General features: G+C 47.5%; 7 protein-coding genes across 12 annotated transcripts; 5 read left to right on the top strand and 2 right to left on the bottom strand.

Annotated features, from left to right (window-relative positions):
• Positions 1 to 1,870: 1,870 nt before the first annotated feature.
• Positions 1,871 to 4,308, bottom strand: zdhhc4 (zinc finger DHHC-type palmitoyltransferase 4). Its single transcript, XM_067244269.1, has 7 exons — positions 4,213 to 4,308; positions 3,644 to 3,774; positions 3,443 to 3,516; positions 3,128 to 3,306; positions 2,842 to 2,967; positions 2,422 to 2,666; positions 1,871 to 2,286 (listed from the first exon to the last, which is right to left on the bottom strand). The coding sequence occupies exons 2-7, from the start codon at positions 3,764 to 3,766 to the stop codon at positions 1,990 to 1,992; spliced, it is 1,044 nt and encodes a 347-aa protein (XP_067100370.1). The 5' UTR covers positions 3,767 to 3,774; positions 4,213 to 4,308; the 3' UTR covers positions 1,871 to 1,989.
• Positions 4,309 to 7,227: 2,919 nt separating this feature from the next.
• Positions 7,228 to 24,478, top strand: grid2ipb (glutamate receptor, ionotropic, delta 2 (Grid2) interacting protein, b). Its single transcript, XM_067245183.1, has 22 exons — positions 7,228 to 7,473; positions 7,771 to 8,121; positions 8,408 to 8,562; positions 13,771 to 14,058; positions 15,384 to 15,473; positions 16,395 to 16,460; positions 17,015 to 17,332; positions 17,582 to 17,733; positions 18,093 to 18,218; positions 18,976 to 19,061; positions 19,382 to 19,511; positions 19,860 to 20,161; positions 20,434 to 21,264; positions 21,720 to 21,807; positions 22,218 to 22,295; positions 22,550 to 22,746; positions 22,964 to 23,119; positions 23,219 to 23,305; positions 23,419 to 23,548; positions 23,706 to 23,824; positions 24,021 to 24,185; positions 24,353 to 24,478. Exons 1-22 carry the CDS (start codon positions 7,228 to 7,230, stop codon positions 24,422 to 24,424), a joined length of 4,233 nt encoding a protein of 1,410 aa, XP_067101284.1. The 3' UTR covers positions 24,425 to 24,478.
• A 3,181-nt stretch (positions 24,479 to 27,659) lies between these two features.
• arhgap17a (Rho GTPase activating protein 17a) lies at positions 27,660 to 49,168 on the bottom strand. Of its 5 annotated transcripts, XM_067244537.1 has the most exons (22): positions 48,658 to 49,168; positions 42,686 to 42,725; positions 39,136 to 39,240; positions 38,819 to 38,851; positions 38,242 to 38,318; positions 37,500 to 37,611; positions 36,895 to 36,971; positions 36,604 to 36,721; positions 36,191 to 36,259; positions 35,889 to 35,970; positions 35,243 to 35,370; positions 34,275 to 34,386; positions 34,078 to 34,159; positions 33,834 to 33,914; positions 33,603 to 33,716; positions 33,398 to 33,489; positions 33,138 to 33,294; positions 32,463 to 32,720; positions 31,520 to 31,671; positions 30,855 to 31,373; positions 30,590 to 30,612; positions 29,221 to 29,344 (listed from the first exon to the last, which is right to left on the bottom strand). In XM_067244537.1, the coding sequence occupies exons 1-21, from the start codon at positions 48,708 to 48,710 to the stop codon at positions 30,608 to 30,610; spliced, it is 2,466 nt and encodes an 821-aa protein (XP_067100638.1). In that variant the 5' UTR covers positions 48,711 to 49,168; the 3' UTR covers positions 29,221 to 29,344; positions 30,590 to 30,607. The 5 variants fall into 5 exon arrangements, with proteins under 5 accessions (XP_067100636.1, XP_067100639.1, XP_067100637.1 ...); XM_067244535.1 differs by lacking the exon at positions 30,590 to 30,612 and having other exon boundaries at positions 27,660 to 29,344; XM_067244538.1 differs by lacking the exons at positions 30,590 to 30,612; positions 32,463 to 32,720 and having other exon boundaries at positions 27,660 to 29,344.
• Positions 49,169 to 49,875: 707 nt separating this feature from the next.
• Positions 49,876 to 56,618, top strand: lcmt1 (leucine carboxyl methyltransferase 1). 2 transcript variants are annotated; one of them, XM_067244648.1, is made up of 11 exons: positions 49,876 to 50,245; positions 50,362 to 50,453; positions 50,675 to 50,796; positions 50,996 to 51,072; positions 52,416 to 52,477; positions 52,963 to 53,065; positions 53,864 to 53,984; positions 54,248 to 54,349; positions 54,964 to 55,055; positions 55,153 to 55,250; positions 55,691 to 56,618. In XM_067244648.1, exons 1-11 carry the CDS (start codon positions 50,160 to 50,162, stop codon positions 55,711 to 55,713), a joined length of 978 nt encoding a protein of 325 aa, XP_067100749.1. In that variant the 5' UTR covers positions 49,876 to 50,159; the 3' UTR covers positions 55,714 to 56,618. The 2 variants fall into 2 exon arrangements, with proteins under 2 accessions (XP_067100749.1, XP_067100750.1); XM_067244649.1 differs by lacking the exon at positions 54,248 to 54,349.
• A 596-nt stretch (positions 56,619 to 57,214) lies between these two features.
• Positions 57,215 to 59,454, top strand: aqp8a.1 (aquaporin 8a, tandem duplicate 1). Its single transcript, XM_067245058.1, has 5 exons — positions 57,215 to 57,489; positions 57,836 to 57,962; positions 58,214 to 58,428; positions 58,742 to 58,876; positions 59,337 to 59,454. The coding sequence occupies exons 1-5, from the start codon at positions 57,215 to 57,217 to the stop codon at positions 59,377 to 59,379; spliced, it is 795 nt and encodes a 264-aa protein (XP_067101159.1). The 3' UTR covers positions 59,380 to 59,454.
• Positions 59,455 to 62,091: 2,637 nt separating this feature from the next.
• On the top strand, positions 62,092 to 62,940 carry LOC136950166 (hemoglobin subunit beta-1-like). The gene is made up of 3 exons (XM_067244312.1): positions 62,092 to 62,239; positions 62,422 to 62,644; positions 62,729 to 62,940. Exons 1-3 carry the CDS (start codon positions 62,148 to 62,150, stop codon positions 62,855 to 62,857), a joined length of 444 nt encoding a protein of 147 aa, XP_067100413.1. The 5' UTR covers positions 62,092 to 62,147; the 3' UTR covers positions 62,858 to 62,940.
• Positions 62,941 to 66,742: 3,802 nt separating this feature from the next.
• LOC136950088 (hemoglobin subunit alpha-2-like) lies at positions 66,743 to 67,701 on the top strand. Its single transcript, XM_067244187.1, has 3 exons — positions 66,743 to 66,880; positions 67,062 to 67,269; positions 67,476 to 67,701. The coding sequence occupies exons 1-3, from the start codon at positions 66,786 to 66,788 to the stop codon at positions 67,602 to 67,604; spliced, it is 432 nt and encodes a 143-aa protein (XP_067100288.1). The 5' UTR covers positions 66,743 to 66,785; the 3' UTR covers positions 67,605 to 67,701.
• The last annotated feature ends 14 nt before the right edge of the window (positions 67,702 to 67,715 follow it).

Below are 67,715 nucleotides of genomic sequence, written 5' to 3'. Positions count from 1 at the left end.
AGAGACATACTTCCGCACCGGCTTAAGGGACATTTTCACTCTTTTCCGGGTTCATATCTAGGTTGATCCTATGTTCATTCGTAGGTTAGTATTTCTGAAATACTGCTTATTTTTAGGACCGGTAGGTCATTTTAGGAACTTATTTTCCCTAGTTTGAAATTCAACGAGGCTTTTCCGTATTCTTTCACAAAAAACAGGGAATACTAAAACGCCACACATTCAATAAATAAACACAAGTTTATATTCACCCACCCCATGCCTCAATACTTATTGATATCTTATAAAATACAAAACAATACTTAAATCTAGCAATCGTCCTATGAGTCTCAGGTGTTTCTTAATTGTTTTTCTTGTGAGTGGGACCGAACCGAGAGAGTATCTCCCATAGGTTCTTGACGACCCCCCTGCTGTAGAAGAACCTTGTACAGTGTTCCGGTCGGGGGCCATAGAGGTGGTTAACATGGCCCTTCACTTCACCCTACAGCACCTGGACTCCCCAGCATCCCACACCAGGATCCTGTTTGTGGACTTCAGCTCTGCCTTCAACACCATCATCCCCACCCTGCTTCAGGACAAGCTCTCCAAGCTGAACGTGCCTGACTCCACCTGCAGGTGGATCACAGACTTCCTGTCTGACAGGAAGCAGTGCGTCAAGCTGGGAACACAAATCTCTGACTCCCAGTCCATCAGCACCGGATCTCCTCAGGGCTGCGTCCTTTCCCCTCTGCTCTTCTCCCTGTACACCAACAGCTGCACCTCCAGTCTTCCGTCCATCAAACTCTTAAAGTTTGCGGACGACACCACCCTCATTGGGCTCATCTCTGGTGGGGAGTCTGACTATAGGTGGGAAGCTAACAACCTGGTGACCTGGTGTCATCAGAACAACTTAGAGCTCAATGCTCTTAAGACAGTGGAGATGGTTGTGGACTTCAGAAATAATACTGCCCCACAGGACAATTGTGGCCGACTCATCCCACCCTGGACACACTCAGTTTCAGCCACTACCCTCCGGCAGAAGGCTGCGGTCCATCAGGACCAAAACCTCACGCCACAAAAACAGTTTCTTCCCATCCGCTGCTGGCCTCTTCAACAAGCCCAAGGGCTCACACAGACTTTAACACTTGCCATATTTGCACTATGTTCCATATTTGTATTTCTGTATTTATATATTGTATATTATAGCTATTTTATACTTTATATTTTATTTTACATACCTTTCCTCTTAGTATTTGTTAGTATTAGTTAGTTAGACTTTGAACCTTTAGTATAGCTAGACTTGTTTAAACTTACACCACTTATTTAAGATCTATTCCTATATGTTGAATGTATGCACCTTCCTGCCAAAATAAATTACTGTGCAAACTTTCACGGCGATTAAAACACTTTCTGATTCTGATTTATGTTGACCTACCGGGATCTCTCCGGATACACAGGGTGCAGCCAAGCTGGTCAGAGTGGTACCCATGTCCCTGCAGTAGCCCAACACCTCATAAATGAACTCAGTATATGCAGCCCCTTCCAGCAACAGGTGATGGTAGATAAACATGTTGTTCCTTTGGGAGGTTAAACAAAAATCAATCTATGCCCTCAAATGAATTGACCACTGTTAGGGTAAAGTCCTGATTCAGGATGACACAATCTATTCTCCTCCCTGACAAACAGTGAGCTGGGGACAGACCCACCACTGATGAAACAGCCTGTGTAAAGTCCTTTGAACTTGTAATATGTAGGTTAGTATTACTGAAATACTGCTTATTCCTTGGACCAGTAGGTCATTTTAGGAACTTATTTTCCATAGTTTGAAATTCAACAAAGGAGGCTTTTTTGTTTTCTTTCACCAAAAACAGGGAATACACAAAAACTCCACATATTCAATAAATAAAATAGTTTTTATTCACCCACCCCATGCCTCAATACTTATTGATATCTTATAAAATACAAAACAATACTAACATATAACAATCGTCCTAAGAAAGTCTCAGGTGTTTCTTAATTGTTTTTCTTGTGAGTGGGACGGAACGGAGAGAGTATCTCCCATAGGTTCTTGACGACCCCCCTGCTGTAGAAGAACCTTGTGGAGTGTTCTGGTGGGGGGCCACAGAGGTGGTTAGGCACAGTGGGGTGGCAGTGCTGGCAGGCAGAACCTCGGAGCTTGTACCACTCATTGGAGGTCTGGTTGACCAAAGCCAAGTATGAGTGAAACAGGAAGTAGCTGGCCAGCAGGAAGCAGACAAAGACCAGGAAACCAAGCATGAAGACAATCCTTGGGAAGGTCAGGAACAGATGCTGGAGAGGGAGAGATGCATAATGAACCTGTATTTAAACATTGGGGTCCTCCATCTCGTTGGTGTCTTACGTCATCGCACTTGAAGGAAACGTTCAAAGTTCTCAGAAAATCCTCTTCCACCCATTCTTCCTCACCTGTATGATGAAGGCAGTCCCTGCCTGCTGATGCTGCCCTTGCTGGTCCAGGTAGTGAGCCCTAAGCAGCCCTGACCTAAGCACCGCCTGCAACAACATGTCCCCCGTCAACACCGCCATGGAGCCCGCCATGCCGCACACGCTCAGTAGGTACATCAGGAAGTAACGGGTGTTCTGGGCCCCAACACAGTTGTTGACCCAGACACAGTGGTGGTCGAAACGCTGCACACACCTGTTACACACTCCTGGAAACACACAAACACAGGCCAGGGAAGAACAGATAATAACAGTTATCTAAGCTGTCAGGATCCAATAAGTGATGATTGGCCACTCATTTTAAGCTTTAAACTCAGCACAGATTAATTCATGTTTGTCAGTAGTCAGCCCAGTGAATCAGTGAATCAGGTCTGCTCTACTTACGACAGTGTTTGGATCTGGCTGGCTTGACCAGCTGGCAGGTGGGGCAAGAAACTCCAGGGAGGAACATCATCCCGTCATACGGGTACACCTGCAGCTGGACGGCATGCTTCCTCCTGGTCACCGTGCCTACCACGGGTTCAGGAAGATGTGCGGTTTGATACCATTTTTCATTGCATCCAATGTATCTGCTAAATGTCAGTGTGATTAACCTGAATGAAATTCATTTGATTGGTGAAGTGTCAATTTTCATGTGGAAGTAGGAGTTCATACATTTATGTTGACATACCGGGATCTCTCCGGATACACAGGTAGAAGAAGATGGATTTGACAACCAGGAAGACATAGGGTGCAGCCAGGCTGGTCAGAGTGGTACCCATGTCCCTGCAGTAGCCAAACACCTCATAACTGAACTCAGTATATGCAGCCCCTTCCAGCAACAGGTGAAGGTAGATAAACATGTTGTTCCTTTGGGAGATTAAACAAAAATCAATCTATGTCCTAAAATGAATTGACCAGTGTTAGGGTAAAGTCCTGATTCAGGATGACACAATCTATTCTCCTCCTTGACAAACAAGTGAGCTGGGGACTTAGCCAGACCCACCGCTGATGAAACAGCCTGTGTAAAGTCCTTTGAAACAACCTCCGGAGCCATTTTGGTGTCCAAGGTGATAACACCTGAAAAACAAAAAGGAGAAGCATAATCTGCAATCAGTCTATCGGTCTTGGTATCCTTCAGCGTTATTACAGCGTCACACTGTGGCAGTTCTGAGAAGTGCAGAAGTCAGAGTAGCAATCATCTTACCCGAGTCACTGAGTTGAGTAGTAAGCCAAAGGGAGTTTGTTGCTGACCAGAATACTTGCAAACCAGGGCAATGCACGCCAACACCACCACAACGTAGATAGCAAACAGGGTTAAAAAATCCATCGGTCAACCTTAAAAGTCAGTGGAGAAAAGAACGGCGTGTCACCAGTTAACTCACGTTAACTAATTGTCAACAAACAACGACAGAACTGTCAGTGCTAGCTGGCACTAACAATGATACAATCGAATCAAATTACTGTACTGTAATTCAACTCCCACCATACAATACATTGGCAGAGATAGCAATCTAGTAAAATCTGCAATCTAGTAAGTTTACCTGGCAGCAACAGGTGTGTCCACTATGACTAGTAACAATCATAAAAGCTAATATGCTAGCTAGGTAATGATTTCACTGTACACACGACTCTGTATTTAAGTATTGGCAGAGATTTAGCTGGCAAAGTTCTGCTGTTTCTCACCCCAATAGCTACGCTTGCCTCTGACCTTTCAGGCAGGTTTTAATTTTCATATCATTATTTAGTGTGTATATTGAAAATGGAGCTCCCTACCCAGAACTGTACACAGTCCCCTTCCGGTTTCCTCATTCTCGCCCATTCTGTTCTGGAAGCATTGCTTTGCTTTACTTCCTTAGCATGTTGCTATCTAACCATAGCAGGCAGTCGATAGGGTATTCCAATGCTAATGCTACTAGCGGGAAGTGGAAATACTGCATGCAAGGAATTACGAAAGGGATAAACAGTACAACAAGCATGTAGTTCGACTGGAGGGAAAAATCACTGACAACAGAGCCACAATAATCCTTTTGACATTGGTAATTTCGTGTATCACAGATTATGGAACATATGTTTTTGCGCATTATGAATAATAATCTTTCAGTAATATTCTTCTACTTAATATCACGGCAACACACCGAGCCTCCAAACAAAGTGGAGACGGAAAATTTGGTTTACTAAGAAGTGCCTCTGACTGAACATCGAAACAATGACAACAAAGTCTATTCTAAGCAATGTTTCATATGTTAATTTTTGTTTGACGTTATGACTGTCTGGTTATAGATTAGCCTGTGTGTTCCCCAGTGCTGTTACTCGGCCACTCAAAGTCTGTAAGATACATTCTACAGGTCTTCAATACACCCGATGGATCTTGTTGCTGGGCTTACCTGCTTGCATTTTCAAACAGTCCCAGCACTCATGTTACAGTGTCCACAAGGTAGAGCAGCACAGAAGGACTTGCTCTTCGGGATGAGAGGAGTACAGTAGCCTATTAACACCTGGACTGTAGAAGACTACTGTACATGATATAAGGTATGCTTATAGGTATGCTTACATGATGAGTATTCTCAGTCTACTAGTGGCTAAACACTCCCAAAAAGACTGATGTGCATGTTCAGTGGTTGGCTAAACTTGCTACCTAATTACTGTCATTCACAACACATTGCATTATCTGCTATCTAAAATAGCCTATTTCTGTCTGATGATAGTGATGGTTGCTATATGAATTAATTCTTGCAAGTTTGTTAAGTTTTATTTGAATCAGTTAATGCAATTACCATATGGGAAATGGGAACTGTAGGCCTTTCCCACTCAGTAAAAGAGTGGTTTAGCCATGGACTCAACAGCCTGGAAAATGTTTTATCTCATGCTCTCTGTTACTCAGTGACATGAGTAGCCATCTTGGGTGCGTTGTAAGATGAGAGTTTGATTGAGGGGAACAGGGTCTGTTTTGGAATACAAGTTGAATTATTCAGGAGGGCTCTGTGCTCTGGAGGGTTCCTTACTGAGACATGTGCTTGTTAATAACACATACACACACACACACACACTCGTACACAACAGCCATGAGCAGGTTATGAACATGTTTACAATGGTCCAATCTGAGCACAGTGACCCTCCTAGGAGATCCACAGGTCTAACTGAAGGGGCATGTGTCCCTGAGGGGGCCCTGTGTCCTCTGAAGATTCAGCCCATAATCCCACTAATCCGCAGCAAAGTCTTAAATGTCCCCTGCTCCTTTTCAATGGACCAGACATTGAGGTACACTCACTCACGCATAGTACACGCTTACAAACTCTTCAACACACATTCAACAGCACACCGGGCAGGCAGACGCTCCAGTTAATGTTCATCAGGCTGTCTTGGATCGCCTCGCAGTGATTCTGGGCCAGGAGTGGTCCCTCTGAGAGCCACCTAGCCGAGAGAGAGGGAGCAGGAACAGAGACGCAGGGGGGTATTTATAGAAGAATGAGGCCTCACAATACCCTTTTTGGAGAGAGAATTATTAAGGAGAGGAGTGGAGCGAGCTCGTCCCAGATTTCTGATTAACACTGCGTGTGCGGACGGGCGCAGGGCCGGATCGGGCTGATTCAGAGGAGAGGCTCCGTAGCTCGCTCCTCCCTGACTACTCGGCTTCTCACATCATGCACTGTCACCCTTTCCTCACAACGAGGTGGGCCTGGCTGTCTGAGCGGGGCTTGATGTGGACGGGGGCGTTCTGAATCCTCGGCCCCTCTCCCTTGACCGGGGAGGCTGTGAGCGATTCAGACGTCCGGAGAGGAGATTGACAGACGGGCAGTTTGCCTGTGCTATCTCATAGAGTCTGAGACAAGATGAAGAAGTTTCTACAGCACAAGAAGGGCAGATACTCCTTCCGCCAGAACAAATCGGGTCCACGTTATCCACCCAAGGATTTCTGTAAGTCTCACTGTTTCATCTGTTTGGTCAGAGCATGTTACTGTGTCAGAGCTATGGAGCCTGCCAGGAAGAGCAGCAGCTAGCTCATATGCAGTGATGTTCGACCATCTTTAGCTCAGGAGGCAAAATTAGAGTGTTCTTCTATATTTGTCTGTTGACCAATTAATGAGGTCATACAAGTTCTTGTGCTGCAGCACATTCCATGCACTGAACTGTATGTTATAATACCTCCACAATACTGTACATTACAATGAACCCACATTGTAGATATCGTCTATTGACACATTATACACATTATCATACATTTACTGAAAAAGTCGCCTGTTGCCTCAGCCCTGTTTGTTGTAGTGATGTTTTACAGGGTCTTGCAGGCTTGAGTAGCAAGGCAGACTCGGGTGCTATAGCCTCAGTGTCAGTCTTGTCCGGGCTGTAAAGGATTAAGTTTAGAGCGATGAGCGTGCTCCGTTCCTCCAAGGTCAAATCACTTCTTCTGCGATGACTCCCATTAGCTGCTGAGGAGTTGAATCAGGTCAGTGACCCCTGAGGGCTCCACCACAGTTCAGCAGGGGAGGAGAGAGAGAGGAGAGGACACCGTGTTCTGTCGCTCCCGGAGTTTCACTCCCAGGCAGGTCCACGAAGGTCCATGAAGTGGAACGAGCGCGGCTCCAGGATTTAAAGTCTTCTTATTTCATCTGTGCTTCAGTCGTCATCTTTAAACAGCCGTCGCTGAATACCAATGACATCTTAGCTCTGTAGCCCTGGTATCCATCGACAGCTCAACCCTTCTTCGATCTCAGCTCTTTCATTCTGACACCCTTACATTTCCTGTCGCCTCTCCCATGCCCTCCCCTCTATCTCTTCAAAGTCCTCGCCATGCCATCAACCAATCAGGGCTGGCCAGAGGAGTTTGGCTTCCAGCTAGGAGGAAGTGGTCCCAGCTACATCCTGTCTGTGGAGGAGGGCAGCAGTGCCTACCTGGCGGGGCTGCAGCCAGGGGACCAGGTGCTGGAGATCGAGGGCAACAACGTGTCCACGCTGGGCAGCCAGGCCGTCATCTCCATCGCCCACACCCAGAGGAACATCCCGCCCAGCATCGGAGTGGTGTCACGCATCCAGCAGGTCTGAACTCTCAGTTTCTCTCTGTGTTTTTATGGTCACAGAGGTACAGCCTATAGTGTATATTTTAGGATTCTATTGTAACATCACTGCTGTTGAGATTGACTTGAAATGACAGCCTTGAAATTCTCATAGATATGTATAGATGTGTGCAGACAAACGACTGTCTTAACTGGTTCTTAATCCCCCCCCCCCCCCTCTCTCTCTCTCTCTCTCTGTCTGTCTCTCTCTCTCTGTCTCTCTCTCTCCTCTGATTATGTCTCTGCCATTTACTCTATTGATTTTCTCTTCCGCCCCTAGATGGACATAACGCCAGGCCCTGACGGTCGTTTCGGCTTCACCATCGTGGGAGACTGCCCCCTTCTGGTGGAGGACTGCTCTCCCTGCTCCCCGGCCGGCCGAGGGGGCCTGCGGGCCGGGGACTACGTCATGGAGGTGAACGGCATCCCCGTGAGGCAGCACGAGATGGCGGCGGCCCTGATCAAGGCCTCGCAGGGCCGGACGCTGCGGCTGGGCGTGCTCTGTCTGGGCCCACGGCAGAAGAGGAGCAGCGGCAGTCTAGAGGAGAACCAGCTGGGGGGGAAGGGGGGCGCCGGGGGAGACGGCCTGAGGGTGGACCGCAAGCACAAGGCTCTGGAGTTCAACAGGAAGGTGAGGTGAAGGGGCGTGGAGTGGGGTGAGGGAGGGGAGGATTTATAGTCCTCACTGGGGATACTGCAATCCATGGTCGGTTGCATGTCGGTTGCTACTTGCAGCTGGGTAATCTGTGGTGGAACATGGTAGTTAATAGATAGACTACTTTAGCTACAATAGAGTTGTCCACATGAGCGTTTGTCAGCTGGCTCACTCTCAACAGCTGGCCCCCTTCACCGTGTGCGTGCTGTTAGTCTCTTCACCAGCCTGTTCCCATCCCAACGCTGTTTGTGCTGTGTTCCAGATTGACCAGATCTTGGGGGAGGAACCAGAGGTGAAGGAGAGGCTATTTGGTGTGCTGAAGCAGTACGCTGCAGAGAAGAAAGTCGATTGGCTGGCCTCGGTCCTCCCGGACATCCTGATCACTGACGATCAGCGCCAGCTCATCTCCAGCATCAGGTACCCAGCAGCCCTGGGCTTAGAAAGGTCCAATCCGTGAATTTCATTTCCTGAGATTTCATTCGCAAGCCCGTCCTCTTCATTCTCGGATTCATATTATCCTTACATTGCAATCAAAGGTGATTGCAGTCCATACTGGGCCTTTACCTCAGAGCAACTAAGCTGTTGAAGTATTTTTCATGTTTGTACGCTAAGTCATCGAACGGTTCCTACGGTTCATTCCAGGTTGGATGCAGCCGACCCCTCAATCCCCATCTCCACAGGCCCAGTGAAAAGTACGGGTAATCTGTTAGGATTTATTTGCAATGACATTGTTAACAGGCTTTTCCTTTGGTCTATTCTGCTGGGGGAGGGATTAAGGGGTCTTGCTTTGGGACCATTAATATGGATGAATCCCACAGTGCCTTTGAGTGGGTGGCCTCCATCTGCCACAAAAGATGGAGTCATGGTGGACTCACAGTCCCGTTAACTGTGGTCTCAGGGAAACTGCCGGGCTTCAGAGCCAAGGTGTAGAGTTATGTGAAGACAAAGCTTACACAAAGATGATGACACCACCCAACATCTATAGCTGCTGGAGGAGATGTGGTGGTCTCTGGTGTCTCTGCAGGAATGCTTCATTTGTGAGAAAGGCTTTGAATTTGATCTGAGGTTGAATATACAAGATACGCCCATGTCCTGAAAGATTCCTTCATTATAAACTGGACAGTGTACTCCATGCAAAACTGGAATCTCACTACAAATGCCAAAAACCCCAGCACCTTTCCTTTTTAGGTTGCGCGGATTACAGATACTCTCATGTCCGAAGCCAGGGAGGGACAAGTCGACAGCTGTCATCTGATATGAAACTGCCTGCCGTATAATCTAAATCTCTAATCTGATTGACTGCCCCCCACACACACACAGATATAAACACACACATACACCAGTGGGGAACTGGGCTAATGAGGCAGCCACACCCTAAACCCTGATCATCTGACTGAGATGAGGAGCTAAATCCTTTTCACCCAGTGCTCCTGCAGTGACAAAGAGGTAAACAATGTTGCAATGCCTTATAGGAGTCTAAGTACAGAGCAAAATGATGGTCTGTGGTTGATTAGTGATTTTAGGGGCCCTTAATAAAGGCTGGTATCCGAAGTCATGAGAACTAAGTTGAGTTTTATCGGATTTGATTTATTGTCATGAATAATGGATGAATATTCAAATCCACTGTTATATCCTTAGATTGGTTTGTTTTTACTCTGGACTCCCACGTGATGAAATGTCGTCTTATTTGTCCAATAATAGCATCCAGTTTAAAATGCCATCTCTCTCATTCTCTCTCTCTCCCCTCCCTTTCTTTCTGCGTAACTCGATGGATTTTCTCCTCATTATTGCGCTATAAGCTGTAGCTAGTCCAAGTGTGCCATTTCCTTTCTTGACAATGCACCATGGCAACTCTAGACCATAATAAATACTGCATAGGACCTATACCTTTAAACACCATATCTAAACCTGTGACTGCCAGTGGGAACCTGAACTGATGACTTGCAGTTACTTCAGTTATGTGTGATGTCAAGCTGCTAGAGCTGCTATGAGCTGTTTAGGGTGAGTACAGTGTGTTTATGGTTTTGCTTATATTTTGTTCAGTGTTTTCGAACTGGTGACACAGTAGAATGTAAACACGATATGATGCTCTGAATGAGAGAAACTGCCCGTAGTCATACAGATAATGACTGTCAAATGCCATCCATGTGTGTGTGTGTCTATGTGTGTGTCAGTGTTGACTGAAGGTTCATTCTGCTCTCAAACCTATCCTTAATGCAGTGTGAAATACACTGTCGCTGACTTCCAGACTTGATTAAGCAACATCTGTGCCTTTCTCCGCTCCTGACATATGACAGTTATGACAGCCATTATCATGTGCAATACAGCTGGTCTGTAGTCTATGTGAGTTGTCCAGGTTTTTACGACATAATTTGTTTCTGGATTGCACATACACACACAGACACAATGATAAAGTACTTGAACAGAAATAGTCTTGTCAAAGTTGATGTACTAGGCATGAGAATGAAGGAATGCATGGATGAATGGAACTGACAGGAATGTGAAGAAAAAAAACTTTGAGCAGAAGGTTGTAAACCCACAGCATCTAAAAGAGACATGCTCTGGGAGCTGCTGGAGTGAATAGCTTCACCCCAGTGACAGCTAGGTACAAAGACCAGAGAACCTTGACTCTCCGTGGAAATTCTCTACCTGCTCTTTCAGTAGAGAGTCCAGATGTTAGGGGCTGCTTTTTTGAACGACTGCCGTCTTTGTGGATGTAGGAGATGTGTAGTCTGTGTGGAATGTTCGATCTTCGTCCCCATCGGCGGCTTTAGTTTTGTGAATGACTGCGGTTGCAGTTTGTGGTGTTTAGGTGATTGTGTTTTGAACGCTGCTGGTCTCCTCTGGCTGTGATGGTCCTAGGACTGATCGAGGACCTGGAGCTCAGCAGGAAGGTGACACAGAGCCCATAATCACTGCTTGAATATCTCAGCGTGATGTTACTGCGTATGCGCAGTCCCCCCTGACTGACCAGGTGCAGGACTGAGCGGCACTCCAGATACAGCATGAGATCAAGGAGGTAAAATGGTGTCTCTCTCTCTATGGATGTTAGGACTGAAATGAGGTCTTCTAGTTAGAATGTCCTCTTTTGACAGGTGCCACCCCCACACACACACACAATCTCTCCCCTTCATCACCCCCTCCTTCCTTCATCCTCCCTCCATCTGCCTTCTCCCCTCTTGGTTATTTTAGAGCATCATTCTTTGTAAATCAGGTCACGTCATGGAAACTCAATTAGTTCTCAGAGAGATAAGGCTGTTTTGAGTTTCCTCAACTTTTCAGATGAGATGGCTGTTTGGGCAGATGATGCTCCAGGCCCCTATATGAACACACAGTTGTCATGGTGACAGTGATGGTTGTGAGCCAGAGGTGGGTCGCTCAGCTGGTAGTCTGCAGGTATTAGCTTAGCACTATGACATGTACATTTAATGGAATTTCTTTTATCATCATTTTGAAAAGCAAGTCATTTAAGACCATAGTCTTAAGTCTTAAGTATATATATATATATGTCTTTAATAAATAAACCATAAATAGGTTAACATACAGAATAACCAGCACTACACATTGGGAAACACATGTTGAGAGACCTACATATGAAGCTACAGCACATCAGTGTGTCACTACAAATACAAGGCTCACTTAGAGTTGTTGCTATTGAGCTATTGAGACACACACAGTGCATACACACTGATACATAATATACCATATATAAATATTATGAAATAAACATATATTATGAAATAAACATTTCAAGAATGTTAGTGTGTTAGTTGTTTTGGAGACTATATAGTAGGGGTGGGAATCTTTTGGTACCTCACGATTCGATTCGATTCTTGGGGTCATGAATTGATTTACAATTTTTAATCAAAAATAATAATAATAACATTACAAAAATATTTTGTACATTTGTGAATCGATGTGAATCGTTAGAAGACTGAATCGCGATTCAAATGTGAATCGATTCCCCCCCACCCCTACTATATAGACACCCACAATACAAACCGAATGACACTGAACTACGATTCAGCCAGGTGTTGAACGGCCCTTCTCCCTCATCCATGAACAGACATATGTAGTCAAGAGAATGTTCTGGGTGATATAGATCTATATTTATCCTGCTGAGTACCTTGGCAGGCTTCTGAATAGTGTCTGCCTAACATGAATATCTGCCTAATTAGTTGAACATTCCCCTATGGTGGGCAGAACTCATATCTGCTCAGAAGTTCCCTGCTCTCTCTCTCTTTCTCTCTCTCTCTGTCCTATTTGCTTGATTTAGCCGTAGTTGTTTTACCTACTGTTTCTGAATAATTGGCTGTTTTGCTTTTTTCCAGTCAGGCACATTGTCATAGCCGTGCTTTCGTTAGAAGCTCTTGGAACTTTCTGCCCTCGTCATTGTGTAATTGCTCGCTCAGTGGTTTTTTCTCAGAACCTCCGCTTTGGTAGGCCTCATTCAGCCAGGCGGCGCTGGTCTGATTCATCGGGTCGTTGGAACGTAAAATAACGAGGTGCTTGGAGGGGGTCAGCAGCACAGACTGGTGTGGGTGGAAATCAGCAGCTATAGAGCCTCCCCTTGTTTACATACGGCTGTATTTAAGATTACATCTCTAAATTGTACCACAATTCCTTTCATTTGTGGCTGAGCCGAAAATTACATTTGGATGGATGGTTTTATTTTCCTACAAAGATGTCATTAGTATTTGTACCATGTTGATCAGCTGATTTGTTGTTGTTTGTTTAAAACACTCTGTGTATGTGTGTGTGTGTGTGTGTGGGCCGCACACTTGGCTGTGGTCCTGATCACTTACTGAAACGGTTTATTTTGGTTGTCAGCTGTTGCCTTTAGATCGGTGGCACGGCATGTTCATCACTTGTGTTATGAAACACATATTGTGACAAGAGGTACAGTCAAATATTTTTCTACTGTACTTTGTGTCTATGGCGCAGATCCATAGGAGGTTTATATATGGAAAAGGGGAAAGATGACAAGGGGTGAGAGACTGCAGGAGGGAAGAGAGAGACAGAGACAGAGAGAGAGACAGAGCGAGAGAGACAGAGAGAAAGAGAGAGAGAGAGAGAGGTTGGTGTAACAGTGATTCCACGCTCCCTCCCACACCTTTCCTTATGCTGTGTTCTGGCTCTCCAACACCAAGCTGCAGACTCAGAGTGAGAACCCACCGTGACGGCACATCTGATAGGACAGGCTCAGAGTCTCCACGCAGGCACCCGTCCTCCTCTCCGTCCGTGTCTCCCTCCCTCCATCCAACCCCTCCAGCTCCTGTCTTCTCCCTCATGGTCAGAGGTCCGACCGTGACCAGGGGAAGGAGAGATCAGCTTGTTGTGTTTCGTTTTACTTTTCCTTTTCAAGTTCCTGCTCCCGTCTGTTTTCTTTTCTCTCCCGATGATATTTTGACGCTGACGCATCTGTCGACTCCTGGAAGCGTGACGCTGCCACCGACCTTCACACCCCCTTTTCACAATGGATGTTTTTGTTTCCGACACAGACAACTGAGAAGGGTTTCCGAGGCATCATCTGGGCAGCCCTCGCCAGGGAGCCCCGTAGACCCCAGAGTCTCCTCCCGTCTCTGTGCTCTCTCATGCTGGTTCTCCTCTCACGATGTTCACCAGGATCTTCATCCCCAAGAAGCACCGGCAGCGCTTCGACGACGCCGTGTCTCAGAACCTGATCAACCGGATCTGCCGCAGCAAGAGCATCAGCGAGCCGGCCGGCGCCCGGAGCAGACTCCGGCGCAGCCGCAGCGAGGACCACCCCGACCGCCACCACCGGTCCAAACGGGCCAGCTCGGTCCCCCGGGACCCCGGGGAGGGAGGCGGGGGTGGAGGAGAGAGGGAGAGGGGGATCAGGAAGTCTGTGGCAGGGACGCCAGGACATCCTCCTGTTGGAGCCAATCACAGGTGAGTACGAGTGGCGAGTGTGCTCGGCCCGTGACCCCCCACCCCCCCTCCCCACCACCTTAATCTCAACCCCTCTCTGTCTGGGAATGCTCTGACTGTTTGGCTTTGGGATTAAATCTGGAAAGTGTGAAATATACATTAATCTTGTGTATTAGTCATGTACTTGTTCTACTTTCTCTATCTAGTATCTCAGTATCTGTAACACAATATTTGATCACTTTCCTACGTCTTTGTTGTAGCTTTTATATCCTCCAGAGTTAATTAGCTAAGTTACTGTTCAGCTCAGGGCTTGCAGCTTCCTAGCTGTCCCTCTGCAACACCAGAGTGGGATTAAGATGATGCTACTGGCTGACAAACACTCCTACTACAAGCTCAGCCTTTAAGCATCTGCACAGCACACACACACAATACCACACGCACCCACACACTGCATGTTGGAATTTGTCATACAGTAAACGCCATAATCACAGAAGCTGGTGGTGTATGAGATAGAGACCTTGGTCGTACTCTGTGATTGGCTAAGCGTGTTGATGGTGGTATTAAACAGGCAGATGACCTCAGCTGACACAGAAAGCTACTTTGTTCTGGTAATCAGCTGGTGACACATTGCTGATACAACGTGACCACCTGTCAGTCACTTCTAATATATCTGACGTTCCTCACCACAGCTGCAGTATGATAGTACACACACATACACTCCCACCCACTCACACACACAAACACATGCACACACACACAGCAGTGCTGAGCCTGCAAGACATTATCACTTTCCTACATCTTTGCACACTTTCCTACATCTTTGCACACACACACACACACACACACACTCTCACACACACACACACACACACACACACACAGCAGTGCTGAGCCTGCATTCACCCTCCGTATGCAGTGAACCCTTCTGTATTCAGCCCAACTTATGTAACAGTCAGACGGACAATCGGGAGGAGAAGATGTGATTTTGCCATCTCTGTCCTCCTTCTCTGTCTGTGGTACTCCTGTTTACATCTCTCTCATTGCCTTGAGCAGTTTCTATGGCAACGGAGACAGCCTTCCCTAGAGGTGGTGTTTGACTGGGAGATGGCTGCATGGTGGTGTTTGTGTGTGTGTGTGTGTGGTGGTGGTGTTGGTACGGACATGGGGGTGGGAGGGTGGGAAAGGGTCTTATATATTCGCGTTAAGGTTGAAAACACAACTTGGTGTGAATGTGATCTGAATACACTGTACATATTCCAAACAGTCTCTCCAATAATTATGCATGGAGCACCTGTACACTCTCTCTCACACTCTCTCTCTCTCTGTCTTTCCTGTCTCTCCTTCAGGACGGTGCGCGTATACAGAGGGAACCAGAGTTTCGGCTTCACCCTGAGAGGCCACGCCCCCGTCTGCATCGACTCTGTTATCCCAGGTGGGTGCTGCAGGGGCTGATGGGAGATCAGGATGTGTTCCGTTCACTGTATCCCAAGTACAGGAAATGGAGGTGTGTCTGAGTCACTGGAGGAAGGGAAGCTGGAGGCTGAACATTCAGGTCAGACAGAATGTAAAGACTAAGATGAGTGTAGGTCATACCTGGGAGGTAAACATTGTCGATGTAGACTCCCTGGTGTGAGGAACATTGTTATTCATAGCGGCAGAAATGGAGGAGTTGTTATGGGGGTTTGCCGGATGTTTCTCTGTCTGGGTGCTGGAAGCTGGAGGAGGAGGAGGTGTGAGCGTGTGTGCGCTTGAGTGTGTGTGTGTGTGTGTGTGTGTGTGTGTGTGGTGATGACGGAGCTGCGTGCACCCACCTCCAGGGGGCTGGTGCAGGCTGACTCAGTGGGCCTCATGGAGAGACAGATATGGATCACCAGTGGGTGTATGAGATCGTGATGCACAGGCAGGGAGGCGGGGACCTCACCGCCCCCAAAATACACTCTGGTCTCGTGTCTCTCAAATGTGATTGGCAAATGTATCTATCCATCTATCCATCTATCAATCCATCTGTCTATCCATCTGTCTACCTGTCTATCCATCTGTCTATCCATCAGTCTATCCATCTATATATCCATCTATTTATCAATCTGTCTATCCATCTGTCTATCCATCTATCTATCCATCTATTTATCAATCTGTCAGTCTGTCTGTCCATTCGTCTATCTGTCCAAATATAATAATAACAACAATAAGATAATATCATGTTTTTTCTAATATTGCCACACAATAATGGCCAGTAATAAACATTGTATGGCAAAGTTCAAGTCTATGACCCTGTATGACCAGTAATGATAATATTGATGTACTTAAATTTACTACATACTTTCCTCTCATAAATCCTTCCTTCCGTCCACAGACAGCCCTGCAGAGGACTGTGGACTCAAACCTGGAGATCGGATCCTCTTTCTCAACGGGCTGGACATGAGGTTAGTTAGTGTGTGTGTGTGTGTCCGTGTGTGTGGGCCGGTAATCTGATAACGATACAGCTGAAAACGAATGTATAAATTGGTGTTCATCCTCGGACTCTCACAGTCATCAATACATTTCCTGTAGCCTCAAGACTTACCCACCATCTCTTCACATAAGTCCACCTCTGCAGTCATTACGATTCCAGGTAGGAGTGAGGAGCAGAGCTACAGAGGCGGTCTGTATCTCCAGGAACAGGGCGAAGGTCAGGGATGGAAAATGGGAGGATGAGCTGTCAGAGGCAGCGAGGGCAAGGATTGGTTAGAAGCAGTTCTCCTCAGTATTCTGTCGTTCATTACAGACATCATATTCAAGCCAGAGAAGGGAAGGTTGGAGGATGGTGAAGGATAGGGAATGTAGTGACATCTGACTCAGGTTCTCCAGAGGACAGAACCAGATGTCGCCTACTTTGAGGCTTGTAGGACACACCTTCTGTAGCCTCGGGAGGTTTCACCCAGACGTTGGTTGGTGGTGAGCGCTTGACAGACGGAGGTGTCTGGTTTGTGTTCTCCAGGAGCTGCTCCCATGAGAAGGTGGTCTCCATGCTCCAGGGCAGCGGCGCCATACCCACCCTGGTGGTGGAGGACGGCCCCACCTTCCATTCCCCCTCCGACCAGACGGAGCCGGTCGACTGCACCCCTCTGGCTCCCCCGGCCGGGCCCCCGCCCCGGTCCCGCTCCCCAGCCCTCAGCTCCCTCCAGTGGGTGGCGGAGATCCTGCCCCCCAGCATCAAGGTCCACGGGCGCACCTTCAGCCAGCAGCTTGACCACCTGCTGACCGTCCAGGAGAGATACACCGTCTGCAAAGCCCTGGAGACCTTCTTCCAGCACAGGTTGGAGAGGAGGGGGGAGGAGAGGGAGCAAGGGCAGGGAGGAGGAGATGGGGGGAGAGGAGGGAAAAGGGGTTGTGGAGAGGAGGGGTGGGGTGGAAGGAGGAGAGGATGGACAGGAACAAATCACCTTAGACATGGATACTATGTCAATAAGGAGAAAAGGAGACAAAAACGGCCTTGGAGGCTTTTGATACTCTTCTACAACAAAACTATGATCTGATGCCCTTGTCTGTGTGTGTGTGTGTTCAGGAACGTGGACACACTCATCGTCGACGTGTTCCCAGTACTGGACACACCAGCCAAGCAGCTGATCTGGCAGTTTATCTACCAGCTACTGACCTATGAGGAGCAGGAACACTGCCAGGGCAAGATCTCCCGCTTCCTGGGCTTCAAGACGGCAGGTACAGACTCACTTCACTAGACCCTGGATGTAGTGATGGATGGAGTCGTCGTATATGTTGTCTGTGTGATGAGAAAGTAGATTACTGTGGGTTTATGTAATCAGTTGGTGTGTAACTACCTTGTGTGTAATAGTATGGATTGATGTTGTTGTTTGGAGTTATGTAAATACTGTAACTGAGTATTACATAATGCAACTTTTCCCTTGATGGTTCTGTAGGTAAATAAGTAATTACGTTTACATGTATAAGCAAATAACAAGTGAGCTTAATGAGTGTGTGTACGTTTGTGTGTGAATGTGTGTTCGTGCGCGTGTGTGTGTGTGTGTGTGTGCGCGTGTCCACAGCGGAGCCTGAGTCAGAGGGGCTGTTGGCCCCGGAGCACCATCGGAGGAGCAGCTCCATGCGCGTGACAAGCTCCTCCCACAGGAGCAGCCTCAGAGAGAGGAGCTCCGACGACTGCATCATCGGGACCCACCTGGGGATGGGTACGCTGCCTGGGAGGAGGGGTGGAGGAGAGGGAGGGGGCGGAGGAGGGGCTGGAAGAGGGGGTTTGGAGGGACACAAACAGGAGGATGGGAGGAAGGAAGGACGTGGCTGCTTGCACATACATGACTGGTAGAACACCACAGCTGTCATCCTCACTTGGATGGAATCCTAACTGAAGATTTGCACAACACGATTGGTTGAGGATTCCTATCTTAGTTATGGATTCATCCAAGGATGATGTGATCTTCAGCCTAGTAGACCGTACAGGTGTCTATAGCTATCTTTGATCTGTACAGGTGTCTATAGTTATCTGTGATCTGTACAGGTGTCTATAGTTATCCGTGATCTGTACAGGTGTCTGTAGTTATCTGTGATCTGTACAGATGTCCATAGCTATCTGTGATCTGTACAGGTGTCTATAGTTATCTGTGATCTGTACAGATGTCTATAGTTATCTGTGATCTGTACAGGTGTCTGTAGTTATCTGTGATCTGTACAGGTGTCTATAGTTATCTGTGATCTGTACAGATGTCTATAGTTATCTGTGATCTGTACAGGTGTCTGTAGTTATCTGTGATCTGTACAGGTGTCTGTAGCTGTGACACACTGCAGCTGTGCTTCTGCTGTCTACTGCTCCATCCTCATAGCGCTGTCTCCCTCTGCTTGTCCCACTCTGTCTGTCTGTCTGTCTGTGTCCACCTGTCTCTCTGTCTGTGTCCACCTGTCTGTCCGTGCCCCTGCCCATGTCTCTCTCAGGGATCCACGTGGAGCCCTCGGAGACCCCTGAGGAGAGGCAGTGTGGAGACGGGACCTCCTTCCCAGAGTCCCCCGACCTCAAAAACGTGGGTAGAAGCTCCACACAGCATTGCTCCATCCATCCACCCGGTCTGGACACACACCAGATTCTAGACCATGTTACCTGTGCTTTCAAACTCACCTTCATTTGAAAGTCTGCACAAAAAAAAGACTCTCATTAACGGACAGTTGACCTTAGCTTGGAAGCTAAACGCATTGAAAACCTTAGATTGTTTGGACTTAAATGCGGATGTGGCCCCACCAATGGTTGACAAAGTTTGTGCATTAATGAGTAACAAGCAGACCTTTGAATAAAGATGTGAAGTGCCCCAGTGTGCTAACTGCTTACACCACGCCCCACCTCCAGATGTCAGGTGTGTACGCGGAGCTGGAGGGCGTGTACTCGGGGAGGAGTGGGACGGCGCAGCAGACTGGCTCCTCCCCCGACCCCGAGGGGCGGGGCCAAACACACTCCCCCCTCATACACGCTAACACAGGTACTACACTGCTGCTGCGCTAGCACACACCTACAGTACACGCACGCACGCACGCACCCTGCAAGCAGTTGATGATGCTTTCGATTGACCCTGTTGCCACAATAACGCACAACCAACCCGTGACTTCAGACTCTCATGAGTTCCAGTAAACAGGAGGCCTCCTAATCACTGACATTTCTGATCAGACAGCAGGGATTTATGAACCAGATGGAAACAATGCGACCAGCTGTAGCTCAGCAGTTTGGACTCTGCAGGAGGTGCCTCTGACTCAAGCAGGTTGCCATCTTGCTTAAATGCTGTGTCATATCCCCTGCACCACCCCCCCCTCTCCCTCCCTCCCTCCCCCAGGGAACCGCAAGCCAGGTCCGTCTCTGTCGTGGAAGGAGCCCCTCCCCAGCCCGCTGTATGAGTTCTACCACCACGGCACCCTCCCCTCCCCTGGCAGCACCGACTCCAACCCATACGTCAGCCTGGAGAGCCCCCCGGATGACCCGTCCAGCCCGCTGTCCCGCCGCAGGAAGCTGTTCACCTTCTCCCGGCCCCCCCGCAGTCGGGACACCGACCGCTTCCTGGACGCGCTGAGCGAGCAGCTGGGACACCGAGTCACCCTGGTGGACGACTTCCTGCCTGGAGAGAACGACTACGAGGAGGTGGGAGAGACTGGAGACGCACACACACACTGTACACACACACTGGACACACACTGGACACACACATACACACACATACACACACACACTTGATCAAATGTATGTTATTATGATGATCACATCACAGGCATGGACAGGTGCGCCCACAGGCGTTGCCATGGTTTCCATAGAGAGCTATGTTGCTGGGTGCACAACGGTGATCCATTTGATTATAGGGTGTGTTGAGGTCTAATAAAAAAGATGTGTGTGTATTTTTTGTCCACCCTCTTCAGATGAGTTTCCTGGACGAGCAGGAGGCGAGCTTCCTGCCTCGCCAGCTCAGCAGCGCTAGCAGCGAGGACCACAGCTGCAGCAGCGAAGACACCACCTCCCTCACCTACTCCTCGGGCTCCGAACACATCCCACCGCCCCCCCAGAGCCCTCCGCCCCCGCCCCCCTTCCCAACCCCGCTGCCCCCGCCCCCCTTCCAGTTCTCCGACCCCCTCCCGCCGGTCCGCTTCTCCCCGGAGCACATCCCCCGCGCGCGGACGTCCTTCCAGCCCCATCACCCCATCATCCCCCCTCCGCCGCCCCCTCCCCGGGTCTTCTTGGCCCAGCGGCCCCCCCACCACAAGGTGCTGCCCACCAGGGAGGAGCTCCGGGCTGGTCGCCAGCTCCAGGGCACCAGGCTGTCTCAGCCTCCGCCTGCTGGCCTGGCCCCCCAGCCCTCCCGGCCCAGCCACCTCCCCCGGCAGCTCAGCCAGCCCCAACCCCTGCACCAGGCCTCCTCCATCTCCCCCCAGCTCTCCCCCCAGCCCCTCAGGCAGACCCAGCAGGTCCTACAGAGGCACCACCAGCTCCACCACCCCATCTACCAGACCCAGAACCAGTCTGTGACCCAGGGACCAGCTCCCCAGCAGCCACAGAGCCAGCCCCCCCTAACCCCCCTCTCAGATCTCCAGGCTGACAAGGTGCCACCGCCCCCTCCTCCACCCCTGCCTCCCCCATGCGAGCCTCCCCCTCTGCCCAAGTCCAGCCCCCGAGCGGGGGACACCAACCACATGAGTGTGAAGAGGCTGCGCTGGGAGCAGGTGGAGAACTCTGAGGGCACCATCTGGGGACAGGTCAGCACCACCACTAGGGCTGTAGATGGATGGATGGATAGATGGATGGATAGATGGATGGATGGAAGAATATAAAAGGATAGTTGGATAGTCATTAAGGAGAAGGTGTTGAACTGTCTAGACAATATGATAATTAAAATCCACATGCCAGAAAGGAGAATTGACATTTCTTGGTAAAGTATACTGCTGAAGCCCTTTGGAACAAGATACCATGAAAAATTAAAACCCTATTTCTGTCTGCATCTGCAAGACTAAATGTCAACATTGCCGATGCACAACTACAATACTTTTTCATAGTGGTTGACATTTAGACAATAGAATAGGGAGTGAAAGGAATGGTAGCAATACCAATTTCTCTCAATGCCAACAAATCCCTCCTGTCATCTCTTTCTGCCTCTCTGTCCTCTGCCTCTCTCTATGTCTCTCTTTTCTTGTTTCTCTCTCTCTACTTCTAGCTTGGTGAGGATCCTGACTATGACAAGCTGAGCGACATGGTGAAGTATCTGGATCTGGAGTTGCACTTTGGTACTCAGCGCAGTTCCAGTAAGTTCTTCCAAACTTCTGCCCACTGCTCAATCTCACCATGCTCACTGTACCCTGTCATGCCGTGGTGCTATGCTCATCGAGCCTGTTGTTGTGTTCACAGCCCAGCTTGTTGAGACTCATGTTGACCATAATCCTGTTTGGAGCTGCTTCATCCAGCTCCTCAGCACACTCATTCTCCATTCAGGCACCATCTCCTCCTCCTCATCCACCTCCTTCCTCCTCCATCTCCCCTTACTCATTCTCCATCTCCAAACTCCTCCTCTGTCACCCTCCACCTCTTTCCCATCTGTCACTTTCAGTTCTCTCCCTCTTAAACCCTCCACGGTAGTGTGTGTGTGTCCCTCCCCTCCTGGTGCCTGGAGAACCTGTGCTGACACAGTGATTAAACCTGTCAGTCTCCCCTCCAGAGCCAGCCTTCCTGCCGGAAAGCTTTAAGAAGAGGGATGTGGTGGAGATCCTGTCTCATAAGAAGGCCTACAACGCCTGTGAGTACCGGGGCTGGGGCCAGGGCCAGGGCCGGGGCCGGGGTTGGGGGTTGAGGCTGGTGTCTCCAAGTAAAATGGTACAGTAAGTGGATGTATTCCCACCGTTTATTTGAATTTTAAATGTGTAAAGGGTTTGCCACAGGCCACTGCCTATACAGAACATAGTTTTTTATTGTACCCGTGTGTACAATCACTTGAGTCCTATACTTTGCACAGCAATAAAGGGTGTCCTCTACACCCTCCTCTGCCCCAAGCCATCCTGATCGCCCATCTGAAGCTGTCTCCGGGGGAGCTGCGACAGATCCTGCTGACCCTGACCTCAGACCGCCTGGAGCCCGCTCACATCAAACAGCTGCTCCTCTACGCCCCCGATGATGACGAGGTCAAGCAGTACCAGCAGTTTGACCAGGACCTCACCAAACTCAGCGAGCCTGACAAATTCATCTTCCAGGTAATCAGATGGAGCAACACTCCACAAAACGTGAATCCCTATGCTACAAGACTCAATACTACAAGTTTGATTCCAAAACGTTTTTCCCATGAGATCTGGCAGGTGGAATAGTTTAAAATGCCAGTTCGAACACTTGAACTCTCCGATAGGCAGTTACAAAACGATCGTAACCCTAAAACGGCTTGTAACGACTGTGGCACTTGTGTTTGTGTGTCAGATGTTGATGGTACCTGAGTATAAGACTCGTCTGCGAAGCCTCCACTTTAAGAGCACCCTGCAGGAGAAGACTGAGGAGATGAGGGCGGGGTATGAGTGTATCTACAAGGCCTCCGTGGAGCTTCGGACCAGCAAGAAACTGGCCAAGATCCTAGAGGTAACATCGCTCGCTCATTGCTGGAATTATTGATTGGCTGACTGGTTGGTGGCCTGGTTGTGGTCTGTTGGTTGGTAAGATGGATGTCTCTGCCCACAGTTTGTTCTAGCGATGGGAAATTACCTGAATAACGGTCAACCCAAGACCAACAAGACCACTGGCTTCAAGATCAACTTTCTCACTGAGGTATCTGTACGAACCCTGACTGTGGAGTCTTGTGTTTGGTATTAGAGTCTGTATACAGAGTAAGACTGCGATTCTATCTAACTATTTCTTCTACTTTTCCTTCTGCTTTGTAGCTGAGCACCACTAAAACAGTGGATGGAAAATCCACTTTCCTGCACATTCTGGCCAAATCACTATGCCAACACTTCCCTGAGTTGCTGAACTTTGCCAGGGACCTCACAACTGTACCGCTGGCAGCCAAAGGTACAGTAACACACACACCCAGACTCACTCTCCCTCCTTCCCGACTTTAATTCCTTGAGGTCACTTTGAGATATGTGTCAGAAAACGTTCTAAAATCCCTTTGAGTATCTGGAAAGGCGTAGTTGTACATTGTTTTTTCGTTTGTTTTTTTCTCCAGTGAACCATCGAGTTCTGAAGGTAGAACTGAATGACATCCACGCCACCATCCAGGAGATCAGGACGGCCTGCGTGAAGATCCCTGCTACACCCGAGGACCACTTTGCCAGCATTATGAGCGTATCCTTCCACCCATAAATAGTCCCTCAGAGAAGGTTCTCCTCTTTGACCAGTAGAAAAGTTGATCATTGGTAGCTTGGGTGCTACTCATTGGGACTCAGGTTGTATAACACAAATACATCAGAATGGTAACAACAGAATGGTGGATTGGAAGTCAAATGTGACCCTAGTTTGACCCTTGACCCTGGCGTGGCAGGGCTTTCTAGAGAACAGCCACCCAGCAGTGCAGTCACTGGACTCGCTGCAGCTGAGGGCCATGGAGGAGTTCTCCAAGGTGGCATCCTACTTTGGAGAAGACAGCAAGACCACCTCCACGGAAGCCTTCTTCGCCATCTTCGCTGAGTTCACCTCCAAGTTTGAGGTGAGACATTGGATGGCCTTTCAAAAAACTGATATGTGTTGGTCAAGAACTGGAATCCTTGCGATTTCTAAAGGACGTTAGTAATCACAAATGTCCAGGGTGTGCATTTCTAAACTGTTACAGACTCAATTGTAATGCATGGCCCTCATACATATTTCTGTTTCCAGAGAGCTTTGACTGAGACACAGGCTACAGACAACCCTCGCAGTCCTCGACTCTCCTCCCCCCTAGCCTGGTAAACACATCCAGTGGAGTTCTCCTTTCTAGCCAATTGTCTTGCTAGCCAGGATGCCACCGGCCAATCGGCTTCTCTCCTTCACTCTGCTCTCCTCAACCAAAGTGCCAAGATCACACAGAGACACTGAGAACCACTGGGACAGAGACCACGTGACACTACCAGAAATATATTAAGAAAGACTCCAGAATACATAATTCTAAGATCATATGATTTTATATTTGATATGACTATATTTGAAATAAAGCGCTTTGATATAGGCTCCTGAAGTATATTAGACGTACAGTATATTAGGCATGAGATGATTCAGAAGCACCTGAATATATCTAGAATTGACATGTCTGACAAGTGGACAGGTGAGTCAGTGGGTTGAATATTTACAGACATGCACAGTGAAACGACACACTGTAGATTTACATCCCATCATGCTGATCATGTACATCAAATCGGCTGAACTTAGCTCACCGTCAATCCTCACCATGGCATGACATGTACTTTGAGTATTATGTAATAGAACCTTTGGCAGGTTTCTGGTGCAAATGCAGCCCTTCTAACACCAGTGTCTCAGCAAAACAACGAAGGGTGATATCAAGCTAATCAGTCTCTCCTGATCCTTATATATCTTAATCATATCCATGACATCTGTCATACACATTTCACATACATTGTGATATCACTGTTTCTTTAGTTTTTAGAATTATTTCATTTATCATTTTTTTCTGTCATTATGAAACTGATGTTCCTACCCTCAACCATCTCTTGTATGAGATCAGTATTTCTTCTTGCTGCACAGCTTTTCAGGTTACTAACGGAATACAGTGTTAACTATCTGTCCAAATCATTTGCATGTTGGTTCAGGTGTTGTATTTTACGTGGAAATAAATTGTGCATCTGAAATGATTTATTTACGTAGATGAAATTGTTTACTTTCTCAGAAATGTATATTGAACAAAAATAATTGCATCGTGGGGTCTACTTAAATTGATAGATAATTTATTGAAACATTACTTTTATATGTTTTCTATGTTTTAACTGAAAGCATCTTGTTACCGTCTTGTATTAAATCTTTATGTTGAATATTTGCTTTCGACACAATTGTAGCCTTTCGCTTGACTAAATAAACATTCACTTTCTCGCGACTACTGTCTCTTTTCTGATACACTCGTCGGGTGATGCTGTTGCCATAGTGAGCTTCGTAAAATGGCCGGAAATTCTCTGCCCTCGACTTTAGCTGCCAATGTTTGCGTGAACGTATATTATAACGCATACAAAAACTCATTGTTTGCCGATTACGATAAGCAGAAATCAAATGACAAAGTAAGTCAACATTATCTGTATGAAAAGCCTTATTTGAGCTAATTACTCACTTCGGGGTGCGAGTGCACTGACCCTATCAGTGTTCAACATATTCTAACCAAACTGTTTTGTTGTTTTCAAGAAAGAATTTGTTCACAGATTGGTGTATGTGGCAACTACATCTCCACAATTTAACTCAGAAGAAAAAAGGACCACTATTGGAGGTAATTCCTTCACACAAAAAAATATTGGAGCTCTGCAACACAACGCCAGTGGCATCAGCTAGGAGGTCAGATGGCTGAGCGGTTAGGGAGTCGGGCTATTAATCAGAAGGTTGTTGGTTCGATTCCCGGCCGTGCAAAATGACGTTGTGTCCTTGGGCAAGGCACTTCACCCTACTTGCCTCAGGGAGAATGTCCCTGTACTTACTGTAAGTCGCTCTGGATAAGAGCGTCTGCTAAATGTAAATGTAATCAGCTGCCAGCTTTTAATATTAGGCCTATATTCAAATATGTTACTAGGTTACAATTGAAGTACGCATGGCACACACTATGATATAACTGTAAAGTTGTTGCTGCACAAAAATATTTTAAAATCGATTATATAGTCTGAATGTGGTCTCAGTAAATAGTAGTGCTCATGGTATCTCACAATAAGGATAATAATAATGTGATAATGAACCATGCATTGAAATTGGTTTAATTGACTTTTAAATATGTACTTTTATATTCACAGAGTACTACGATGGTTTTTTATCAAAGTTTCAGAAAAACACACAGACTGAGGGAGTTACTGGTGTCCTCCTGTTGTATCCTAAATGTATCATCCACGTACTAGAGGTACAGCCTCCTTGATCAACTAGGTTAGTCTTAGAGGTTATAACCCTCATGTAGACAATGTTTAGGACTTCGCTACCCCTATCATATGTTTTAGGCCTTTCTTTTATTTGCAGTCTTCTGCAGATGTTCTGACACTGCTCCTGAAAGATCTAAGCAACATGGAGCAAAATCCCAGGTAATATCTCCTTCAAGTTCAGCATACTTCCCAACCAAGAAATCGCTGATGTTCCTCAGTCTTACTGATCTCGTGCCCGTCCTGCTGCCTCTCCCTCTGCCCAGCTCTCCTCTGCAGCAGGGGAGGATCCTGGTGACGTCTCACATGATCCCGAGCCGGCTGTTCCCGTCGTGGGGTTACCGTTTTGTGACTCCGCCCCTCAGCCTGCAGGACGCCTCCCTGCAGACCGAGCCTGTGGAGACACTGGTTCCTGACTGTCTGGCCGTCATCTACAAGCTCTGTCTCCGCCTGCTCAAACGAAAAGTACGCGAAGAACCCTCTCCTCTCTCTCCAGCCCCCTATACCTGCCTATCCTCCCTGCAACACATGCAGCTAAGATGCGATCGGGTCTTGGATTGAGATGGCTGAGGGGCAACGTTGACATTCCTGTACTACAAAACAAGTTAGTAAGTTTCCGAGGTGTGTGTGTGTGTGTGTTCAGCAGGACACCTTCCCAGGGCTGGATGCCCAGGAGCAGGCTTTGGTTCTTGAGGAGGACACCGTCCTTCACCTCTGTCACAGTCCCGTACTGCGCTCTCCCTCCACCTATCTGGAGGTCTACACCAAGCCCCAACACATCCTCATGGACTCTGGTACAACCCCTGCCCTTTAGGACCTTTGTGTGTGTTTAGAAAAGGGACAGAGAGAGGGGGGGGGGGGCAACAAGTACTGAGATTTAAGGGGTGCGAGAACAAATGTGTGGCAACACTATAAACACAGGTTCTGTTTCTCCTTGTAGAAATTGTGTGGCCAACCCATCGTAGGCTATGCTGGTAGCTGGCATGAAGAGAAGTTTCCTGACAATCCTTCTATCCTCTTATAGTACATCCCCCGATTATACCCTGTCTTACCAGGAGTAGTGAGTACGCAACATAATATAGACAACACAATTCCATTTTATTCTTATATTTTATTTTCTTTGGAAAGGGAGTATAACCAAGCATTCATATTACATTTTTATTTCATGAATCAGCTCAACAATCTGCATATAAAACGACCGAGCTCCAAATGCAGGACTGTCTTCATGTCTCTAGTTTCATGGCATTTGTTCGTTTCTTGGTGCCTGACTAGGGAGTCCTCTATGCTGAAGGATAAGGCAGCGAGGTATGAGAGAGAGAGAGGGCAGGAAATACCAGCAAGACTAAAGGCATGATTGTCGCTGAAAAACAGTACATATAATGAACTGATTTCCAGGACAACTAACGCATCCAAGACGTTGCTATTGGTACCATAGCGGGCGGTTCACCAACCTATCCCTGCATTATATTCAAGGCAAAAGCAAAACTTTACACAAACAAATAGAAAACAGAAAAAAGCTTTTCTGGCCTTGGACAATCTAACACCACCTCACCACTGAGATTTTACAATGCTTGTAAACCCAGCTCAGAGTGTTAGAAAGGAGAGTCTTCCACATGGAAACCTGTTCACCAAGAAGCTCTCCTGAAGATGCTTTCAAGGGCATTTTGAATCATTTTGAGGGATTCTAAAGCTATCAGCTTAAATGAAGAAACAAAAAAAAAGCGTGTATATGCGCTTCAGATCACCTTTCCCTACATTCACTCAAAGTCATTTTAATGCCCCAGCAACATCAGAGTAAACATGACAAATAGAAAGGCAAAATATTCATCGCCTACAAAGCTAGAACATACAGCATGTAGGGTAACACAAGGATCCTACCACTACTAGCATGTACTGTATGCTAGCAGTGCTAACACAGTAAGGCATGATCCAAAAGACTGCAGTTTACTCAAGCCACAGGGAATGGGTCTTTTGGAAGAGAAACATATACAAAAAGAACAGGTGAAAAGGAGGAGTTTCATACAAAACAGGTATGGAAGTGGTCTGATCTGACTGGAAACCTGCAGTCACCAGCTACACTTTCAGCAACAGACATGTTTGTCTTTTTTTTTTTTGGTTTCTACAATTTCCAACACATTTCCTGTGCTTGAGAGACAGAAAGAAAAGAAAAAAAAGTTCTTATTTCATAATCTAAGGCCTTGGTCAATAAACAATATCAAAATCACCTCATACCACTACTGGTCTTGTCAATCCATAGTTGCCAACCCACACCCTGTCCCTTCCAGGTGCAACATCCCATCCAAATACATAGTTCCATTTCTCTCTGCATCTTTACTGTAACTTTTAATTTCTGTGCGTCATCCAGTTAAACAAAGCTTCAGCGTTGGCTTTGTCAATGCAACAGAGTGGCAGCTATCAAGTACACGACTGGAGCAGGAGCTGAAACAGGGCTGCAGTGTGTGTGTGTGTGTGTGTGTGTGTGTGTGTGTGTGTGTAAGAGAGAGAGAGAGAGCAGCTGAGGTGTGGCAGTCAAGGGGCGGAGGGTGGTGCTGGGACACAGGCGGAGGAGGGAAGAGGCAGGACTGGGCGGGGGGGGGGACAGGAAGGTGCGCTTGATTCTGAAGCCGAGCGCGTCCCCCTCCTCACAGGACGGTGCTCTCAGTGTCCAGCTCAGAGTCTCTGTGAGAGGGCACGGGGGCGGCCGCCACTGGCTGCTGGTCCACAGCGAAGTCAGGGACGAAGGCTCTGGTGAACCCCTTCAGGGAGAGGGCGGGGTCTGATGGACGACAACACAGGTCAACCAGGTGGATGAGGACACTTTCTGACATGCACAGACCTTCTATGAGAACATGTTAGTGTGCCGTGGAGAATGTACTGCTGTTATAGAATGTACTACTCTTGTCGATTTCCTTTGAAAAAGGCCTTCATGTAGCCTAGACTATTCATAACAAATAGCGTTGGATGTTAGTAGCCTAGGCAAGCATGCGTATCATTTATCACGGCATGTGCTCATCCGCCATGCTACGTACTAAAACAATGTAACGGTCGCACAAACAAACAGGTCGACAATACATCCAGTGACTTCATTCCGTCAACATGGTGAAGCACGTGGCTTCCTCGTTGGCTTAGAGATCAATGGACAGGTCAGAAGGTTAACCGCTTGCGAAAACACAGACGGCGTTGTTGTGTCAGGCAGCGTGCGAGCGGACACTCATCACGGGCTTGCTACGCGGCCTGGGGATGACATCAAGCGGAGAAGGGGAGCTTGGACAAGCCAGTCCGCAGAGACAGACCATGCTGAGGCTGTGTCGTGGTGGAGCGGAAGGGGAAACGGACGTGCTTTGTGTTGAGGTGGGCAGGGACATGCTGGGAGGCGACTGCAGAGCCATGCTTCTGAACGCCATTCAGACCAGTGGACACCAACACCGGGACACTGTGTGGCTTACAGGCTCCATTTGAGCAAGAAACATTTGAATGTAATTCAAATATAAAGTTATAAAGAATGACATTTGAATGAGATTACTGAGGAAGATTGACAGCTCTACGACCCACTGGCTCCTGGTTCTAGCACTGTGTGGACTACAGATGTGGCCGTTATCAGCGACAAGCTTCGTATTCATTAGTACACAACTCAACACAATACTAACAGTAAAAATATATATATATATATCTTAGAGTTGAAGGCTTTGCAAAAGACATACAGGAAGTTGTACTGGATCGAGATTGTAGAACCTGATTGCTTTTCAGACTCTGAGATTTGTTTGACATTTGCAAACACTTAATATGATGCTTGTCATTTGCAAACCCTTATCAAAATGTTATTGACATTCAATGATTGGGTAATGGGAGGTCAATGACTGATAATCAATGGTAACCAAGGTAAACCGGAGCAGGAGGGGAGGGTTTAAATGATGATGATGAGGATGATGTTGTCATTGTCGTGACGGGGTTGAGCACAAACAAACCAAACGAAATGATCGTGCAGGAGCTGCTAGTTTTAAGGATTACTGTAACTACAAACCTCTGTCACAAGCGATCCTTAACCTGTGAAGGTATTGTGACACACCACTTATTAGAGAGAGAAAGAGAGAGCACCTCTATGGTGCTACTTGGTTAAATAGGCAAGACTCAACACATACAGGAAGAAAGCGATCCTAACAGTATTACATTGTGCGAAAACATGGAATGAGCAAGAAACCATGATCAAATCTGATCTTACGGCAGCAAATATGGATCCAGATGTGCCTCATGTACTGAAAATAAACGAGCCAGCTGGCTGTCCTCACCCATGATCTTGTATGCCGTGCTGCAGAGGCCGTTGGTGTCGCCGGCAGGGTTGGGGGGCTGCGGAGGAGGGGGGATGCTGGGCCTGTTCCTGGGCTTGGGCACCGGCCGCGGCCTGGGGAGGGATCCTGACTGGAAGGGCGTGGCTGAGGGGGCGCCAGGGCTGTCCTGGGGGGCAGAGGACGGCGGGGGGGTGTCTGGTGGGGTGGGGGTGTCTGGAGGGGAGGGCTCCGTCCCGAGGGGGTCCCCTTGGGGCTGGGGGAGAGCTCTTGGCTGGGGGGGGGGGCTGACCTGCGAGGGGGGCTGGGGAGGGGGGTGGTTGGGGGCCTGGATGTGGGGCTGGTTGTTGGAGTGGCGTCTGGGGATGGCGCAGGGCTGGGCCGTGGGGGAGGTGGGGGAGTGGCTGGAGACGGGCCGGGGGGAGGGGCTTAGGGACTGGGCGGAGCCTGGGGAGGGGTTACTGGGCTGGCCAGGAGGGGGGTTAGCTGGTTTAGGAGGGGCGGGGGCTGGTTTCTTTGTACCTAGAGGAAGGAGGTACAACGTTAGAAGCCAACGTAAACGACATCACGTACCCCCGGTGGTCCTACATCAGCCCGGTGCATGAACAAACCAGGCATGGTCCCAGGACCGTGGTGAGTGTGGAGGATTAAGCCTGGCTGGGGCTCACCTCTGCGCATCATGTGAGGACTGGGCCCCATGGGTCCGGCCCCGGGGGTCCCCACGCCCAGCCCTGAGGGGTTGGCGCCGCCTGTGTGCCCCCCTCCCGAGCCGTTCCTCTGGGGAGGGGGGGTGGAGGTGAAGTCGCGTAGCTTTGGGTTGCTGGACACATGGGGACAAGACCAACACGACACAAAACCTCAGACCCAGTTCACCGTGTTCCAAAGAACCCCCCCCCCCGGAAAACAACCCTAAACAAATAACAAATAAAACATACAGACTTCCTCTATGGCCATGCATTACAAAACAACCATTGTATTAAGTCTTCCCTGACTATTGCTGTGTGTGCGCAATTTCCCCCTTTCAACCCAGGCAGATAACAGATCAATTGAACTATCTGTCTGGATCGGAGGAGCCTGCCGATCAATAGAATCCTTTCACAGGACGATTCAAAGAGGCTCTTAAGCAGCGAGGTTACGTAAGGGCAGCGAGGAAGGGGAATGGCGCCCGACATCTCAGGGCAGCTCAGTCCGGTTCTGCTGACTGCGCCGTTTCAGAGCGCAGGGCAGAGTGGTTGAGGAGGATGAGGGGTCCTTAGAGAATGCTGGAAATGACAGCAGCCATTGTTGTGGTGTTCCTGTGGGCTGCCCTGAGACGTTCCCGGGCCATAATGAAGGTTCACGACTTTGCAGAAAAGGCGGTGAGAGATGCGGGGAAGACAAAACAAGTGGACGGGTTCGAGAAAAGGGACACGTCTTGGCCCCGCGGCTGACGAGACCGGCTAGATTTGTCTGCGGCTTCCTTTCCTTCTGCCTCGCAAAGGGAGACACAGAGCTCGCTTATAGAGCAGCGGATGAAGAGCGCCCGTCTACGAAGCGTCCACATGCAGCAGCTGTTAGCCCCCTCCATGCAGTGTGTGGTGGGGTGGTTCCTATCCAGCGCCCAGCCCTTACCTGATCTCCTCGGTGTGCTGAGCTAGCAGCTGCTGTGCCGCCACGAGGGCTGCCATGCCCAGGGCCAGGCTGGGCTGGCAGCCCTCCAGGGCCAAGCCCCCCAGAGGGGCCTGCAGCTGGGGCTCCCCCAGGGGGCCCGGGCTCCCGGGGGCCTCCACGGGGGGCAAGGGAGGCTGGAAGGTAGGCGAAGCGTGCTGCTTTCTACCTAAAGTGTTGCTGCCTCTACGCGGGTTATGGTCCGAGTGTTTGTTAGCGGAGCTACACAGAGAGAGGAGGGGGAGAGACGGAGGGAGAGAGAGAGAGAGAGGACAGGAGATGAGAGACACCAGAGACATGATTATAGACACCCAGAGAATCTCCACTACCACCAGAGAGGGAGATAGTTAGAAAAGAAAGAAAGAGAGAGAGAGACTAGAAGCAAACTAAAACCAGTGCTCAAGTCCTGAATCACAGATCCACAGTGAGATTAGAAGACCCCGCCAAAAATATCAGATGATGGTATCATCAATCGAGTTAGAAAATTGAAATAGCTGACAATTTCAATTTAGAAGCAATTATGGGGTTTGAGGTGAAGGGCAAGCATGGCAGGGGGTGTGGAGGGGGTGTGGGGAGGGGGGGTGCATTTGAGCTGGGTGTAAACCTAACCCTAACCCTGTCCGGGGTTAGAGGTCATACCTGTCCTTGCGTGGCGTGTCATTGTCTGGTCCCACCATGCTGACCGGCCTCTTCCTCTCAACTGTGCCACAGTCGTAGTCGGGCGCAGTCAGGTGGTTGCCGTGGGTGGAAGGTGGCGTTGGCATGGCAAACATGCCCGACACGTTAAACTCCACGTCTGGGAGTTTCATTGTGATTGGGGAGAGAGAGGGAGAGCATTATTGTGACTGGACAAGAAAACGACTGCCAGACAGCTATTTAGCCAATAAGAGCACACCCACCTTCAGGGAAGAACCAATCAGCATGTTGGATGATGGGTTCTATGATGGTCACCACGTGAACGGAGGTAGCAGCAGCCATCTCAGCGAGAGTGCTGTCATCCCAAACACAACGACACACAAGTCATGTAGGCGTCCATTTTTTGCTCTTCATCCGCTTCCACCACTCCCCTCCCATGCTGCCCCCCTCACCCCCCGGCCCCCTCACCCCTCGGTCTTGGCCCACAGCAGGTTGGGCCCCAGGACGATAGCGATGTTGCTGGGGGTCATCTTGTTGGCCTCGCTGTCCTGGGCCAACTTGGCCAGGAACTTCACCAGATACCTGCGCAGACACGCACGCAACGCAAACCAACCGATGAAACGACAAAGACAACCTAAAGCGGTGAAACTCGTGTGGTACTTGAGTGGAGGCCAGGTGAGTGCTGGTGCGTGGACAGACCTCAGGTTGGCCTTGTTGTTCTTTGGCAGCTGGTCGCACACCACCCACAGAGCCTGGAGCCTCTTGTCTGGGTCTGACACACTGGAGGGAGGGAGAAACAGAGGGAGTGTGAGAGAGACGGAGTGAGAAAGGGAAAAAAGCGAGGGGCGGGGAGACAGACAGAGCAAGAAAGAAATACAAATGATACAGAATGTAGAGTGACAGAGAAAAAGAAAGAAAGAGATAAGCCTTTTATCTGCCTTACTTGGAGGCCTGGGTCCACTCCTCATACAGCTGGTAGGTCATCAGTGGTTCAGGCAGCTCTCTCAGGTAGGACTTCAAGGCTCCTGGAAGCATAACATTCACATCAGTAGGACCAGAGGCCAGCCCAGGGGGCCCGGGGTCTCAGGAGGGGGGGGGGGGGGGGGGGGGGGGGGGGGGGGGGGGGGGAGTGGACCGTACCAGCGACAGCGTGGGGGTCCGAGTAGAACTCCTCCAGCTGAGAGGTGGAACAGTCCAGAGCTGCCTTCAGCTTCTTCAGCTTGGAGGCTCCGGCAGCGATCCTGAACAGGCCCTGAAGATGCGTGCACAAACACACACACACACACACAATGAGGTATTCAACCTGAAGTAAACAACCTGAACACGCTGGTCATAAACCCATGTAAAGATCGTTTCACACCCCCTCTCTCCCGTAGACACACCTGCACAACACAGACCCTCCACACGACATCACACGGACACACACACACAGAAAATCCCAAACATGCCAGCAACTTCTCTACTTTCATTCACAAACAAAGGCTTTCACCACTCTGACAACAGCTGTTCACTGGAGACTAAATAGGAAGACAAATACTGTGGTCAGAGCTGGAAAGAGAGGACACACACACACACACTACACACAGGGAGGAACGCACACACACACACTTTAGAGCTAGAGGGACAAACACAGGCACGCCTCACACACACATCTGATTTATAGATGGGACACAAGTAGTTTGTTATTGTGTTCTAAATTCAGCCTGAGGTGGGGTCAGGACACAAACACCATAAATCGACATCCCAGCACAGAAACAAAGAGTGGAGAGAGACAGAGAGAGGGGGCAGACAGAGGGAGACAAAGGCAGCAGGGTTTACGGTCTCTCTGCCCATCTCTCTGCCTGTCTCTCTGCCTACCTCCGAGTGGCACTCCGCTTGTTTGGGGCCGTTTGAATTTACGCCCACATCAAACTTGGTTTTAAGGTGTTTGATTTTTTGAAGCGTTTACTTTCAGTGGGGAACGTGGCGCGTTTCAACTCGCGAGGAACAAACACGAGAAGGGATCTGCCCGCTTCGCTTCCTCCCTGCTGTTCCTCCTGCACTCCCTCCCTCCCTCCCCTACCTCCCTCCTTCCACACTCCAACCCTCCCACCCTCCCTCCCCTCTACCTCCTCCTTCATGCCGGTCTCCAGCAGCATCATGACGCAGGCCTCCAGGGGCAGGGCGATCTCCCGGCTGCTCCTCTTCAGGTGCTCGTCCAGGCCCGTCCCGAACGCAGGCTTCTCTGTCCACGAGTCTGGGGAAGGGGGAGGAGGGCAGGAAGAGGAGACAGCTTACTGGAAGGTGGCGGTGATGAATGATGATGAGTGTGTGTGTGTGAGAGAGTGTGTGGACATGTGAATATGAGAGAGAGAGAGAACAGTGAACACCAGGTGGGTGAAATATAATTATTTGAAGTGTGTGTGTGTGTGTGTGTGTGTGTGTGTGTGTGTGTGTGAGGAGAGTGTGAGTCATAGGCTGCATGCTGGGAGGCCTGTCTGGTTTGGACCTCCTGTGTTGTACTGAGGGGAAAAAAACAACCCTGTAGAACAACCACAGAATGCGGTTGTGAAAACGAGAGAGAAAGAGAGAGAATCTGGAAGTGGGATCATGCTCTCCAACAAGGAGCCTTCTGGCTCTACTGCCACCCTCCACTGTCTCACAGTGCTGAACCTTTACGCTCCTGAAGAGAACACTGGCTGGAATCAAGAAGCTGGAGGTCTGGACTGTACCTGACCATGAGAGAGACAGTGTGTGTGTCGGGGGGGGCTGTACCTTGCTGTGCTTGGATAGTTGGCAGGACACTCTCCAGCACGGTTAGAGATTTCCTATGGTAATCAGCTTGGGCTTCTAAGAGCTGGAAACAAGAACAGAACCCACATTGTGAAAGAGAGCGGGAGAGAGAGAGAGAGTGAGAGAGAAAGGGGGTTTAGGCAGGGAGGGGGGGTAGAGAGAGAGAGAGAGAGAGAGAGAGAGAGAGAGAGAAGACAGCACTCAGATACACTGTGTTGGTCAACTCAGCTGGGGACTTTCCCACAGGTAATGCAAGCACGCAAACACACACACACAGTACTCACCATGACATAGTAGCGGGCATAATCCCCTTCCTTTGAGAAGAAGTTGTACATGTCTGCAGCCAGTTGATCCTGTGAGAAGAAAGACAGAATATCAACAGTGAGGGCCGAGTCAGCGAGGCTGGAGATCTGTCTGAACCTGACCTGGACAGTTAACCCAGGGGAAAAAACACACGGCCTGCCCTTCCTGGACACAAGACCTGACACACACACACACACACACACACACACACACACCAAGGCAGCGCGCACACGCACACACAGCTGACTGGGCATTCTAGTCATGCGAGTGTCAACACCAAGGAGGTCATCACAGGCGGAAATGAGAGGCAGGCAGGCAGACAGACAGACAGAGAGACAGAGACAAGCCAGGCATGCAGACAGCCCCTGAGAGACGTGTTGGAGTGCTGAGCTACCTTGCAGAGCTCCACTTTGTTCATAGCTTCATCCACCTCCTCCTTGAGCAGGTCAGCCTTGGCCGTCAGTGCTTGAGTGTTCGTTCCTGAGATTATCGACTTGGTCGCCTGCAACCATCTGACAGAGAGAGAGAGAGACAGAGAGAGAAACCGAGAGAGAGAGATATACACACAGAGAGACAGAGAAAACCATCATTAGCAGACTGAGCGACACAAGCTGCTGTACTTGACTGACATGTGACCAGTAGTGGGGAACAACAGTAAGGACTTGTGGGGGTTTGAGGTGCTGACCTTGCTCTGGCAGAGTCGTAGTCCAGCACCAGCTTGGCCAGCTGCTTCCTCTGCTTCAGGATGTTGGGGATGTCCACCTGAGGAGGTCACAGCCTGCTTGGTGATCACCTCCACGGATCCATTCACATCAATCGTGGATTTTTTATGGTGTGGGATGTGAGGGTTGGTGTTGTGTGCAGCACTACACTGCTTGTTGCAATGTGTATGTGTGTGTGTGTGTGTGTGTGTGTGAGAGAGAGAGCACGGCTGACCTCTGCAATGTGTGTGTATGAGAGCGCCGCTGACCTCTGCAGTGTGTGTGTGTGTGTGTGTGTGAGAGTGTCTGACCTCTGCAGTGTGTGTATGTGTGTGAGAGTGGCTGACTTCTGCAGTGTGTGTGTGTGTATGTGTGTGTGTGTGTGTGTGTGTGTGTGAGTGTCTGACCTCTGCAGTGTGTGTGTGTATGTGTGTGAGAGTGGCTGACTTCTGCAGTGTGTGTGTGTGTGTGTGTATGTGCGTGTGTGTGTGAGCGGCTGACCTCTGCAGTGTGTGTGTGTGTGTGTGTGTGAGCGGCTGACCTCTGCAGTGTGTGTGTGTGTGTGTGTGTGTGTGTGTGAGCGGCTGACCTCTGCTAGCTGGTTGAGGGGGTCTAACACGTCCTTCTCCAGTTGCAGCTCGTGTTGCATCAGCTCTGACGCAAGCCTGTTCTCCGCCTCACCACACACCTCCATCATCTTCCTGTCAACACACACACACACACAGAGGGTGTGAGGATCACACTATCCTGATTATCACATTACCAGTTCTCGCCTTCACAGTGACAGTGGCTCAACGAGGTGTTGCAGACGCCATCACCCCAGACTGGCACCCCAGCGGTGTCTCCCCCAGCCTGGAGGAACAAGACCACCATGACATCTGACAGCACAGTGGGCCTGTAATGTCCCCCCCAGCCTGGAGGAACAGGACCACCACCACGTCTGACAGCACAGTGGGCCTGTGTCTCACGCGTCGCCAAATCCCCTCCTGTGGCTAAAGCTCAACTCCCTGCTCTTTCACATTCACAGTCACAAGTCAATCACACAGTGTGTGTCTGTGTGTGTGTGTCTGTGTGTGAGTGTCTGTGTGTGAGTGTCTGTGTGTCTGTGTCTGTCAGTGTGAAGTATCAGAAACCAATCCCATTACCAGGTCCATGTAAGAGTATAAAGTACCAAACACATACACCTGACCATAAACACACAACACAGTTGTGGGAGCTTGCTGCCCTGACGATATGACTCCTCCCATGTTCATATTCCTGGCCCATATGTTCACGGTTTCATCTACCTACCCGGTGATTTGCCGGCGGTCACACGTCATTCATTCACTCACCCAATCAGAGACTCCTCTCCCAGCTGACTGCCTCCGTCCACCATGGCCTGAGAGAGTGCTGTCAGGGGTAGCTTTTTCTGCGATGGTGTGTGTTTGTGAGAGAGAGTGTGTGTGTGTGTGTGTGTGTGTGTGTGTACATTTGTGTTAGGACAGATAGTTGAGAGAGAAAGAAAAACAGATATCCATTAGACAACAGGTGAAGCTCAACAAACCCTACACCGAATTTTCCCCTAAAGCTTAACCCCTTAAAGTCCCTGGTTAGTTAAGCACAAATTAACAGAAAGCCAGGAATCATTTTCATGTTGAGGGGGGGTCCTCTGGGTTAGGGAGGCGGAGCGGGGAGCTCTCCTGAGGAAAGGGTTGAGGGAGGAGAGAGGTCATGGGATATGAAACCCTACTGCCATGTCCAACCATCCATGATGTCGGACATGAAGCCCAACCCAGGCCCCACCCTCTGCCATGCACACGTCCCCCGCACCACGCTAACCTAGAGCGATGGAGGGACAGACACAAAGAGGTGGAGGAAGAGATGGATGAAAAAGAGGCGGAAGTCTCTGGGTTGTTTTGTTTTGTTTACCTGACCATTTCCTGAATATAGGCGCGGTACGGACTGGAAGGGTCAGAATGGTGCATGTTGGGTAGCGAGAGGTAGAGAACACAGAAAAGATTGGTGTGAAAAACACGATCTCCATGGTGGCGAGGCACAGGTCAGCTTGGGATGTGAATCATATTTGTTCGGGGGAACATCATGTTGGTTTAATCAGGTTTATATGCAAAGTTAGGTTACTGGCATCAATGGTTATGTGATTGAGTTACCAACTAGACATGTTAAAATGGCCTTAATGATAAACAGTAGTCGTGTTGATTCTGGTGTGTGTGTGTGTGCGCGCTCACGTGTCTCTTCTCTGCTTCGGCTCCTATGTGACCCTGCAGACAAGTGACCATCCTCTTGTGTGTGTTGTGGGACACCACCCGCACCATCTCCATACGCCTCTCAATCTGTGGGAAAGAGCACGCAACATACATGACCCTCCAGACACACGCAACATGCATGACCCCTCCAGACACACGCAACATGCATGACCCCTCCAGACACACGCAACATACATGCCCCTCCAGACACACGCAACATACATGCCCCTCCAGACACACGCAACATACATGACCCTCCAGACACACAACATGCATGACCCTCCAGACACACGCAACATACATGACCCTCCAGACACACACAACATACGGAGTACCGACCGTGTAAAACACCACAACAACGAGTGAGCGGTCCTAAGAGAAGTAGTGTAAGGAGTCGAGGGAGAAAGCGTGATGGTACCATGTCTGACATGCTTGCACCAGCTGAGGAAGTGTGGGAGGGTGGGGCTTCCTGACCCGAGGCCGTCAGCTGACCTCCCAGACACGCTGCACATACGTCGGATGACGTAACAGCCCTGTGGGAGCTGGTGTCTGCGACCACGCTAGCGCTCCGCGAGGAGGTTAGGACAGAGCGCTGGGACCTGACCACAAGCCATGTCTCCAATTTCTCATTCTCTCTCTAGTACTCTCTCTCTCTGGTTCTCTCTCTGGTTCTCTCTCTCTCTCTCTGGTTCTCTCTCTCTCTCTCTAGTACTCTCTCTCTCTAGTACTCTCTCTGTCTAGTACTCGCTCTCTCTAGTACTCTCTCTCTCTAGTACTCTCTCTCTCTCTAGTACTCTCTCTCTCTAGTACTTTCTCTCTCCGGCCTCATTCCGGCCTCCTGTTTGCTCGTAGAAGTTTGGCCCCATGCAGTGTACTCTGGCTAGTAGGCGGGACTGGATGGGTCGAAGGTCAAGCGTGATGGATTGTGTCGTTCCCAGCGGGGAGGCGCAGGAATGCTTCTCTGTACAGCACCGATGAGTCATCGGCAGCGTTGCCATGGAGACGGTGCGCTGGGCTGTGACTGGGGGGGCGGTGTGTTTTACAACGCTGGTGACCTTGTGGGCTTCAGGGCCCTCGGTCAGACATGGCTGAGAACACGTCCTGAACAGGCACGGGGAACCACAGCTACGGTCGTTCAGATGAGACTCGGCACTGGTCACTTTTATTATGTCTCAGCTCCAAGCCTTAACAATGAGTCACACACACACTTGGGGAAGGAAGGAAGAAAGAAAGAAAAGGAAAGAAACTAAAGAAAAAAATCTGTTAAGAATAGTAGTGTGTGTGTGGGAACAGGGCTGAGGACAAACAGAAGACATGGAATCTTGTGTAACCGATGGGGAGCATGACCTGGCGTTGACAGAGATCAAGAGAGACAACGGTGTTCCAATAACACGACGGCGGAAAACACCGGAATGCGGGAATTCCAGGCAGGCAGAGGAGACACCCGCCCTGCACACCTCCGCCCTTGACCTCTCTCTTCACCCTCCCTTTCAGTCTTGCTTACGTCTTTCCCCCACGAAGAGGCCCCCCCAACATTCCCACCACAGCTGGGTCAAACGCACGCACACACACACACACACACACACACACAGGCTGAGGGAAGCCGTTCAGACATTACCTGGCACAAGAACAGGGGATTCCCCCTCCCTCTACTCTTAACATGGGGGATCCTGTGAACGTGTGTGTGTATGTGGTCCTTTCCGTTACCATCACAGTACACACACAGACATAAACACAGTCCTGTTTTTAGTCCTCCTTTCCATCACACACACGCACACACACAGACACAGGCTGTGTAGCTGGAAGGCACAGACAATAGCCCATGTGTGCTGCTGCTCCTGATCAGGGACAGTCTGGGCTGTTCTATGACTCTAGAAACAGAGATGGGGTGTGTGTTTGTGTATGTGCGAGTCAATTAAGGGATGTGAACATGCCCGGACAAGCAGAGAAAGGGACTGAGCAAGGGAGATATAGAGAGCAAGGGATGGAGGGAGACAGAGAGGGGAATGGGGGAGGCCACAAACAAAGCCATAAACAGCCCTCCGTAATCCATAACTCTGTTTTACTGTGGCTACACAAGCCTTTCCAATGCAACACATGAACTAGCCAATCTCCAGGGAGGTGGGGAGGTCCTTCCACGAGAGTGACAGATCAACACGGGCTATATCAAACAGCCAACTGGACAGAATGTTTTCAGTATCTGTGGAGTGTTGACTGTGGGGAATGTTATCCCCTCAAAAGATGGAATGGACAGACAGCTGTCTAGGGAATGCTGGGATAGCAAAGTCCACCAGCTGGGAGGGAGGGGGATAGGGAGACAGAGAGGTAGAGAGAGACGAGGAAAAGGAGAGAGAGGGAGAGACAGGGAGAGAGAGAGTGAGACAGGGAAAGAAACAGACAGGAAGAGAAAGCAGGCCAAGGACAAGAAGAGAGGGAGACAGAAACAAAGCCAGAGGAACAGGGAGCGAGAGAAAGAGGAAGACAGGAAGAGACAGACAGGGTCCAGGACAGAGCAGGCTGAGTCATAGTGGACAGTGCTGACGAAGGATGCTGGAGCAGAGAGACCCCCCTCGGTGATGCACAACACCAACTGTCAGACAAAATCAAAACGTCCTCGCTCTTGCTCTGCCCGGCGACAGCCCGGCCGTATTAATAGCCAGTCCTCCTGACACTTTTGTCATCCAGTCAGTCAACTCTTCCATTGAAAGGTTCCACACTGCCTCGAGGTGTGACACCTCAGTGCGAGCTGTCACTCGAGCTCAGCCCAGCCCAGCCCAGCCCAGCCCAGCCCTCCCCTCCCCCGCCCCCCAGGACCAACGCTGCCGCCAACACTGTTTGTTTGTTTTTGGTCTCCTTCTTCTTCTGTGTCTCTTTGATATTCATCCAACCTGACAAAGAATGAGAACTCCTAGTCCAGGAGCCTCTCCTCTGAGAACTGTGTGTGTTTACTGCACGCCGTGTTTACACACGCACACTGTGGGTGGAGGAGAGGTGCCAGAGGACAAAGGGGAAAGTCACACGGTGTGCGGGGAGGCAGGAACCTGCCCAGGGTTGCTCTCCCCCCCCCCCCCCCCCCCCCGGACACCTTCCATTCATACCGGGGCCAGGGAGAACCACATTCTGGTACGCCAGAAATAACGTGTTTGGAATGTCTTGTTTGGAGGGCAGGAGGTGGCTGGGCGTATTCCACCTGCTGGCTGGCTGGCTCCCCGTGGGAACACCCCAGGATGGGGTGGGGGGGGGGGCAGAGAGAGGTTTCTGGAGACCTGGCTGGGGACGTGCACATGCTCTGTGTTAGCACTGGGTTCTCACGGGCTCCACTTGTACATCCAGACTTCCAAAACAAACTGCATCTCGCCAGGGTTCCTATTAATAGGATGGTCAGAATGTACGACTGTCAGCTGAACTGTTGGATGCCAGCCCCAGCGTTAGCCAAGATGGCTGCCGTGCAGAGCGCTTCTCGGGCCGCGGCGGTATCGGGGACTGATAGGGAAGGAAGGGAAGGAAAGGAAGAGAGGGAGGGAGGATTTACCTGTAACAGGTCATCGCTGAGGACTTCTGTTTTCTCGGCTCTGGGGGGAGAGAGAGGGAACAACACAGGAGAGGTCAGAGGTCAGACCTGGTGACACAAGAGATCGACCACACAAAAGCATTACAAATAAACTGAAGTGTGGTTTGAATGGCTTCCCAGTTGGCTGGCCTGTTTGGTTGAGCTGCATTTTGGAAGCCAAACTGAGCGCTGGCTGACAGGATTACGCAACAAGCATCCAGTAATGGTTGGGTCTGTATGATTAGACGGCACACATGCTGAGGGTTCCCAGGCCAGGGCGGCCTGGCCACATTCCTCATCACACACAGGAACAGCAGCAGCCCTGGGGCTCATCACCACGGGGATCCCGGAGATGTCTCTCCTAGGTTACCGTCGCCATTACAAAAAACAATCATACACCAGATAGGAAGAAACAGTGGAAATCTATTTTGTATTCGCAGATATGGAGGAGGAGGTCCTCTTACTCCTTACAGATGGAAATCAGGGTTGGTGAGAGGTAAGCAAACTGAACGGAGATAGTGGTGGGTGATGTTAACCTGATCAAAGTAACCTACTGTAATCTTTACATTCTGATTAGATGAAATCAGTATCATAGTGGAAATCAGGGGAATGAAAGTAGCCTGAACAATCCATTCCAGTCTAGACTTCTTTGAGCAACAGCAACATACTAGACACTGACTGCTGATATCAAAAGCTCTGCTCCAACACAAAGGCATGCCAGACATTACTCAGACTAAGGGGTGGTCTCTGGTCAACAGCTGACGGCACCTGTGTGCTAGCCTAGCCTAGCCTATCCCAGGACAGGGCTCCTGTCCTACCCTGGCTCTGGCCCTGCCCCAACCTGACCTAGTCTCTCCAGTCCTATCCTAGCCAGGCTTAGCAGACAGCTCTCTTCATCCTAGGCTAGCGTGTCTCCCAGTATGTCAGCTACCCCAAAGAGAACTGCACTGTGTCTCAGCTAGCATGTGCTACCCAAGGCCTTGTCTGCTAGTCTATGCTAACACAGGCCTGGTTTGATGCTACCACCTGCCTTGTCGTCTGCAGCAGCGCTACATGCTAGCGCCTCAGCTAGTGTCCCAGCCAGCATTACCCAAATCGTCCGGGGGCTATTCATAGTCTTCTAATAGAAGGCTTTAAGGGTCAGACAGATTAGATTCACTTAAAGGGAGAAGGAAAACCCGGGCTCAGCTCAAACTGCTTATCAACACCTTGGGAGGAGCCGGGCAGTGTAGGAGAGGCCTAGCAACCGCTGCTCCTGGCAACGCTGCTACTCACCAATACGGAACCTAATATCATTTGTATTGTACCACTGCAACTCATATTATGGCCTAAAGGCCGGGTGGTATCTAGTTTAAAGACGTAAGCTTGTTTTGTAGAACTCAGTTCCTTATTGAGGAAGCGAGGGTGTGCCGACAGTGCGAGGTCTAGGTCAGTGTGTTGAACTGTTCTAAAGGAGAGCGCCAACATACCGGCATTGGCTGAGATGGATGGCAGGATACTTGAGGGGCAACACAGTCAGTCAGATTCTGAGGCCTGTTTTTTTTTTTTTTTTTTTATAAACTCCAGCATATCCTTGTTACCATTACGACTTCCTGTTGTCAGCTGACCCCTGGTGCTTTGTTTTTTAGGATGATGTGGCACAGCGGTTGCTGACCTCCCCCCCCTCCACATGTACATTCTCACACGCACACACACACGAGGTGGAGCAGGGTAACTCCTAAGTAATTCCTCATAGGAAAACTTGACTTAAAACCAACCCTGGTTGGATTGGATAACAGCCTGTATCCTATATGGAATCAATGAAGTCAGAGCGACTCCTTTGAAACCAGTCCAGCACCAATTGGAGACCTCACTGGCTATAGACAGAAATTCCACTCAATAATCCGACAACAGGCTTTTCACATGAGTACTAGCCTTCACAGTCTCTTTCTCATTCCCTCCCCCCCCCCCCCCCCCCCCCAGCCCAGCCCCACACCTCTATCCCTCCTCTCCACCAACCCCATAGTGGCTGACCTGGGTCCAGTTTCAATACTGGTTCTCGCAATGGGGAGCCGTGCTCCAGGAAGCAGTGCCAACTGATCAGGAGCCAGCTGCTAAACTGTGGAGGAGAAACGGGAGCCGGAGCCTCAGCTGCTAAACTGTGGAGGAGAAACGGGAGCCGGAGCCTTCCCCAGAGTCCCTCCTCCAGACTCAACGCACTATAGTAACCTCCTGACAGCCGGACAGCTGCTTCCAATTACAACACAGAGAGGCAGGGGAACAGAGGGAAGAGATAGAGACCAAAGACTGAGGAGGAGAGAAGGAGAAAGGGAGGGAGGGATAAAGAGGAGGGGGAGAGAAAAGAGAAAAGGGAGGTGGGGGAGAGCCATGAGAAGATACAAAAAAAGGGCTACTCGGATATAGGAGAAAGGCCAGAAAACAGAGAGCGGGAGAACTGGGAACGGGATAAAGGGGGGCGGGGACCCTGAAACCAGAACTCATAGCTGCTGATTCGGAAAGTCCTTGTCTGTGTTCTGCTGGAAGTCAGGCTGAAGAGGTTCTTGGCCCAGTTTAGACACTGAGGAGGTCTCAACCCAGCAGCCAAACAACATGGTCTCCAGCTACGCAGACAGCCCTCTAAGACACACCACAGCATTTTGCATCCAACCACTGAGTTGGCCTACAACACTACACAGACTTCAAGCTGTCTGGAGGCGCACCCACCAAGTAGTAAGAACCCAGTGCTACAGGGAACAGATCATGGCCTACATGTGTTTCCAGAGCGAGTCAAAAGTAGTTCAGGAACACGGCTTCTAATGCAGCCCTGTAGAGCTTGCTGGTCTACTGATCAATGACAAAAAATCAATGGATGACTTTAGCACGGTTGTTGGTAGAATAATCAGGGATTTCTAGTCTCCAGATTAAACTCACATTGACTTCAATTTGACAGTGTAAGGAGACTGCGTCACTGGATCAAAAATAGGATTTGCTGAGACAACGCCTCAGGACGAGAAAACAAAAAAAAACTAAAAACAAAACAAGAACTGTTGTTGAGGGAGTCAGCTGACCGGGGCTGGTAGAGAATGGTGGCGGTCTGACTGCAGTCCAGAACAGCCTGCTGTGCAACCGTCTTACCGCTTCCTCCCTGCATGTGACACGCGGCAACACGGAGCGACGTGGGGTGACACGGCAGTTAGCCTTTAAAGCTCAGCTGGTGCCAGTTCGGGCCGTGGTAGTCACGGTAACGTGGTGTCATTGTGCCTGTGTAAGAGAACACTGCTGAGCCTCGCTAGCTGTTAGCCTAGCGAGCCAGTAACCATCCAACAGCTGTTACTGCTAACCCCTCCAGGCCTGAGAGGACTGGAGGAGAGGTGGGTGGGGTCGGTTAAGTCTGCAACAGTTGGCAGATGCTCAGGCCGAGGCAGGTAATGAAAATGGGATCTAAATTAAAGGAATGGCAAACAGCTGAGTAACAAGCCGTAGCGAGGGGGAACACTGACTTCACACAGGAAGAGCTTTGATTGAGCCCATTGACTGATGTCAGGACAAAGCCTGATAAGAAAAGTACTGACAAACACTCCCTTTCTTCTGTGGAAGGGTATGGCCCTGACAGGTTTGGTCTCAACGACAAGTGAAACTATGTAGAAACCCTGTGTGTGTGGGAACACACTGTTGCTGGATATCTTGGCCTGTGTTCAGGCCTGCATCCTATACCTCCACTCCCACACGGTCATATCTGGTCTGATAGGACGGTCTGGCACACAGGTCACCCCAAACCATGCTGACTCAAAACCGATCGTAGGCAGTACAGTGCAAAAATCACACTGCCTCAACCTGTAATCTGATTAAGCAGAAGTGGAATTCCGAGAAGGAAAGCCACAGTGACACAGAGGTAAGAACATCCATCTTGCCTCGCAAGCCTCACTAGAGCGTTCTCTCTCCATCTGTCTCTCTCTCCTGCTCTTCCTCAGTTCAACCGTCTCTCTCCTTCTCTTCCTCAGTTCAACCGTCTCTCTCTCCTTCTTAGAAGCAGTCAGTGTTCTGCCTGGGAGGTCATTTCCTGTTTGGAGAGGAATAAGGAGAGATTTCCTCTGAGTGGCTGCAAGCTGGACACCGTGTTCTGACTCTGCACAATCACAGGAACCCAGGGCCAGGCGGGCTAAAGGCCTCTGTCATCAATACATTTACTCACACACACGCATCTAACCATAGCCAATGCCCTGAGACATACTCACATACACAAACACTTAGGCCTACACTGACAATCAATTCCTCCTGCAAACTCTCAAGTTAACTCGCACGTAGACAAAGCTGTGCAATGCAAACACTAAAGCTCACGACACACACACACAAACATGTACGCGCACACACACACAGGTCTGTTTTCCACATCACACACTCTCCTGATTCACTGGTAGTGAAATACAGTGGGGGGGAGGGGGAGATGAGTATTCCAGAGCTCTCTCCAGGTCTGAGGCAGCAGTATTAGTATTACTGTGGATCCTGCTGCAGATATAGAGTTACCCTCGCATAGACACCACAAGACTAGCTGACTAAGTGGATGGCCCTCTACTCTGCCAACAAGCTCAACCACTTCTGCACTGATGAAAAAAAAGTAGTAAGTAGCCTATGGTCTAGCCTTGCTGTCAAGGACTAGGTACTGAGAACACAGTCTTCAGTAGTGGAATGAAGAGAACAGAACGGGGGATACAGTCCATATCCTAAGGTGCGCCTCTAACATGGGATGATGTCGATCACGAGCCATGCCCCTTCCGTCGGCTAAAACTTGACAAGCTGGGAGTACTGCAATGTTTACTCTCATCTGGAGATAAACAGAGGAGGGAGTAGGGGTGCATGAGGAGAGAGAGAGAGAGAGAGAGAGAGAGAGAGAGAGAGAGAGAGAGAGAGAGAGAGAGAGAGAGAGAGAGATGTTTTCTAAAGTGGTACTATCCTGTGCTGGGTTCCACCCTCTAGAACATTAACCCCCCCACCCTCCCCAAACACACACACACATCATACCCTTCTTCACAAACCCTGTCCTTTGGGCACGAGACTACAAAAGGCAACTGTGTTTAAGTCTTCAGGGCAAGGCAGACCTCTTTTGTGCTCACAGAATCATGTTACTGAAGATATTACTTAGCAGGGCATCAGACATCAGCTGAAATGCTATTCTGAAACATTTAGCCACACCTATTTGGAGACGCACTCTCAAAAGTGGCTCAATTTAAGCTATTAGGCAGGCTGGGAGTTCTGGAGACAGTGCGGCACATCCGTGCCAACTGATAACGTATCAAAGACAGTAAGAATGCATTCCGTTCATTTGGAGATAAAGCCTTGACCGAGCCAATTCTAGACAATTCTATAGCTATGGACCAGACAGTAGATTTGAGGAGAGGGGATGAGTCACTCCTATGACTGACTGTTTGATATGGTAACCCTGGGATACAGGTGTGACAGTCCAACTCATCATTTCATCATATGCGCACCAGTCTTCCCTCAGATCGTATGGCCAAGGGCACAAGGGAAGGAAGGATTTTCAATGCAATGACACGGCTGCACCTATGGTCCCGACAGAACACGAAACTTTTAATTCCTTCCTGCCCCTGGCTAACACCAGGTATTGCTCAGCTAGTGATAACAAACAGGCAATCAGATGAGACCAAGACGGTGTTTCGTAGTTGTCAGAATCTGCGGGGATGGAGTTGAAAAATTTGACTTGGTGCAAATGTGCTTAAAGTTTAAGACATCACGCAGCCTTCATGTAGAATAGTTTCGAAACGACATCTCTGTTAATGTTAAAAGGAACCATGAACCATGTCGCAAACCGTTAGACTAGCAACTTGTTGTTAACATGAATACACAAGGCCATAGAAATCAGGGCACATTTTCAACCCCCTAACAAATGCTAGTCTCACCTACAAGCATACTAGTTTTTAATAGCAAAAGGAAAATACTACAGCAAGCTAGGTGCTTACCTGCCAACTGTTTGGTTGGCGAGTTGTTTCATCCGATTGAACTGTTTCTTCATTTTAGTCCTTTTCCAGACGACTCTTTATACGGTGTGGAGCTGGATATGAAACCCTCTCTTCTGTGCTGCATCAGCCGTCCGTCCTTAAAGGCTTTAGTTGGTCATGAAGTTCAGCTACAGATTATAAGCTATTTTCGCAGTGGAAATACAAGGTTAGCTTTCCAGAACCAGAAAATTGTGTTTAGCTAACTAGCTAGCTTCTCTTGGTGGTAACGTTGCTACTGTAGCTAGCGTCGCTAGGAGAGAGACCACTGCAAACTGGGTTTTCCAAGTGGTGGTTTTCAGGAAAAAGTTCCCTTGTTAGCTCACGACGACATTTTTTATATTTCGCTAGTCCTCGAAACCAACTACCTTGGCTTTCAATTAAAATGAACTAAAGAAAACACAAAACAAGGCAATCCAGACTTTCACTCACTAAGTAGCCTGGGAAGCTTTTTCATTGCTGGATATATGGCTGTCTAATCCCCGCGGCTGACTGCTTTACTAACCAGCAGCGCTCTTCTGCTACTCGCAGAGCAAAGCGTTCGATTATGGGGGGGGGGGGGGGGGGGGGGGGGGGGGGGATTTTAAATGTACGTAGCATCATCCAGCACATCCCTCCATAATCCTAAATATGCTGAGTGTGTAGTTTGTCATGGTTGACAAAAAGTACAACTGTTATTGAGCCTAATACATGTTATCTACCATACTAGGCTTTCAGATATTTAACTGTTCTTTTACATGGTTAATATGACCTAAATCACCAAATACTGAGTCACTTTAGCACCTGACACTTTGAAAAGCAATGTGTATTGAACAAATTAGTGACATTTAGGTGAAATTACTTTAATAATTCAGTAGCAGCATCTCCTCGATACATATGAAATGTTGTATATTTGGAGTTTAAATTATCATATCACCTTGGACTGAGCCCGATATAAAATGTATTTCTATCCTATACAAAAAGCCACTAACTTTAACTAACGCGATTCCTCTTCTGTTTCTTTGTTTCATCGTCCTGTGATATACATTGATAACACTGAATTCTTTATCATTTTTCCTTTGATGCGATTGGGTGTTCTAGTGAGTTGACCAATGGAAAGGAGTGAGAAAATGAATGGAGCGTTGAATGCGTGTACACTCCCACGGAAGCGGATAAGGCAAGCCAGCCGAGGCAAACTAGAGAGAAGTGTGCTAGCTAGCAGTAATTCAACAACAAGCATTGAGAATATTCTGTTGTACAGAATTGTGCTATTCTAACGCAACATATTCTGATTTAACTGGTTAAAGTTTAAGAAGGGATCGGTTTTGGGCGAAGTATCAATTGAACTAGCTTGCTGTAACGTGATTATAACAACACAGCCACTTTCCATAATAGACACCAGTAGCTAGAGGCTATAGCTAGCTACGCGAGGTCGATGGGGCTTTGCAAGCTACTGTCAAATATCACCTAAAGTTGATCATTTGAAGATGGCAGCAAGACAGCCTTTCACAGACTCCGACACTGCGGATGAAGCAGTGAGGGCGACCTGTGACGATGCAACGACATGTAAAAGGTAGCCTAGCATATAGTGTTGGCTGAACTAGCTATTATTATCCAGAACCACAACAAACCGTTGTGAAAAGATGCAGTATATATAATTTCATTTTAACACCCTCGTTTGGTTCACAGATTTGCAACCAGTAAAGGTTACTGGACTGACCCTTATGTCCAATACTTTGTGAGGTCAGTAGGCGAGAGAAAGGCTCCTGAAATTAACAGAGGTCAGTCATTGATATATTGTTTTTGACAGTTAATCCAGTCTGTTAAATTAAAACGGGATGCTATATTTTGTTAGTCAATATTGCAAACATTTTTTTCAGGTCAGCTCATAAGAAAAAAGAAAGATGGCCCAATAACTACCACCAATACATGTCTATACTCACCTGTTATCTGACTATGTAACTATAACCTACTAAAGAATTACCTGTAAAAAATGTCCCAGGTTACTATGCCCGTGTGCAGGGGATGAACCACCTGCTGGATGCATTCCTCAGAAAGACAGATTGTGACTGTCAGATTGTCAATTTTGGGGCCGGCCTGGACACCACCTTCTGGAGACTAAAGGTGGGTAGGAAAGAGATCTCCTTGACTGGCCTGACATTAATTTACAGACATTGTTTTGGATACTGTTGTTAGTGCTCAGTTTATCTGGCTCAACAGTGAGACTACAAGCTTGTTAATTTATGCTAACACTGCTCCTTTCTCACTCTGGTGCTTAAGGTGGGAAGCGTTTTCATGTTACACTTTATGTTTGGACTCCTAGGATGAAAACCTAATGCCAAGGAAATACTTTGAAGTAGACTTTCCCATGATCGTTGCCAGGAAAATACACAACATCAAGTAAGTCAGTCTACTAGTCTTGTTTGTAGGCTTGTTTGTGTCATTCAAATCCTGATGTCTCTGAGAGTAGCCTGTAGAGGGCGACAGAGCCCTTCTTTAAACATACTTGACAGAAATAGGCAGGAGCATTTGGATCCATTACTGTCAATAAATAACCTTCAAACACACAGAACAAACCACACATCTACTACACATACCAACATAAGCTGACTGCAAGTCAGTTATGTTTCATCCATTCATTAAATAGGCATTAGATTAATTTGATCTGTTCACATCATTTTTAATTAGTGTGTTTTCTGCAAGCAAAAACACTATTGTTATTCTGCATACTTATTATTAATTTTTGATGTCATCTTTAAATTAAGTGTCTGAACAGGACTGGTTGTGCAGGCACACAAGATTAGTTTCTCCTTCATCTTGAACCTAAAACCTAGATTCTAGGTTAGAAATGTTGACAATGACCAACAGTTGCTACGTTACAAGGAACCAATCCGATTGGCCAACGCTCTTCACTGTTCCACTGTTCAAACTTTTTTCTGTTTCTACATCTTTCAATTATTAATACTTTTCAGAATGGGTTTTATTTGCCAAGAAACATCACACAGACAAGGAATTTACTGTGGCAGGAAGGTGCACACATTAAACATATAAGAATCTTAAATAAGAAGTGTACAAGTCTAACTAATACTAAGGTTTAAAAATGTAAAAGGTTTAGAATGAAATAAAATATAAAATGGCTCTAACATAACGCTTTAACATTTATGAAATTAAATAAGATACCCTTTTCATCACTCTTTTTTCTCCTTTTTCAACCGTGAGAAAATATTGCAATGCATAACAATGACAGATATACTTTCAACACTGTCTCACCATTTTGGTTTCAAAGCAACACTTTTTTTCACCTTCATACTGCTGACATACTTTTGTCTGCTATGATATTGATAACTGTTATGCAATATACTCTTCATCACTATATTTGCTCATTTTTCTGTTTCTCAATCTTTCATTCTTTAATACTTTTAACGCTTAAAAATGTATGAAAGTCAATAAGATACTCTTTTCATCACTGTTTTTTCTCCATTTTCAACAGTAAGAAAATATCGCAATGCATAACAATGACAGATATACTTTTAACACTTTTTCTCACCATTTTGTTTTTAAAGCACATACCTCTTTTAAAATGTTTGTAAAACCTTCACTATTCAAGCCATCAAAACAATCGTTTCAACTGCTTTCAGCAAACACACACATTTTCTTCAGGAAATGTACCTTTCTAGTTGAAAATTGGAGTTGGGCAGAAGTATTAAAGGTGTTAATGTATATCTCTGTTTTTACTCTCTCAGGACAAAGCCACCCCTGTCTAAACCTCTCATTGAGACCCACTCCACTGACTCACTACTACTAGGTAAACAACTTAATATTATGAAAGACTTGATAGGACTAGAGGAAGCTACTTCCATTTCCTTTAACCTGAAAAACCAGTGGGTTTAACCTTTACCAATTTGTATCAGAGATACAATTTAAACCCAGTGGTCTTCAACCCTCGGCCCATTGTATGTTCTAGATGTTTCCCTGCTCCAACACACCTGATTTAAATTAATTGGTCATTATCAAGATTTGCAGAAGCTTGATAGCGCCATTCATTTGAATCCGATGTGTCAGAGCAGGGAAACTTCCAAAGTATGTAGGACAGTGGTCCCTGAGGACCAGAGTTGAAGACCATTAATCTGAACTTAATTCACACTGGCTGCTCCTGCTCTACCCATGTCTGCCAGAGAACCGAGATGTCATCTTTGTGTGTGTGTGTGTGTGTGTGTGTGTGTGTGTGTGTGTGTGTGTGTGTGTGTGTGTGTGTGTGTGTGTGTGTGTGTGTGTGTGCACACCCTTCAGATGGCCACAGCCTTGACTCAGACAGGTACTGCATCATCGGGGCAGACCTCCGGGACATCTCAGGGTTAGACGAAAAACTCAAGAAGTTCCACCTGGACCCAGAGTGAGTCATCAGTCATCTCTTGTCATAACAATGTTAAACATTGAAAACATGCTATTGAACAGCATGAGTGTCACTTTCAATCTAGACTCCATGAAAAAAGTATGTCAGTTATATGTTTTATTGTGTTGAATACACTCTGTTTATAACAGAAACCAGTATCTTGTCACTTTGGTATTGAGGAAATATTTCCCCCATAAACGTACTACCTGGTCATGTGAGTGGCCATCGTCAGTATCAGTAGCCCAGTCATTGGGTAATACTTTAGGATGTTTGGTGGCATTGTGCATATGGAACGGGACAGTCCTGGTGTAGATATTTTTGGTGAAATGTTCTGTCCTGGTCAGTTCGTCATGACGACAGTTCTCCTCCCGTGGGAGTGCTTTAGACGCTGCCGTTGTCTTTGATGTCTGTGTGGAAGCCTGCTCACGTCCTGGCGTCAGGTCAGCTAAGGACACAGTGTTCAGGATCTTATATTGTCTATGTGGCGCTGTTCTTTCCTCCCTGTGAGGTATTGGCTTCAAATAAGTACTTTTTGTTCTTGTCCCTTCTTAACTATTTTAAGAGTGTATTACATAAATGGAAAAACACATTTTGAAAAGACTACACAACCACAGCTCAAACACAGCTACATATCAAATACATTTGAATAAAACACATTTCAACTTATACGCCTATACCACACACATGTATATTGTGTCGATCACCAATCGAACAGCTCCTCTCAGAACAGGATTATTGCTTGGTAACTTGACGTCTTGGGGATGACCACACACCATGTTTTCTGCTGCGATGTTCCAGGCTGCCCACCTTGTTCCTGTCCGAGTGTGTCCTGGTCTACATGACTCCAGAGCAGGCTTCCAAGCTGGTGCACTGGGCTGCAGATACCTTCCACACTGCCATGTTCATCAACTATGAACAGGTGAATACCGCTGACCTGTCCAGCTGTGTGCACGCTCGCCCCTTCTGCTTCATGGGGCGCGTGGGGCCATCTGCCACGTCGGGCCATTCAGATCAACGGAAGACCACAACACCCTTTTTCTTTCTGTCTATTTATCTCTGTCTCTCTATCCCCTTTGTACCATCTCTCCTTCACTCTCTATGATCTCTCTTGCTCTCTCTACCATATCCCCTCTCTCTCTCTCTCTCTCTCTTTTCTTTCTCTCCCATGCTGTCTCTGTTTAGGTCAACATGATGGACCGCTTTGGCCAGGTGATGGTAGAGAATCTTCAGCGTCGTCAGTGTAACCTGGCTGGAGTGGAGGTTTGCCAGTCTCTGGAGTCCCAGGTACGGCTCGCCGACAGGGAACAGATCCAGCCCCGCCTGTGCCAACACTCCACTAACGACTCACAAACATGGCCGCAGCCATACCACAGCCTTCATCACCGAGGGCACCAAGCGTTGACCTTCGACCCCACACCCGTATAACCGTCATCGTACACGGCGACCTCAAGCAAACCGAAACGCACAGGCAAAACGCTACGTCAGTCCGCCGTGTCATTCTAACAGCTGTAGTCCTCAGGAGGTTTCTCACAGCCGCTCTCAAGGCCTTAGTGCTGAGCCACTGAACCGCTATCAGGTCAACTTGGTTGAACCTTGATTGCACTGCTTGTGTAGGCACTTAAACACACAGCAAGTCAAAGTATCACTCCTGGAGTTAAATTAGCATTTGGAATCTTGCTGTGTGCTGATATGCATGGACCACTTTTTTATTATTTAACTAAGTGATCCTAAGTAGTAATTATAATATTAATCTTACCATAAGGAATTTATAGTATAACAGATCTCAATATAAAAAAATTGTACTCTGAATCATCCCTTTCAGTTGTTATTCGGATCAAGTGTATTGTTTACTTTACTTTACAGGTCACTTAGTACCATGTGTGTGGTTGTGTTTTCAGAAAGATCGTTTTCTAAAGACAGGCTGGGAGCATGCAGACGCTCTGGACATGATGACGGTCTACAGTGTCCTCCCTCAGGAAGATGTGGCCAGGTGACAACAATGCTACACCGCCCCCTTAACCATTGAGTCAGTAGTTGTGATGAGGTACAACTGTTTCATGTTAAGATGTGTTTTTGTGTGTATTCAGGATCGAGCGTCTGGAGTTCCTGGATGAAAAGGAGCTCCTGCAGCAGCTGCTCCAACACTACAGCATCTGCTGGGCCACCAAGGACAAGCTCAGCCTGGGTGAGGGCATGGGCTGTGGGTGAGGGGGTGGGGTGGGGTTTAGGTGAGTGTGTGGGGTGTGGATGAGGGGGTGGGGTGTAGGTTAGGGGGTAGGTGAAGATGAGGGGGTGGGGTGTAGATGAGGACGTTGGGTGTAGGTGAGGGGGTGGGGTGGGGTTTAGGTGAGGGGGTGGGGTGTAGATGAGGACGATGGGTATAGGTGAGGGGATGGGGTTTAGGTGAGTGTGTGGGGTGTGGGGTGTGGATGAGGGGGTGGGGTGTAGGTGAGGGGGTTGGGTGGGGTGTGGATGAGGGGGTGGGGTTTAGGTGAGGGGTGTAGGTACGTGTACTGTATGTTCACTATCGACCCCTCATGATACCTTTTCCAGTCACTTACCTCTCTGTCGATTTGACATGGGAGAAATGGATATATCAGTGTGACCAACCATGATCTTTCGCAGGACTTTCTCACGTGGCTTTCTGAGCGTGAGCTGGCCTGGCCTGCTGGGGCCCGGCCTGCTTCTCTGTCCGTGACCCCCCCCCATTCAGACCTTCTCCCTCCACTACCAGCACCATCGAGGAGGAGAAGCCAGGAACATTTCAAGGAGGAAGTATCAAGACACAGCCTCCCATCGCGGTCTTTCCAGAAATACTGCTGGCTGCTACGTTTCCATTGAAGCGTCTCCAAGTGCTCTCACGACCCACCGCGGCTGACGACGTCCGGCGCTTCCTCCTCAACATGTTACTTGACAGGAAGGAGGGAGTCGAGTGTCGCGTCATGTTCAAGCCCCCGTCGCTATGGTAGTGCAACCCCCTCGCTTCAGCGGTTGCCATGCTGGCTTATGTTTGTTCAGCACATCCCTTCGGAGACCGCCGGATATTCTTGTTGAAGAAGATGAGTTGTTCCCTCTGAAAGTTCAGTACAGCACAGTTTATGCTGGAAAGGACTGGCCGTATTCATTTGCGGGAACATTTAATTTTTCTGATTTCTGTTGGTTTTAAATTGACTGTTGTGAAAAGGAAGTTGGCTGCATTTGTGGTGAGAGGGTGAAGGATGTTGGACATTCTGTGGAGTCTTTCTGTTTGTGACAAGGTTTTTATGTGCCGCAATGTTTTGAGCCAAATTTCTCCTATTTATTTCTGAACTGCACTGCTAAATCGGATCTGATTCAAGATATTTTCCTAAAAGAAAATGAGTAGTGCAATCGAGCAGTTTAGGTAAAAACAAAAAAAGTTGCACCAGTCACAATCGATTTAGATTTTCCTGCAACCATTTTGCCTCCATTAGACTGTCAATGTCATTTCAAGTTTTGACAGTGTTGCATGTAACAAGGCTACGACTGCAAATGACTTGTGACTGAATAAACATACGTTTTTTTGTGAATGAAACCCCTGCTTTTCTTCTCATATCATAGCTTCTGCTCTAATGTCTGATCGTGATTGGATGGCAGCCTTGTGTGCACATGCCCTTCCAGCGCAGTGTCCAGACGGGGACCCATAACCGACAGGAACCCCAACGAACGGTCAGGAAACCAGGAACAGTGTTCGTTTAGTTTTCCTCCTTCCGGACCCAAGCTCCCCTGTGACTCAGTTGGAGCCAGGGACATCCTTGATGATTATTACTCCAGCATGACCTTGGACATTCAGGTCAATATACCACCTTAGGGACAGCCAATGACATCACTAGAAACCAGGTGTGGTTCGGTCAGGGAACATGGGACACGCAGACAGATCCAGACAGTGTGTACCCACAGTATCACTACTGATGCAGTCTATAACAATAAGATTTACAATGATGCTCATTCTGTAGCCCATGCCAAGCCAACTTTTAAGGGGTGGGACTCTGGAGAAATCCCCCCACAACGTATTTTGACACGATCCCCCCCCCCCCCACTCCAGTTTATCAGCGCACACACACAGCCTGCACTCATTCTGCAGAGACCAGAGCAGGTGGACCTGACAAGCGGCGACAACAGGACGCAAATATGTCGGTCACAGAGTCAAAGTCAGAGCTCTTTACCGTGTGCGGGGTCGACGTGGTGGAGTCCGGAGCCCAGGCCAGGGAGGCCCCCAGGAGCGAGAGCAGTGTGTTTGAGCACTACATCCAGCCTTGTCTGGCGGAGCTGTTAGGCACAGCTCTGTTTGTGTTTGTGGGGTGTGTGTCTGTGGTCGGCAACGCGGGGCTGTCGGGGTGTCTCCAGCCTGCTCTGGCTCACGGCCTGGCTCTGGGTGTGCTGATCATGGTGTTTGGAGAGATCAGGTGAGGAAACAAACACCTCCCACTGTCTCACTGTAATGTGCTCTCATTATGAGAGTGTGCTCAGATTTAAAACACCTGTATAGTGTTGTGTAATAAGTTCGAACATGGAGGAGTTTTTGCAAGTTCATGATCATTTTGGGATGTACTACTATATTTTAAGTGACTTGATATTTAGAAGTCCATTTATTTATTATACAGTAAACAATTAGGTTTAAAAAAAAAAAAATGATATGATGCTAGTTGGGGATGGATTTTGGTTGGAAAATGTACCAACATAGTTCTATAATTGTATTGTTTACCAATGTAATGTTTTGCCTTGAATACATCATGTCCTGGGTGAGTGCAGTGGGGGCCACTTAAACCCTGCAGTGACGCTGTGTGTGGCCCTGTGTGGGGGGATGAAGCTTGCTCTGCTAGCACCCTACGTTCTGGCTCAGCTTTTAGGCAGCATGGTTGGAGCTGCGCTGGCCAAAGTAAGTAAACACCCACGCTTACTGAAATCTTAATTGACAACTCAACAGCTGTGATTATATTTAAGCACTGCCTGTACACGGTATGACGTGTATGGACTGGGTTTGATCCGGCTCAAAGCCATTTCTGCATGTCCTCCCCTCTCTCTCTCTCCCATGCCTTTCCTGTCTCTCTGTAACTGTCACGATCCAATAAAGCCCAAAACATCTTCAACTCTTTTACTCTGAAGCCTGAAACGTGTTCCTCCCCTCAGGCAGTCTCCCCTAGCGCCAACTTCTACAGTGCAGCCGGGGGGGCGTTTGACGTGGTGCAGACCAGCGGTGCCGTGGGCGCTGCCACGGTGGCAGAGATGCTAATGACACTGGTGTTGACGCTGGTGGTCTGCATGGGCGCTGTCAACGCCAAAACAAAGACTCCGTTGGCTCCTCTCTGCATCGGGCTCGTTGTGACGGCCAACATACTGGCCAGGTAAGACACGGAGCACAGAAACATTAGAACATACTGGCCAGGTAAGACACAGAGCACATAAACACTACAACATCCTGGTCAGGTAAGACACGGAGCACAGAAACACTAGAACATCCTGGCCAGGTAAGACACGGAGCACAGAAACACTAGAACATCCTGGCCAGGTAAGACACGGAGCACAGAAACACTAGAACATCCTGGCCAGGTAATACACGGAGCACAGAAACACTACAAGTCTGAAGGTTAAAACTGTAGATCATGACATTGTTGAACATCTTATTCCTAACTCGAGGTCTATGTTTTGTTGTCCCAGTGCATTTGTGTCTGGGGGATGTATGAACCCAGCCCGGGCCTTCGGACCCGCAGTGGCAGCGAAACACTGGGAGCACCACTGGGTGTATTGGGTGGGCCCCATCTGTGGAGCCCTCCTCACTGTCAGCATGGTCAGGTATGGAGCTGCTGATCGGGGGGGTGCCTATGGGATTCGCCTTTTAGGCTCCTTACTAAAGAGGTGCTGTGTGCATTTGATGTCAAGGCAAGGCTTCATGACCTGAAATCCAAATAAAAACATTCAGCTGAACATGGTTGATTATTCAAGTGAAATATAGTTATAATAGCTAAATATTTCAATGTTCACTACATTAAAATGTATTTAGTAAAATAATTCATACTTCTGTTAAAAAAAACTAATCTTTTACTTCTCAAGTTCATTTAAACATCATGTATTTTGAGGTTGCACATATTGAAATTGAAACAGCATTTTCCTGGCTTTCTGAAAATTCTTCTGAAAATGTATTATGTTGTATTTCTGTTATTGTAACATGACATAAACAAAATGTTGCCTACTAGTTTAACTATAGTCTACTGGTAACTAACTCACTTCATCATTTACAACCATTTATTTTCAGGTTGTTTTTTGGTGACCAGAAGACCCGTGTGATATGGAAGTAAATGGCCATCAACACCCAAATGGAATGTCAATGTGCTTGGAAAAAATATCAATTTTAAATTTTTTGCTGTGTATACATTAAAGTGTTATGTACTAGTAACAAAGCACTGTAAAACTGTATTTTTGTGAATTAAGAGGAATGCAGGTGCATCAGTATGTTATCAGGGTCCCTTTGGACGTTTTATTTTCATTCTTGCTCTCAGAAAGTGCATCATTTAGCCTTGTGCACATTTATGTATCTGTACCAGCATTTGTGTGATTTTGTTATTCAGAAAACCAAATAAAGGAATAGGATCAATTATTCAATTTATGTATTTACAGCAGTCAGCAATGTACCAACCACGTTTTTATATTGTAGAAGGTTCAATGTTCTTGAAGGGAAAAGTTTATCATGATTGTATCATATGAAAGTGATGGAACAACTGGCCCAAGCCTGCCAAGCACTGTATATTGAATCATATGTGAGTTTCACACCTTAAGAAATCTTCAGTATGGCGTTTGTAACGTTCACAAGAATATGACTTTAAATACATTACAATTGATGGACCAAATCCCTCTCCACACTTCATCAAGGTTGATAATGAGTTGTTTGTGACTTTAACGGGAGTCATTAACCTGCTCAATATCTTTGTTTCCTATAGCCTCAACTCTTATCATGCGCAAGGTGCATCTATGAAGCTGTGTAGCCTGTGGCTCAGCATTTTCTGACAGTAAATGTCCCTTTTAAAGAAAATTTTACTTCTACTCAAGACTATGAAGCTGATCAAAAGTTGCTTGTCTGTCTAACGTCTCTGCTCTGGGAGAAATAATGAAAGGTTGCAACGTCTTTGTCTTAACTTACTTAACTTCTTGTTCTGCAATGTAGGATAGGGTTTTCATGAAATAAAAACAACGATTAACAAACACAGTATTGATATTTTCTGTTTATTGTTTCATGCTGTTATCTTTTAGAGCTGCATTGGACAGCAACAGGTTGCACCAAAAGCTAGAGGCTACTTCTCGGAGAGAGCCACGTTGGTCAAAAACTTGTCCAAGGCCACGTGTCCCTCCAGTGTGAAGAACTTCGGGACCAGGATGGCAATCGAGACAAGGATGCAGTACTCTCGAAACAGAGAGTTAAGTTAGTTTAGTAGTTCGTTTTTATGTTCGTTTTATCTAAAATAATATATAGTTTAGGATAGATCGTTCTGGATCTTTCTGTACTTCTTATGAATAAAGATATTACCAAAGGCTCAGTGCAAGGATAATGGTTATCATGCTGTAACCGTGCTGTGCACTGTGAGCGCACGCCCAGTCAGTGGTGCCAAATTGGATCAGTTTCAGCTGATAACGCTTAATGGGAGGAAATTAAGAGGGAATCCACATCAGGTTGATGTTAGAGTTACTGTCGTTTTGCCAGAGGCAGATAACGCAAGTGCGTATAGCTATTTTCGTTTAGTGCTATTTCTTTTAGTTCTTTTCTTCGACATGGCTAAATAATTGCAATAACATGCGGGGAGTGATCCATAAAACACCTTGTGGATTCACCTGTTGTGGTGGTGTGGATAAATTGTAGATATCAAAGAGGAGGGATTCTTCACTTTAAATAGGAAAATAATATAATGGTCCGGTTATCAATTATGCCAAGAATCTAAATTATTTATGTATGAATATAAAAACCACAGTTATTAACGTCAACATTTTTGAAAAAAGTATTTTGAACAGTCTAGTCTTACATTTTTTAACAGTAGGCTTGTTAAGCCTATGCAAGTAAAGAAAAAACGATGACTATTTTCACAAGTTGGCCCAAGAATGTTATTCGGATATTAACCATATGCCCTTCGGTGACTCCATAAATGGGGCGGGGTGGGGGGGACTGCTCAATGAGATAAAGCATGTGTCATTTCAAACGATAAATCGTTAGTTACTGACCATAAAGCAGCTTAGCCTTCAGTTTTTCATACCTAAAGAATCTCACTTCAAAGAGCTTGCCCGGATTTGACAACTCCTAATGTAGTCTACTATTATATAGCCTGCGGTACATCTATTATTTACTGTAGGCTACAGCTACCCTGTGATGGTGGCTTACAGTACATTTAGGTTTGGAGTAGACTATATGGCATATTCTTATGGATACATGCGTAAACCCCAAACAGAGTAGGCTACAATATCAGACTGAATAAATCCACTGAATTAAAGACCAAATGCAACTTGTAGCATCAACACACGCGCAGCTGTTTACTTTTGTGATAGATCTTGTCAAATTACCGTGCTTACAAAACTTGGAGGTAGCTCATTTTAGGACAACAATTTGTTGTCTCTGTCACTTTATTCTTACGATACATTGTATGGGTCTAACTATAAACAGTGAGGACTAAATGGGGGCCCCAACCAATTTTAGGACGTAGGCTAATTTAGTGCAACAGAGCCCAGCTGTGTTCCTAACAAACTGTCTATCTTTGCACGTTTGATTGATAGCTCATACTTTCATTTAAACGGACTCTATAATTATTCAGTTGCCACTGCAATCAATGGGCCCATGGGTTGGATAGACCTATAGTTAAATGTAGGCTATATAAAAATACATATTTCAATTCTGCAACTCTAAAGAATATTTGTGGATGTCATATATTGTGCACCACAAATCGAAGCAAAGTCAACACTTATCTGATATGCGTCACTATCAAGTAATGTCATGCGTCAATGGGCGGAGTGAAGGAGATTCATAAATAGCGGGGATGCTAGAGAATTTAGTTATTATTCTGATTCCAGAGACCAATCATCAGGAAACATGGGTAAGTGGACACCAGAAGAGCTCACTTGCATCAACGGCATCTTCGCCAAGTTGGACTATGAAGACATCGGGCCCAAGGCTCTGCAAAGGTGACCGCAAAACTGCCTATATAGCACAGCCTACGAACGAATGAGGAAACGTTGAAGGAATGTGTTCCTCATATCCTAGATAGTCTAATCCATCTTTTCTTTTTAGAATGCATAGAGGATAAACTCATTTTAATTGCAGTTACTGTCCAGCAGAACCTCACGTCAATCTTGTTTTTCCACAGATGTCTGATTGTGTACCCTTGGACCCAGCGTTACTTTTCCACGTTTGGAAACCTATACAATGCGGAAGCCATCATCGGGAATTCAAAAGTCGCTGCCCATGGCATCAAGGTGCTGCACGGTCTGGATATTGCCCTGAAGAACATGGAAGACATCAATAATGCCTTTGCCAAACTCAGTGTGATGCACTCTGATGTACTGCATGTTGATCCAGACAACTTCAGGGTAAGACAATTGCACATCTACTTTCTAAAATAGAAATTTCTTATTTTTTCTATTTCTAACATACGGTTTCGTTTTTTCTTCCAGCTTCTGGGAGACTGCCTTACCGTCGTTCTTGCCGCTAAGATGGGATCCGCTTTCACCGCCAACGTGCAGGCGCACTGGCAGAAGTTCTTGCGCGTTGTGGTGTCAGCCCTGGGCAGACAGTACCACTAGAGCCTACATGCATCAAGATACAGATAGGCCTACTTCTAAATGATAAACTCTTAAATAAAGAACTGAAGATGCATTAAACCAAACAGGTTGTCTTTTTCTGTAAAATGTGTTTCATGACATGAGAGTTTTTATTATTTGAACCTATTATTTGAACAATTTAGATGAGGCCTAATTAATTGTCATCGCATAGGAACAGGCAACAATACCTGAAAAACAAGTCAAAAGTCATAACTCTTCAACCAATAAAGAGAATGAACCATTGACGTTCCAATTAACGTCAAAACAATTTTAAATAATTCAAGATGAATGCTGCACAGTTATTGATTTAGTCATATAACAGTGAGTCTTCAGTATTTTTAACGAATGTATTTGCAACAAAAACGTGTTATTGTAGTTGAAGAGCAATTGACTTGACATGTGTAATCTGTTTGCTCATGGTCCCTAATCACATGCAGCGTCTAGGTGACCGGTCATAAAGACCGTTGAAGCGGTGGGTGGGTGTCATTTGTGGCGGAGGGCCAAGAGGAGCAGTTCCAATGCAGGCCAGGCAGATAAAGGCCGTTTACCAATCCACGTTTTTCTAGGTTGTGTTCTTGCGAACTCGTTTGACGCCTTCTTTCATTGCCCAAGTAGGCCTACGGTCCAATCCAAAGAACACAAGTCACAAAGAACGCCCAAAATACACGGAAACGTTCTTGATCCGCCCCTTTTATCGAGGATGCTACGGATGATGACTTGGTCAGCGAGAACGCATCTGATTTCCCAGATCATTGCAAGAACACACGCATCTCAAATCGTTCCCCGTCCTCGCGGTCTTACAAGACCGTTCTCGCAAGACGCTTGGCAAGAACGTTCTTTTCAATTACGCAAGCATGCGTTCTTAGCGTAACTTCTTAGGATCGATAAACAGCCAAAGAGGGTCTGTGAGGTTTATGCATGCGCCTGGCCCTGTCTAGTTGTGGCAGGTCTAGTTGACTACCACCCTTTTAGTCCGTATAGTAAGACCTCACCGGAGGCGTCTGCGGCGCGTCACGGCTCTGGCGCAGATTGTTCCGTCCTCCACGCGACCTCAATTTACCCCAGACGCACCCCGCCCTGAAAATCACCCCCTCGCAGGAGCGCGCGCACAAATCACTCGAATCAAAAAGTGAAAGATTTCAAGAGACAGCTCTAAGTAGGCCTAAAGGTTGGTAGAAAGTGCTAAGTTGGCAAAACAAATTTAAACTTAAAAGTCCACTTTTGAACAACATAAATAAAAGATTTGTTGCTGTAGTTGTTAAAAATACATCCTCAATTACTGTGTAGATATTTCACTGTGAATCTGCGGCCTGGACGTATGGAAGCCCATTTCCACCAGTAAAAAAAAGAAAAAAGTTGACAAATTAAGTCATACTTATGAGATACTAAATCGAAATTATGAGATAGCCTACGTAAGTCATAATTATGAGATACTAAGTCATAATTATGTGATACTAAGTCGAAATTATGAGATACGTAAGTCATAATTATGAGATACTAAGTTATAATTATGAGATACTAAGTCATAATTATGAGATACGTGTCCACTACAGCGGAGCGGGCGGCTTCCAATTCATTTTCAATCAAGCCGGGCGTTCCTGTTCAGAACAAAGTCCCGAAATGTAACGAGCCTGAATTTAAAGTTTACATTAAAATAATAATGAATGGTGCAGGGTTGCCGATGTTGTCAGTGTCCCTGGTGTGTTTTTATACTTTAAATTCAGTCTCGTCACATTACGTGACTGTTCTGTGCCACTGCTAGCTCGCTAGCCCAGCAGACACACGACTGATTGAGTGACCGGTGGCGTAACATGTAGCCTAGTCTACTGTAATCTTGCACTAGTAAAATATTGTGTATTTTTACACAAATGTTGTGTAAAAGTGGTATTTTGATCGATGTTGTGAGTACATGAACCCAAGTCTGCACGCTTGGCCATGACTACAACAATAGTGACCTTAGAGTAGGCCTACAACTTTGTATTAACCTGTCGGACACGCCTCCGAGCGTGAACTGTGGGAAGGCAAGCAGTGCAAGGTGTTAAAAAACGCTGTAGTTAGTATCTCAAAATTATGATTTACGTATCTCATAATTATGACTTAGGCCTAGTAGTAAATCATAATTATGACTTACGTATCTCATAATGTCGATTTAGTATCTCATAATTAGGATTTACGTATCTCATAATTATGACTTAGTATCTCATAATTGGGAGTCAGGTGGCTGAGCGGTTAGGGAAGCGGGCTAGTAATCTGAAGGTTGCCAGTTCGATTCCCGGCTGTGCCAAATGACGTTCTGTCCTTGGGCAAAGCACTTCACCCTACTTGCCTCGGGGAGAATGTCCCTGTACTTACTGTAAGTCGCTCTGGATAAGAGCGTCTGCTAAATGACTAAATGTAAATAATTATGACTTACGTATCTCATAATTTCGAGTTAGTATCTCATAATTATGACTTAATTTGTCATCTTTTGGTTTTTTTTACTAGCGGAAATGGGCTTCCATATGGACGCGACGTTCGTCAAAAATAAAAAAGTTACCTAATCTATCTCTCGCGAAGCAGAGCGGAGACCCGAGTCTGAGATCCTGAAACGCGCCGCTGCACGCCTGGTGTAAACTGCACCTTTGAGAGTGGCCGCAATCAGGAACGGTCTGAGATGTTTATGATTAGTATTGGCCTATAGTCAAACACATTTGATAAAGCAAATGTATGCAGGATTGTCATTTCAGAGTTGATGTTGAACAAAATATGATTTGTTGCGTATAGAACAAAACAATAATTGAATAATACGTTTATTATTTATATTTATAGGCCTATTTAACAAAAACGCAAACGAGTACAGCCTATACTGCTCAGAAACGCAGAAGCTGGATCATCTTCCCACACATCCATACAGTCTCCACAACCAGCTGTGACATGAGCCTATATATAGTTTTAGACACTGAGATAAGAATGACAAACTACGGTTATCTTTCACCACACAGGCACAAGACCTACACCCAAATCTACAGTCGACTTGCCATAATTTAAACAATAGTCTACTTCAAACGGATTGATACACTTTTAACTAAGTTAGGTCAAATCAGGGAATTTATAACAAACACATTATGTCAGAGGGGGCTGAGATACCATCAGACTTATTCAAACATATTACAGTTAGGCCTACATCAAACTCACATTTCGAAAAAGGAAAACAATTATTGAGCTTAATTATGAGAATTTCTTTGATATAAAAAGGTAAAGGCTTAAATTAATAGAATTCCAAAGTGTCACTAATAAGAGTTGTTTGAAAATAATGTTTAATAACTCTATGTAGCTAAATATATTTTAAAAGTACACTTTTGAAGAGAGTGTCAGTTCTATTTTTAGCTTTCAGATATAGGCAATGCCATTCCCCTCCCCTTTTTACTATCTCACATTGAATTCCAAAGTGTTAATTTAAGGGTAGGAGTGCTCGTAGTGTTACTGTAATATATGTCCACTCTCATCATCATAAAAAATTTGCTGTGCAGCAAAAATCGCCATCAAAAACCTGTTTCGATCGTAACACACGAGATCGTCCAATATAGCACTTAATACCATTATGGTCTAATTCTCGTCCCATTATCTCTTGATGATATGATCTATATCTGAACTCTGCGAGGTGGATCAGATGTTCCATTTTTAGACACGTGATAAGAGGTACGACACCCAAGTTTCAAAGAACTGATGCACCCCCCCCCCCCCCCCCCCTTTCTTTCTCTTTTTCACCAACATTTTACTCACTTTATCTCCTGAGCCAATAACAGACCAGTGGAGGAGGAGCAGGATGGACCTGCTACATAAAGGAGGCCTCAGGTTCTGTAGAACCCCAGTCCCTTCCAAAGCATCGTTCACTTCTTGAACAGCTTGTGTGGTACTGAAGTCAGACAAAATGAGCCTGTCAGCCAAGGAGAAAACTATAATCAAGGACTTCTTCACAAAGGTGTCCAGCAGGTCCGAGGAGGTCGGAACTGAGTCTCTCTCCAGGTAAGTCCATTAGTTTCATGCATGGGCTCAAATTCTTTCAAAAGTTAAAGTTTCAAAAGCAGCATGAATTAAGTTTTATTCTGTATTCAGTAGCCATGCACACAACATAGCCTTTTATTGAGGAAGATAGACTTGATCATATTGATCGTGCTCACTGCTCTTTCTCTGGTTCCCCGCCAAGGATGCTGGTGGTCTACCCTCAGACCAAGTCATACTTCGCCCACTGGAAGGACTTGAGCCCTGGGTCTCCCCCAGTCAGGAAGCATGGAATCACCGTCATGGGTGGCGTCTACGAGGCCGTGAGCAAAATCGACGATATTGTCGGTGGTCTCCTGACCCTTAGCGAGCTGCACGCCTTCATGCTCAGGATTGACCCTGTCAACTTCAAGGTAATAGGCCTATATGACAGCAAAAGAACAAGCACAAAGTGTTACTTGACTTAACACTAAAACCATCTACTGTGTAAACATAACATGATACGTAGGATCTGCCTACTATTGGAAAACAGGTCACTTTCTGTTATACAAAATGAATGTTTATGTCGCTATATGTATAACTTACCAGCCAAGTCATACCTCTCTGTCTCCGTCCTTAGATCCTGTCCCACTGCATCCTTGTGGTGCTGGCCATGCTGTTCCCCGAAGACTTCACCCCCCAAGTCCACGTCGCTGTGGACAAGTTTATGGCCCTCCTATCCCTGGCCCTGGCTGAGAAATACCGCTAAAGGACAGGCACCGTTCGGCACGGCGCACCGGCCAGATTGGTCTCTCGTGTTTGAAATTAATGTTCTTCATTGAGAAATAAAAATGGTGCAATTACAATTTACGTTTTTTTT

The sequence above is a fragment of the Osmerus mordax genome, chromosome 10 (genome assembly GCF_038355195.1).
Source record: "Osmerus mordax isolate fOsmMor3 chromosome 10, fOsmMor3.pri, whole genome shotgun sequence".
Taxonomy (NCBI): domain Eukaryota; kingdom Metazoa; phylum Chordata; class Actinopteri; order Osmeriformes; family Osmeridae; genus Osmerus; species Osmerus mordax.
This window is presented reverse-complemented; position numbering and strand designations above follow the sequence as displayed.

What these genes read in the sequence shown, in the direction of transcription:
- lcmt1 (XM_067244648.1), top strand. Translation starts at nt 50,160, where the DNA reads ATGGCAGCAAGACAGCCTTTCACAGACTCCGACACTGCGGATGAAGCA. An exon ending in AGGAAAATACACAACATCAA is followed by an intron (nt 51,073 to 52,415) that starts GTAAGTCAGTCT and finishes TTACTCTCTCAG; the next exon opens with GACAAAGCCACCCCTGTCTA. An exon ending in TGTTCATCAACTATGAACAG is followed by an intron (nt 53,985 to 54,247) that starts GTGAATACCGCT and finishes GTCTCTGTTTAG; the next exon opens with GTCAACATGATGGACCGCTT.
- aqp8a.1 (XM_067245058.1), top strand. Translation starts at nt 57,215, where the DNA reads ATGTCGGTCACAGAGTCAAAGTCAGAGCTCTTTACCGTGTGCGGGGTC. An exon ending in ATGGTGTTTGGAGAGATCAG is followed by an intron (nt 57,490 to 57,835) that starts GTGAGGAAACAA and finishes GGGTGAGTGCAG; the next exon opens with TGGGGGCCACTTAAACCCTG. An exon ending in CTCACTGTCAGCATGGTCAG is followed by an intron (nt 58,877 to 59,336) that starts GTATGGAGCTGC and finishes ATTTATTTTCAG; the next exon opens with GTTGTTTTTTGGTGACCAGA.
- zdhhc4 (XM_067244269.1), bottom strand. Translation starts at nt 3,766, where the DNA reads ATGGATTTTTTAACCCTGTTTGCTATCTACGTTGTGGTGGTGTTGGCG. An exon ending in CACAGGCTGTTTCATCAGCG is followed by an intron (nt 3,307 to 3,442) that starts GTGGGTCTGGCT and finishes AATCTCCCAAAG; the next exon opens with GAACAACATGTTTATCTACC. An exon ending in GGACTGCCTTCATCATACAG is followed by an intron (nt 2,287 to 2,421) that starts GTGAGGAAGAAT and finishes CTCCCTCTCCAG; the next exon opens with CATCTGTTCCTGACCTTCCC.
- grid2ipb (XM_067245183.1), top strand. Translation starts at nt 7,228, where the DNA reads ATGCCATCAACCAATCAGGGCTGGCCAGAGGAGTTTGGCTTCCAGCTA. An exon ending in GAGAGAACGACTACGAGGAG is followed by an intron (nt 20,162 to 20,433) that starts GTGGGAGAGACT and finishes CACCCTCTTCAG; the next exon opens with ATGAGTTTCCTGGACGAGCA. An exon ending in TGGTACTCAGCGCAGTTCCA is followed by an intron (nt 21,808 to 22,217) that starts GTAAGTTCTTCC and finishes TCTCCCCTCCAG; the next exon opens with AGCCAGCCTTCCTGCCGGAA.
- LOC136950088 (XM_067244187.1), top strand. Translation starts at nt 66,786, where the DNA reads ATGAGCCTGTCAGCCAAGGAGAAAACTATAATCAAGGACTTCTTCACA. An exon ending in GGAACTGAGTCTCTCTCCAG is followed by an intron (nt 66,881 to 67,061) that starts GTAAGTCCATTA and finishes TTCCCCGCCAAG; the next exon opens with GATGCTGGTGGTCTACCCTC. An exon ending in TTGACCCTGTCAACTTCAAG is followed by an intron (nt 67,270 to 67,475) that starts GTAATAGGCCTA and finishes CTCCGTCCTTAG; the next exon opens with ATCCTGTCCCACTGCATCCT.
- LOC136950166 (XM_067244312.1), top strand. Translation starts at nt 62,148, where the DNA reads ATGGGTAAGTGGACACCAGAAGAGCTCACTTGCATCAACGGCATCTTC. An exon ending in GGGCCCAAGGCTCTGCAAAG is followed by an intron (nt 62,240 to 62,421) that starts GTGACCGCAAAA and finishes GTTTTTCCACAG; the next exon opens with ATGTCTGATTGTGTACCCTT. An exon ending in TTGATCCAGACAACTTCAGG is followed by an intron (nt 62,645 to 62,728) that starts GTAAGACAATTG and finishes TTTTTCTTCCAG; the next exon opens with CTTCTGGGAGACTGCCTTAC.
- arhgap17a (XM_067244535.1), bottom strand. Translation starts at nt 48,710, where the DNA reads ATGAAGAAACAGTTCAATCGGATGAAACAACTCGCCAACCAAACAGTT. An exon ending in TACGACTCTGCCAGAGCAAG is followed by an intron (nt 36,722 to 36,894) that starts GTCAGCACCTCA and finishes TCTCTCTGTCAG; the next exon opens with ATGGTTGCAGGCGACCAAGT. An exon ending in GACACGCCACGCAAGGACAG is followed by an intron (nt 32,721 to 33,137) that starts GTATGACCTCTA and finishes CTCTCTGTGTAG; the next exon opens with CTCCGCTAACAAACACTCGG.